The 71,839-nt window shown below is 46.3% G+C and overlaps 2 protein-coding genes across 3 annotated transcripts; both read right to left on the bottom strand.

Moving 5' to 3' along the window:
- Positions 1-10,661: 10,661 nt before the first annotated feature.
- CH25H (cholesterol 25-hydroxylase) lies at positions 10,662-12,795 on the bottom strand. The gene has a single exon (XM_043596157.1). It carries the CDS (start codon positions 12,005-12,007, stop codon positions 11,192-11,194), a length of 816 nt encoding a protein of 271 aa, XP_043452092.1. The 5' UTR covers positions 12,008-12,795; the 3' UTR covers positions 10,662-11,191.
- Positions 12,796-21,662: 8,867 nt separating this feature from the next.
- Positions 21,663-57,919, bottom strand: LIPA (lipase A, lysosomal acid type). Of its 2 annotated transcripts, none has more exons than XM_043596158.1 (10): positions 57,707-57,919; positions 54,263-54,374; positions 52,408-52,525; positions 37,995-38,193; positions 36,789-36,898; positions 35,009-35,145; positions 29,317-29,463; positions 28,430-28,501; positions 23,907-23,978; positions 21,663-23,160 (listed from the first exon to the last, which is right to left on the bottom strand). In XM_043596158.1, the coding sequence occupies exons 1-10, from the start codon at positions 57,910-57,912 to the stop codon at positions 22,927-22,929; spliced, it is 1,407 nt and encodes a 468-aa protein (XP_043452093.1). In that variant the 5' UTR covers positions 57,913-57,919; the 3' UTR covers positions 21,663-22,926. The 2 variants fall into 2 exon arrangements, with proteins under 2 accessions (XP_043452093.1, XP_043452094.1); XM_043596159.1 differs by having other exon boundaries at positions 54,263-54,526; positions 57,707-57,832.
- Positions 57,920-71,839: the final 13,920 nt, after the last annotated feature.

Raw genomic sequence — 71,839 nt, forward strand, 5'->3', positions numbered from 1 at the left:
CATTTGCCAAGATGGACCCCATCCTGGGCCAGAGAGGAATTCAAAACGTACAAAGTGGATGTCATCGATGAAAATGTATCCATCCATCTGTAAGGCATGGGAAAAACCATCAGAAACTATTTTTTTGAAACTTTGGGAACTAACCAAAAGCTTGCAAGAAGCAGAAAAATGCTTAACCAAGAAAAAAAAATGACTGAATCTTGATAAGAACAGAGAGTTTATATCATTTTAACTTACTTTAGTCTCAACTCCTCCTCCGGAGCTCAGCAGTGGCCTTGAAGAAACAGCCCACGTCCCCAGTGCAGATCAAGGTCCAAGCCAGAAGAAGAATGGACTTGACTCACAGAGAACCACGGTTGTTTGTTTTGACCAGTCTTGTGTATCCCTTGAGGATAGGCCCCAAATACTTGCGTTTATCAAGTCAAATTTGGAGCTCCCCCGGTGCTGAGCCAACTTCCCAGTGGGTGGAATTTGTCCATAACATTTACAGGGAAACGTATCAGTCACAGCCGCTTAGGACAATGGCCGGCAGTTCAACAGGTGATCAACTAAGCAAAAGCTTGGTAGGAAAAGAAAGATGCTTTGAGGAATCAAGACTCTGAAAAGTTCCAAAATATTCCTGGGACTCTAAAGGTCATAACATCAGCCCACGCCTTGTGAATGCTCAAGAATGACTTGAAAAGGCCCTACGCGTTCACCTCTGACCGACCTTCAGGCTCTGGGCAGGCAGGAAATAAAGGTGAAGACTTAGAGCTGTAAACTGCCAGGCTGAAAGTTGGAAGTGCTCCAAACACACATACAGAGTCCACTTGGCAATGACTGGGGTAGTTTTTTGGTTCCAGGCATGCAGGCTCTGGAAAAGTCACTTACCACCCAAACTCAACAAGCACAATCGGCAGAAACAATGAAACCTGCGGAGAGCAAAAGCATCGTTTATAGAGTTGCCACGGCATAATATGTGAAACGTCTGCTTTTCACAAAAACTACAAGCCATGAAAGACACAGCCAAGTATGGCTTGTTCACAGGAGGGAAAAGCAACTAAGAGACACTGTCCCAAAGGAAGCACACGTTGTGGACTTAGTGGACAAAGACTTTAAAAAAACCATTTTTTTAATGTTTATTTATTTTTGCAAGGCAGAGCATAAGCAGGAAAGGGGTAGAGAAAGAGGGAGACACAGGATCCAAAGCAGGCTCCAGGCCCCGAGCTGTCAGCACAGAGCTCGATGCGGGCCTCGAACCCACGAACTGTGGATTCATAACCCAAGCTGAAATCGGACGCTCAACCAACTGAGCCACTCAGGCTCCCAGTAGACAAAGACTTTAAATCAACTGTCTCAAATATGCTCTGAAAGCTAAAAACAAACAAACAAAAACAAAACAAAACAAAACAAAATAAAAAACACAGACCAAGAATCAAAGGAGATCATGAGAACACTACCATTATATTTCTAAGAGAAAGAAATTGTAAACAGAACCAAATAGAAATTCTGGCTTTAAAGAGCACAAATACTAAACTACTAAAATAAAAAAATTCACTAGAGCAGCTCAAACTTGAAGAGGAAAAAGAAAGACAATCTACAAAATGGAAGAAAATATTTATATATCACATATCTGATAAGGGTCTAGTATGCAGAATATACGAAGAACTCTTACAACTCAATAACAAAAGACCAAAAATAATATTTAAAAAAAATTTTTTAACGTTTATTTTATTTATTTTTGAGACAGAGAGAGACAGAGCATGAACGGGGGAGGGGCAGAGAGAGAGGGAGACACAGAATCGGAAACAGGCTCCAGGCTCTGAGCCATCAGCCCAGAGCCCGACTCGGGGCTCGAACTCACGGACCGCGAGATCATGACCTGAGCTGAAGTCGGATGCTTAACCGACTGAGCCACCCAGGCGCCCCAAAAATAATATTTTTAAAGGAGCAAATGACTTTAGTAGGCATTTCTTCAAGGAAGGCATACAAATAACCAGTAAGCACAAGAGCAGATGCTTGACATCATCAGTCGTTAAGGAAACACAAATCAAACCACAGTGAAAGACCACCTTACACCCATGAGAATGGCTATAATTTTTTTAATGAGGGGCGCCTGGGTCACTCAGTCAGTTAAGCGTCTGACTCTTGATTTCGGCTCAGGTCCTGATCTTACACTTCACGAGATCAAGCCCTGCATCAGGCTCTGTGCTGACAGCATGGAGGCTGCTTGGGATTCTCTCTCTCTCTCTCTCTCTCTCTCTCTCTCTCTCTCTCTCTCTGCCTCTCCCTCGCTCGTGCACTCTCTCTCTCAAAAATAAATAAATAAACGTTTAAAAAATGAAAACAACACATATTGGGAGGATGTGAAGAAATTGGACACTCATGCATCATCTCTCTGGTGGGAATGAGAAATGATGCATTTATTTTGAAAACAGTGTAATGGTTTCTCAATAGTGTTAAACATAGTTACCATATGGCCCAGCAGTTCCACTCCTGGTTATACCCAACAGCAATGAAAATATATGTCCCCACAAAAAAAAAATTAATGAATGTTCAGAGCAGCACTGTTCCCAATAGCAGCCAAATGGTGGAAACAGCCCAAATGCCCATCAACTGATGAATGGATAGATAAAATGTAGTATATTCATACAATGAAATATTATTTGACAATAAAAAGGAAGAGGTACCGATGTAGCATGCTACAACATGAATGAACCTTGAACACATTATTTTACTTGAAAGAAGCCAGACTAAAAAAGGCCACACATTATGTGATTCCATCCATACGGCCTCTGGCCATCGCTTGGGATGTACCAATTTGCGTCCATTGGTGACAACCACCCACGACTCCTAGACTGGTTTGCACCAAAGGGATTTCCTCCTTCCACCTAAAGGCAGAAGAACATCACAGAACCCTTGTGTTTTAACCAAGGTGCTCTTTGCATGCAAGAACCAGAATGGCATCTAAACATCCAAGCAGAGAAATCTGATGGAAAGTCACAGAATACAAAGGCAGTAACTACGGCGGACTTAATACCCGGAACCCAGCCTGTAGATCCCTCAGGAATGAGAGCAGCTGCCTTCTCCCTTTACTCTCCTTGTTTTCACACTCTTTCCAGGGATGTGTGGCTCATCCCTCCTCCCTGAAAATCTGCCCATCCTTCCTTTGATCTGCAGACGAGTTTCCGTTGTATCGACGTTCACATGGCACAAGACGGTAGCCTCCACATGGTCGTGTCCACTCCCTTGTTTACAGAACCTGAATTCCTGGGAGATGGGCTATTTATTCCTCTGTGGAACAGATTTCCAACCCAGGTCCACAAAGCTGTGGCCACAACAGTGGGATCGTATAGCACAACGTGGCTGCAGGAGCCTACCCTGTCTGTGTGTATGTGGGGGTGGGGAGGAGGTCCTCAGAGAAAGGGGTCTGGATTTTGTAGGCTCTCAAATGGGTCTTTTTCCTTCTGATAGGTCAGGAGTACAGATGGGCAAAGGATAGATCTTAGACTCTGTGTGTATGTGTGTGTGTGTTTACGATGTTATCATGAAGACCCCCACCATATTTTTTTCATGGCAAATTGGCTTCAAAGCTAAAATTCATAAATGATTAACCATCATTGTCATCATCCTCATCATTATTCAGTATAATTGATCTACAATCAACTAAACATGTTTAAAGCACACAGTTTGATAAATTTTGACATATGAAAACTACAATCAAGATAGAACTACAATCAAGACAGTGAACGTGTCCCTACCTTCTGTCACAGTGGACTCATGACTCGCTTGCATTTCCTGGAGCTTTATGTCAGCAGAAAATCATTTAGTGGACACACTATTTCACGTAAATCGAACCGTGGCGCACACACTTTTTTTGTCTGGCTTCCCTTACTTATCATAATTATTTTCAGACCCTTCCTTGTTGTTGCATGTACGAAGCGTTCCCTTCCCCGTCAATTGCTGAGTTGACCGTATTCTGTTATATGGATGTTTTCTTAATCACTCTGTAAACAGAGATTTTCCGAGTTCATGGGAATACAACGAAAGTTTCCATCAATTACCCACAACAGTATGTGGCAGGATCAATCTTAACCAAGTGTGGGATAAGCGCTTCGCTCAAGTTGCTAAAAATCAGCAGAGCTGTTAAGGTTGTGTTTATGCAAATGATTAACAAAGAATATGGATTGCAACAATTTCAAGGCAGTCTTATAACCACATTTCTGGGAGTGCTCAGTTGGCTGAGCGCCTGACTCTTGAGTTTTGGCTCAGGTCATGACCCCACGGTCATGGGCTCAAGCCCAGCGTTGGGCTCCATGCTGAGCATAGAACCTGCGTAAGACTCTCTCTGTCCCTCTGCCCCTCCCCCCCGTCTCTCTCTCTCTCTCTCTCTCTCTCTATATATATATATATATATATATAAAATATCTCTCTCTCTCTCTCTCTCTCTATATATATATATATATATAATAAAACTTAGGGGCCCCTGGGTGGCTCAGTTGGTTAAGCCTCTGACTTCAGTTCAGGTCATGATCTCTCAGTTCGTGAGTTTGAGCCCCACATCAGGCTCTGTGCCCACAGCTCAGAGCCTAGATCCTGCTTCAGATTCTGTGTCTCCCTCTGTGCTCACAGCTCAGAGCCTGGAGCCTGCTTCTGATTCTGTCCATCTGTCTGTCTCTCTCTCTTGCTCTCTCTCTCTCTTTCAAAAATAATAAACATGAAAAAAATTAAAATTAAATTTTAAAAATTTCAAATGACCATGTTTCTGCAACCAGGCACGAGGCAGTCTGCAATGGCTCTGAGGCCCCAGGGGGTGGAAGGGAATCAGCAGGGAGGCAGGGGGAGCCCGGATCCTCAGTTCTAGCCCAGCCATGTGACCCAGGAAAAATCACTTCCCATCTCTGAGCCTCAGTTTTCTTATTCCTAAAATAGGGAAACTGAATAGTGGTGTCTCAGCCTTAGCATTCGGAGAACCTAGCTCGACAGTGTCAGCTCGACAGCCGTCTTCCCTCGGCTCTTGGGTCTCAGGCAGATCAAACCCACGGCCACGATGAGCCACTCTTATCCATTTAACTGGAACTCAAAGAGCCGAGGAGGGGGTGGCTTTTCTCCACTTCGTGTCCGACCCGCCCCAAGTTTCTTCTTTCAATAGCCCTGCCCTGCCTCATGCTATACTTATGTGGCTGGCTGCAGCTCGTGGCTGGGGGTCGTCCTGGGCACGGAAAGCAGGGAGGGACCTCTTCTGGAGCATCTGAGAGCGACACCACTTCTGGCGGCACCTGCGTTCGGCTCCTTCTGCAAACTCCTCTCTCTCCCTCTCCCTCTCTCTCTCTCTCTCTCTCTCCCTGGTGTCTCCGGAGCTCCCTCCCCTCCTGTGCTCTCCTGACACTTAGCAGACAGGCAGGGACCAGGGCGCGCGGAGGAGACAATTCGAGGAAGGGACGCTGGCACGGGCCCTGGAGGCAGGACTGTTGGGGGCATCTGTGAGGCAGTATCGCCATGGCGGAGAGGAGGGGGACAGGAGCCTTAGCGCCTCAGTGCCTTCCTAACACACCCACGATCCCGTGTCACACTCGGCGCACACAGCACTCACTCCCACCTCAGCATCGTACCCCGGGCTACCTCCCCAGTCGGAAGCCATCTCCTTCCCGTCCGCCCCGACCTCCACCCATTTCACAGAGAGGGAAACTGACGTCCACGGGGACTCGAGTGATCTCCCCCGGATGGGAAAGGGGTGTGGGCATGAGAGAGAGGGGACAGGGAGACCCCCAGTCGCAGGGAGCAGGAGAAGCTCGCTCTTCCCGTGACCGTGACCTGCCCTTTCTGCCGCGCCCCAGGCACGGCTTCCACAGACGGCGGGGAAGGCAGGCAAGTTCAGTTTCTCTTCTTGTTGTAAGTCGTGATCAAACAGTACAGAAAAAGGAAATAAGCAAAAGACATTTAGAGGGAGGAAAGGCCCGTGGGCTTTTATCTAAAAATTTCTGTTCACATTAACTTTTTTTTTTCTTTTTTTAACTCTTGATGCATTTAATGCAATCCTAGCTGCAAAGGAGAGGGAGAGGAGAGAAACGCTGAACGACTGGCTTTCTGGTCTGGTACCCAAAAAAGGGTTGACGTTGGTTGTATCTGCAGTGGGAATCAGTTCACCGAACGGGGGCGGAAGGTACTCTTCACACTGTTCTCTAGCGGTCGAAATTTTTCCGTGAGCCTGTGTTGCTGTTATGACGACAGAGAGACCCATTTCTTCCTTTCCACCTTATCCCCACTTGTTCGGGAGCAAGCTGATTCTGTCTTGCCTGCAGTCCTGAGGTTTTTGTAACTTGTCACAGGAGAGCGACTATTACTCACAGAGCGTTTGCTGTATGGGAAGCAGAGTGCTGAATTCTCTAAACATCTTCCTTACTGCTCCCCATAATTCTTTTTTTAATTGATTAATTTATTTTGAGAGAGAGAGACAGTGCATGTGGGAAGGGCACCGAGAGAGGGAGGGAGAGAGAGAATCCCAAGCAGGCTCCACACCACCAGCACGGAGCCCAACGGGGGACTCGAACTCACGAACTGTGGGATCAGGACCTGAGCCAAAACCAAGAGTCGGACGCTTCACCGGCCGTGCCCCCCAGGTGCCCTGCTCACCATAATTCTAAAGGCAGGTACTACCACCCTCTTCTTACAGGTGAGGAAACTGAGTCTTCGATGGAGGAACTTGTTGAAGCTCACAGAGTTCCTCCTAAGCCAGAGAGCCAGGATTGGAACCCAGCGGCCCCCTAGGTGGAACCCCCACACCCTTCTCTGCCGCCAGTTACCTCCTTCCACCAGGTCTGATCACATCACTCCTTTGCTTAAGATCTGGGGAGCCCTCCCCTCACCCTGAGGGATAGGTGCCTGGAGAACACAACCTAAGCTTCTCAGAATGTCATTTCCAAGCCCAGTGTTGAGTGCATTCATCCACGCACTCATCACAAACCAACAAATAACAGCAAGCCCTAACACGGGCTTTGAAGCCATTTTGCACACGTCTCCCCAAACCCCTGCGCACAGGCAGGGGAGCTAACAGGTCCTCCGGCCTGTCAAGGGGCAGGACATTCCTTCCTCGTTCTCACGGTGCTCTGTGCCTCCCTCCTCGTTTCAAGCACGCCAAGTATCTCCACTCCTCTCTGCTCTGCACGGCTGTCGCTTCTGACAGGTATGCCCTTCGCCCTGCCTGGCAAACGCCTACAAATCCTTCGTGGTTTCTGTTGCTCCAATGAGCCCCCTTCCCTTGGGTTCTCTTGACGCCCCGATCCATTTTCCCACCATCGGGGCACGGACTGCATCACACTGGATGCATTTCCTGGCCCGATTGTCTCTCTCAGCAGACTGTGACCTGTCGTAGGACAGAGATTATGAGTCGTGAGCATGACCTTAGTGAGGAAGCCGGGACGGACTAGTGAGGGATGGAATGGAGGAAGGAAGACAGGGCTAACGGCAAAGCTGTGTCTACTGCTTCCAGGATTCATGCAACACCGAACCGGTATATATCAAGGAGGAGAATAGTACTAGGGGCAAAAATAAATGCTAAGCAAGACAGAAATGGGAACATGTATAGTGTGTGTGTGTGTGTGTGTGTGTGTGTGTGTGTGTGTGTGTGTATAATGTGCATATGTAATGCATATATGTCTGTGCATACATGTATATGAGTCTGTGTGTGTATGTGTATATTCATATGGGGTGTGTTGTATGTGTGCAAATGCATGCCTGTGGACATATAATAGTGGGCGGACCTATGGTCTGTGTATGGCCATACACATAGTGTGTATATGCACATGCAGTTATTAGATGTTGTGTGTGTGTTTCAGAACGCAATGAGAGCAGAGATTTGGAGAGTGCGGTAGAAGCCGGCACGAAGGACATTCGTCGCAGGCAGAACAGATACTTTCCAACAAGAAGAGCATCACCGGGGGGGGCTTGCCTCCCAGCTGAGAAAAGTGTGGGCCCCCTGAAGGAAGCTAGAGAATTAGGAAGGAAAGCAGTTTGGAGAAACCTCACTAAAATCATTCTAAGAAGAGGCGGGTTAGCAAAAACAAATACCCTTTGAAAAGAAAAAAAAATGCTGGGAAGATGAAAACCCAAGAGGAAGAAGTCACTAGATTTGATCATTGGGAAGGGAGCAGAGAGCCGGGTGTGGATGCTTCTGGAAGAGGTGGGGGCTGCATGACTCAGAGGTAAGGAAGTAGAACCAGACAAACACAGACTTCTGTCTCTTTCCAAGCCTTTTAGCCTTCAAAGGAGGACAAGAGAATCAGCTTCCAGGGAAAGGCGGGATCAAAACCTGGGCTTGCTTGATTTGGTCCCCTGTGCGGTGGGAGAGCTCAGGTGTGTGGACGGGAGATCCCTGTCCCCGCCCGGCCGTCTCAGCGCTCACATCTCGAAGTGTCCCCGGCAGCAAACCAATGGTCCGTGACCTCCAGCCCTCCTACCCCTGCACACGCAGGGATAACCCAGAAGCCCCGTAAGGCAGGCTCTGTGATGATCCACATTTCACGGATGAGGAAGCCAAGGCAAAGACAGGTCAAGTGATCTGTCCACCATCACTCAGCTAGTAAGTCCCGGAGTCAAGCCTCCCCTCAGGGTAGTCTTGCTGCCCTGTGTGTGCTCTTGCTGATATGTGGTGGGGGGTACAGAAAACAGAGCCCTTGACTCAGGTCCGGTTTAGGCTGGCCTCGCCCACTCTCCCTGGCTTTGAATCTAGGGATGTCCAAGCAAAGCAGGGGGCCAGGCGGGGGAATTTTGCTCGAGAGGCGGTGGCCGAGGAGGAATAGCAGAGAGAGACCATCTGGTGGTGTTGCAGGGTTTCTGTCTCCCCGGGAGCCGTGGAGAGCACCACAGGCATCAGAAGAGCAGAGTTCAAGGACTGGCTCTAGCTCCTCGTGCTTTATAATCGGGCGTACGTCGCTTCCCCTGTGGGGAACCAGTTCTCCATGGAGGTACCAGTTCTCCATCCCCAATACGGGGTGGGAGTAATCACGATAATCAGAGCAACCGTCCTATCTCCCGCGGAGTGTAAGGAACCAGTGGGGAGATGCTCGAAAAGGCCATGCAGATGTGAACGACTTCACTAGGATTATTATCATTAGGCTCTCAAACTATCTGAAAACCTGCTCATCCTCTCCGCTCCCCTACTTCACCTTCCAATGCATTAAAACATCAATTTAGGGAAAGTGTTTCTAAACCCAAATAACTTCCGTGGGTACAAGTTTCCCCAAGATGCAACATTCCCTTATACGGTGAGGCGACACGAGATGTTTAAAAAATCCTCTGAGGGGCACCTGGGTGGCGCAGTCGGTTGAGCGTCCGACTTCAGCCAGGTCACGATCTCGCAGTCCGTGAGTTCGAGCCCCGCATCGGGCTCTGGGCTGATGGCTCAGAGCCTGGAGCCTGTTTCCGATTCTGTGTCTCCCTCTCTCTCTGCCCCTCCCCCATTCATGCTCTGTCTCTCTCTGTCCCAAAAAAATAAATAAACGTTGAAAAAAAAAATTTTTTTTTTTAAATCCTCTGAGTGAGCTGTGATACACTGTCCTGATCCAAGATGTGCAGGCAGTTCGGGGGCAACCCCACTTTCATATATCAATATAATCTTTGAGACCTGGCATGGACCTTCTGCTGCGGACAGAGGAGGAGGTAGCTTTGGTGAAGAAACCAAAAGAGCGCACGTATTGGGAGTGGGGTGGAAATCAGCAGAACATCCGGGCATTCTGATTTCATCTTGCCAAAGATTGGGAGAGCCTGAACCTACTTCTCAGGAGGTCTCATCCGGCAGGCTATGGATACCGGGTCTTGAGAAGAATGTTTCACTTTTAAAGGAGACAGCTTGGTTCATACATAATGAGCCTAGAACTACATACAAAGTTGCCACTCTTTAGACCTTTCTGTCTAAATTGCCTTGGTGTTTTATTTTACCCTATTTAACTCTGATCCAAAGATAACATGAAACGAATTCGGGTACTGATGGGTAACAGGTGTGTGGCCAGTAACAGGGACATTTACTGTCACTGTGATCTCACGGTAATCTGTGAGAACATCTGGAACGCCATCTCCCTTTACAGATGAGGAACCAGGGACCTGGGGCCAAATTTCCCTTTTTCTCTCTTTGAGAAAGGGATATGCAATCTGCATGCAGGTCTTTACTTAAGGAAAGGGAGTATGCAAAAATCCCCAATTTCAGACGCTATGTGTGTGATGGCCAATTAGACCAGATGGCTTCCTGAAGAGGAGGGCTTCTCAGAATCTCTTTCTGTATCTTTGCACCCTTCTAATGCACACACCTCACTCACTAGTTTTGCAAAGCAAGGCACACCCGCCCAGCACCACTCTCCTCCAAATAATCAAATGGTCGAACAGTGTTAATCTCTCTAAAACTTTAGAAGGTAATTCTTTGATTTGCTTGTTATGTAGAAATCAGCTGAAAAACTGAAAAGCATCCAGAACAATAGTGCCCCCCCCCGCGCTGTGAAGTTACTAGAGCAAAACAGACTGACCCCTTCTCCCCAGTGTCTCTCCTACAATCCCCCCAAAATAGCCCCCACCAGATTCCTCTCGTTCTATGGCTGATGCAGACTCTGAAGGACACCTCCTGCCCCAGCCCCCTCTTCCAATTTTGGTATTTATCAGTCAAAATGCCAGAAAAACAGCATCCAGTATTTGTTTGATTTAGGTTGGTTTTTTTCACTTTTAAAGCACAAATAACATTTCATTCAATATAAATATACAGTTATATGAAAAAATTGGGGGAAAGTACTGTAACTGTGATCACTGTCCAGCAGGAATGTTTCACTGTTCACATTTTCCACAAAAATATGTTCTTTTAGCCTATTTCTGTGACACTTTGAAAAATAAGAAAGTCCTTGTCCTACAAACAAACGTTTTAGAGATGATTTAAATACACCAGTGATATACATATATCATATATACATATCCAGGAATCAACGCTACTTTAGTGAGCTAGAATTAGACTCCGAGTACAATCCTCAATACGCAAAAACGATATAAATTACTTGGTCAGGCTGTGAAAATACATCAGATTTTACCCACAAATCTCCATCAGGTAATAAATTACTTACAAAAACAGAACAACACAAAGGCTCGGGTGTGTCTGTCCTGATTCGAGTGCGAAGCGCCCAGCAGTCCCGGGTGCGAGGGGCACCCGCCCCGCCGCGCCCGCCGGGGGGCGCGCGCCTCACTTGGCGTGCGGGGACCGGAAGGTCCCCAGCAGCTTGTCCCAGTGCGTGAAGTAGGGGGCGAAGTTGCAGTTGAACTGTGAGTGGTGCAGGTCGTGGTGCTCCACGCCGCCGTAGCAGCCGAAGGGCACGAGTCTGTGGGTGGACCAGGGGAAGTCGTAGCCCGAGTGGTCCTCCACCGACAGCCAGATGTTGAGCACGTGGAAAACCAGCACGGTGAGCGGGTGGCACTCGAGCAGCGTGACGTTCAGCAGGTGGAAGAAGCCCAGGGAAAACAGCTCCCAGACGCTCATGTACTGCGTGGCCAGCGCGAACGACGCCGCGTTCTGGTGGTGCACCTTGTGGAACGTGCGGTACAGCCAGGGCACCCGGTGGTGCAGCACGTGCCACGCGAAGAACTCGGCGTCGAAGAGCAGCAGGCAGCAGCCGACGTGGCGCGCCAGCTGCAGCAGCTCGGGGGCTTCGGGGGGCACGGGGGCCGGGCCGCGGGCCCAGTCCAGCAGCGTCACGGGGAACACGAACACGGCGTGCTGGTAGAGGGTCTGCGCCAGGCAGGGCAGCAGCTGCCGCGCCGACGGCGCGAAGTCCGGGTGGATCTTGTAGCGCCGCAGCGCGGGCACCCAGGGGCACAGCGCGTCCAGCAGCACGAAGGGCAGGCAGCAGCCCAGGTAGGTGCCGATGGAGAAGACGGCCGGGAAGAAGGGCGACTGCAGGAGCGCCTCCCGGGCCCGCAGGCCGTCCCAGAGCGGCTGCAGGAACAGCGGGCCGGGGCTACACAGGACGCGGAGCTCGTCGGACGCGTTGCGGCCGCTCATGGCGAGGCCGTGCCCGGCAGCTGCGACGGCTCGCGCCGCCCGCCGCCTTTTCTCGGCGGCCGCGGCCCCGCCCCCGGTGACGTCAGCCGCCCTCGCGCCCGCTCTCCCCGCCGCGCCGGGCCCTCCGCAGAAAGAGCTGCGCCGAGCCGCGCTTTAGCGGTCCGGACGCGCGTCTCCCGCCGCTCGGCCCCCCTGCGTGCGCCGTGCGCAGTGCTCCTGAATAACTTTTCGCATGCGTGCACGTTTATGTTCCGATTTTTTTTTCAACTGACCAACAATTTACACACCATACCACTTAATTCCTCCGTGTCGTCGTGACCCCCGGACGAGATAAGGGCTTATTTCCGTCACCTCGATAAAGAGCGCCTTTGCAATCAGTGCAGAATTATCTGCATTTTTTTAATGCATACATAGAATTGCGTCTGCGTGCTTTCATCAGAGGCGAAGTATCATTGTATCTTAAAAAAAAAAAAAAAACGTTTTAAAGCGACGTAGCTTCTGTATGTCGGGTCCTTTCCGTCTGCACGCCTCCCGTCGGTCTAACGCGCCGCGAAGCAGCAGAGTAACCTGTCGCTGGGAACCGCGGAGTCCCCGGGCGCGCGCAGCGGCCACCAGCGCAAGAAGTCAGGGCGCCCTGCGGGCGGGACCAGAACCTCCCCGGTCCCAGAGTCTCCGAGAGAGGGGCTCTCCCCCACGCTGGCCGCAAGCTCCCGACCCCACTGCGCGCGGACTCCCGGCGGCGGGTCGTTTCTCCGCGGCGCGCGCGGGGCTCAGACCCCGCGACCCGGGCGGGGAGGCGCGGCGACAGCGCAGGGGACGCGTGCCCAGATCTGGCTAAAAAGCCGCTAGGTCTCGCCGCGGGATGGAGGCAGGAAAGCAGCGAACCACCCGCGTTGCTGACTCTTGCGCGCACCTGACTCCGCGGGAGGCTGTGGGGGCAGCGGATGAGGCCGCACCTGCCCTGTCCTCTCCGCGGCCTCCGCGCCTCCAACCCGCCGCTCGACCTCAACCCGCGCTCCGCGGACCGGCCCGGGCGCCCAGAGGCCGGCCCCACCCCCGCGGCTGTCGGCAGGCCACCGGGTGGGCAGGCCGGGGACGGAGCGGGAGGGAGGGGGTCGGCACCCGGAGAGCTCTGGGGCCACCCCGGGACCTGCGTAGGAGACCACCTCCGCCTTGCCCGGGGTGGCCGGCGCGCGACACAAGAGACCCCTAGAGGACAGAAGTTCGGAACCAACACTTTGAAGGCGGGACCACTCCTAACTAATGCTAGCTTTGCCTCTTCTAGGGTCCATGAGGTTGGGACCGGCGCTTCCCTCCCCAGGTTTTACATTTATTTATTTATTTTCTTTTTTTTCTTTTCTTTTCTTTTCTTTTCTTTTCTTTCTTCTTTCTTTCTCTCCTTCCTTCCTTTCTTTTCTTTCTTTTCTTTCTTTCTTTTCTTTCTTTTCTTCCTTCCTTCCTCCCTCCCTCCTTCCCTTACCTGCCCTCCCTCCCTCCTTCCTTCCTCTCTTTCTCTTTCTCTCTCTCTTCCTCTCTTTCCTCTTTCTTTTCTTTCTTTTCTCTCTTTCTTTTTCTTTCTCTCTCTCTCTCTCTTCCCTTTCCTTTCCTTCCTTCCTTCCTTTCTTCCTTCCTCTCTTTTCTTTCTCTTTCTCTCCCTTTCTTTCTCTCTCTCTTTTTCTTTATTTCTTTCTTTCTTTTTTCTTTCTTCTCTCTCTCTCTTTTTTCCTCTTTCTCTCTATCTCTTTCTTTCTCTTTCTTTCTCTCTCTTTCTCTCTCTCTCTCTCTCCCTTCCTTCCTTTCTTTCTTCCTTCCTTTCTTTCTTCCTTTCTTTCTCTCTTTCATTTACTTATTTAGAGGGAGAGAAAGAAAAAATCCCAAACAGTGTGAATCCACGGGAAAACAGGAAAAATCCACACCACCAGTGTAGAGCCCCATGCGGGACTCAAACTCACAAAGTGGGAGATCCTGACCGTAGCAGAATCAAGAGTCAGACACTTAACCCACTGAGCCACCCCAGAGCCCCCAAAGCTTTGCATTTTCTTTTTCTTTTTTCCAATATATGAAATTTGTTGTCAGATTGGTTTCCATACAACACCCAGTGCTCATCCCAAAAGGTGCCATCCTCAATACCCATCACCCACCCTCCCCTCCCTCCCACCCCCATCAACCCTCAGTTTGTTCTCAGTTTTTAATTTTTTTTTTCAACGTTTTTATTTATTTTTGGGACAGAGAGAGACAGAGCATGAATGGGGGAGGGGCAGAGAGAGAGGGAGACACAGAATGGGAAACAGGCTCCAGGCTCTGAGCCATCAGCCCAGAGCCCGACGCGGGGCTCGAACTCACGGACCGCGAGATCGTGACCTGGCTGAAGTCAGACGCTTAACCGACTGCGCCACCCAGGCGCCCCTGTTCTCAGTTTTTAAGAGTCTCTTATGCTTTGGCTCTCTCCCACTCTAACCTCTTTTTTTTTTTTTCCTTCCCCTCCCCCATGGGTTTCTGTTAAGTTTCTCAGGATCCACATAAGAGTGAAAACATATGGTATCTGTCTTTCTCTGAATGGCTTATTTCACTTAGCATCACACTCTCCAGTTCCATCCATGTTGCTACAAAGGGCCATATTTCATTCTTTCTCATTGCCAAATAGTACTCCATTGTGTATATAAACCACAATTTCTTTATCCATTCATCAGTTGATGGACATTTAGGCTCTTTCCATAATTTGGCTATTGTTGAGAGTGCTGCTATAAACATTAAAGCTTTGCATTTTCTAATCCACACCCCCCACCCATCCCTATCCACCCCACTCCCCACCCCGCCCCGCCAAAGGAAAATAATAGTAGCCATCTCATGAGGTTATTTGAAGCATTAAAATGGGAAAACAACCATAATCTAATGTCTGCCAGGCATTAGCTAAGTGTTTCACTTGAAGTGACTTCATCCAGTCCTTAGAAGGGCTGGGCTCCCCATGCCGCCAGGAAGAATCATGCTACAACCATCCCAGCCTTACAGAAGCAAAAGCAAGAGTGCCCGCCACACCGCGAACAAAGTAAGACACTTGATATTTTAAATTTGTACTCCACACTTCACCTAAAGAGGAACTGAGGAAGTTTACAATTAAGTTCACAAAAAACCACATAAAGAGAAATGAGAGACAGAAAGCCATATATTGGGAGGAGAGAATCAGCACAACAGAAACACAGATAAATATACCGACCTAGAAATACAGCAATATGTAGGATGTGTGCATATATACATATGATACAGAGTAAGCCAATTCATAATATATATGTTAATATCTAATCACGTATTGGATGTTATGCACACACCCTGTAATGAGCTAATTCATAATCCACGACCTCCGAAGTGGTGTATGTCCCTGCACTGTCACAGATGGAACACATATTCCCTAGATGGCCCATTCTCTGCGGCATCCAGCCATACTGCGTGCAGCTTTTATTTTTTTTAATGTTGGCTTATTTTTGAGAGAGAGCGCTAGTGGGGAAGGGCCAGAAAGGTGAGAAAATGCAGCTTTGATTTTCTTTTAACGTTTACTCATTTTTGAGAGACAGCGCTAGTGGGGAAGGGCCAGAAAGAAGGAGAGAAGAGATCCGAAGCAGGCTCCACACAGCGAGCAGAGCCGGACATGGGACTCGAACTCAGGAACCATGAGATCATGACCTGAGCCGCAATCAGGAGTGTGCCACTCAACCCACTGAGCCACCCAGGCGCCCTGCAGCCTTTTTTCTTTAAAACTTCTATGTGCCACAAGAATATTATGATATTCTGCTTGTGTGTTGATGAGACGAAGGTTCAGAAACAGCTCTGAGCTTCATGATCGCCAGTGCACAACGAAAGAGGCGGCTTTTCTAATTGCTCGGAGAGCTAGATGGTATCAGAGACGGGTACAATGCAGGCCCCCAGCCCCCTGCTGGGGAGTTCCTTGCACATTAACAACCTGTGGGTTCTATCCAGGCTTCTCTTCAAACTTCCCCTCCTCCAATGCTATTTCTAATTCACCTTGAGGGCAACCCAGGGACTTCCTTCTTTCCCATTCCTGGTAGACGTGGCCTGCCCTTGAACTTTGTATGGCTCAAGCAGCACCTGGGGGGGTGGGGGGGTTGGGGAGAGGAAGGGCTTGATCTCCTTCCCTCTTGGACCCCTCAGTGCTCCAAAGGTACCATCAGGGCTCACTCTCTCAGACTTATGAACGAATTGTGTTCAGAGGTAAAGTATCACTCAGATTTGCCTTCGAAAGAAATTAAGTCAACCTTCAAATTTCCATCCAGAACATGCTGTCCTCTGTGATTTTGGCTATCATGCTTGGATGCTTTGGGTGCTCTCGTGGATTTTTTTGAAGTGGGTGGCATTGACAGATTTGGACTTAGCTATTTTAATTTGGATTTAGCTATTAGATTGCCGTCAGGACTGCCTCCTTTGAGCCCCCAGGACCAACCAGCCCATTCTTTGCCTTCTTTGGTTTTTCTGTCCTCTATTACTAAGCCTGTTAGAATAGTCTCCAAGGGCTGGTTGCGTAAAGCCCTGTGCAACAAGACCCAGAGGCTGCGGCTTCCCCCTGCTTGGCCCAGACTCTCCCCTTCTTGCTCATAGCACTTTGAAAAATAGCCACTGTCTTGTCTGCCTTTCCGGCCCATCAGCTGCCCAGGACAGAAGTTTTTGTCCCATATACAAATGCAACCATCTCAGGAAAAGGAGTCAGTTAAAATCTCATCACTGTTCATTCAATGTCATATGGAGGGTGCTGGAGAAAAGTTAGCACATTATGGGCGACCAAAACCAGCATCACTTGCTGGACCCGAATAGAATCAAACACTAATTAGTTTGGACTAAAGCAGCATCGTTTCTCACACTGGCAAATGTGTGCCTTTGAACACTTCATTTGCACAAAATACACTGAACGGCTTGCTAGGTGAATAGATCTTTTTAGGGCACAGATTCTATCTTTTAGGATCTTTTCCCACAATGCCAAGCATTGTACCTTACACATAGTTAGTGTTCAAGATGTATTTGTGGATTCAGTGCTCATTTTTAAAGCTCTAAATCAAGGCTTAAAAATAGAATTTTTTTTTTCTAGAGCGCTGGTTGGTGTGGTTTAGGGTAACCTATGTACTGAGAGAGGTTTAACTGATTTCTGGCGGTATTAGGACTTTGGCCATACTATTTCTTGCGCTTCTCCAGTTGATTTTGAGTTCCTGTATATCATGTTTATGTTGGCAACCCCTTTCTGACAGCGTTAGACGATAGGATTCCTTTCTTCTCCAGCTACCCCAGAGATCAGATCACTTTCACCAGACTGCAACAATCAAGTCTGTGCATATTTAAGCACAGTCTCGAAGTTATTCAGCACAAAAAGACTTTGGATACTGCCCCCACTCCCCACAAATAGAACACGTAGTTGGCAAAATTTATTACCAATGATATCATCTTTTTCTATGTGACCTTTATGATTTTTTTCTTTCCCAAATTAGGTAAGGTGTTCTTTGCTCTAGCTAACCAAACCAAATATCGCTGAATATCAGAGATAAGAACTGTATTACAACAGCCGTAACATGTAAGACTCATAGAGAGTAGAGTAATCCCAAAGATTAAAATGTAATTTACTCGTTGTAAAAATGAAGGCTTGGGGCACCTGGGTGGCTCATTCGGTTAAGCATCTGACTTCAGCTCAGGTCATGATCTCATGGTTCATGGTTCGAGCCCCCACATCGGGCTCTGTGCTGATGGCTCGGAGCCTAGAGCCTGCTTTGGATTCTGTGTCTCCCTCTCTCTCTGCCCTTCCCCAATGATGCTGTTTCTCTCTCAAAAAATGAGTAAACATTTAAAAAAATTCTTAAATGAAGGCTTCTTCTCGGAAAAGTCAGGACTAGTTAGAGTTGAATAGAAAGTCACAGCCAGGGGCACCTGGGTGGCTCAGTTGGTTAAGCGTCCGATTTCATTTCATGTCGTGATCTCACGGTTTGTGGGTTCGAGCCCCGTGTCGGGCTCTGTGATGACAGCTCAGAGCCTGGAGCCTGCTTCGGATTCTGTGTCTCCCTCTCTCTCTGCCCCTCCCCGAGTCATGCTGTCTCTCTCTGTCTTTCAAAAATGAATGAACATTAGAAAAAAAAAATTTTAATAAAAAAATTAAAAAAAAAGAAAGTCCTAGCCAAAGTGAGAGCAGAACCGTGAGTCAGTTTCAAGGTCGTCCTACAGAAGGACTTTGGTGTTGGGGCCGCATTTATAGCGAAGTTTACAAAAACTGCAGAGAACATTACTTACCCACCCCCACACAGTAGACAATGCTGCTGAAGAATATGGGAGATGTTAGATCCCCCAAGAGACTCCCTGACACCCTATTTCACACCGAGGCTGCTGCATATTTAGTTTTAAACACTTTATGTTTTGTTTTTATCCATCCACATAAGTGTGTGCTTCTACTGAGATTTTCAGAATGCTCATCAACCCCTTTAAATACATAAAGCATAGGGGCGCCTGGGTGGCTCAGTCAGTTAAGCGTCCGACTTCAGTTCAGGTCATGATCTCACAGCTCATGAGTTCGAGCCCCACGTCAGGCTCTATGCTGACAGCTCAGAGTGTGGAGCCTGTTTCAAATTCTATTTCTCCCTCTGCCTGCCCCTCCTCTGCTCACGCTCTCTCATAAATGAATAAATATTAAAAAATAAAATGTTAAGCATATAAAATCATCTCCATGAAAAGTCATAAGAATTAAGCCCTGTGAGGGGCACCTGGGTGGCTCAGTCGGTTAAGCGGCCGACTTCGGCTCAGGTCATGATCTCGCGGTCCGTGAGTTCGAGCCCCACTTCGGGGCTGTTTCAGATTCTGTGTTTCCCTCTCTCTGACCCTCCCCCGTTCATGCTCTGTCTCTCTCTGTCTCAAAAATAAATAAATGTTAAAAAAAAAAAAATAAAATAAATAAATAAATAAACATTAAAAAAAAGAATTAAGCCCTGTGAGAAGGTTTTAAAAATTGGAAGGCATGATGTCAAATCCAAAGTATTTTTCAGTGCTACTAAAACAAATTGGCAGAAAGAGTGTTAGTTGCTTAGTTTGGAATTGAACTCGAAATCTGTACCTAGCACGATATGATACTCAATAAATATCCTTGAATGAATTAGTGACATGCTTTTTCAAAATCAGAATAATTATTGGGGCCCCTGGGTGGCTCAATCGGTTAAGCGTCCAACTCTTGGTTTCAGTTCAGGTCATGATCTCGTGGTTTCATGAGTCTGAGCCCCACATCGGGCTCTGCACTGACAGTGTGGGGCCTGCTTGGGATTCTCTTTCTCCCTCTCTCTCTACCCCTGCCCCACTCATGCTGTCTTTGTCACTCTCAAAATTATAAATCAATAAATCAGAATAATTATAATAATTATTGTCACCTAATGTTGCCTTTCAGGGAGGTCACATTTTGAAAATATCTCCCTCTCTAAAACACAAAATGAAAAAGGTTACAAATACAGTATATTTTAAATGTTCACATTTAACACATGAACATCTGTAATACAAACACAAAATAACCGTCATTATTTGGAGATAATGTCAATAGTCTAAATTGTGGTCCTTCATAAACGTGAAGTCTAGGTTAAAGCCTTCCCCACCTCCTCTTCCACGTCTGAAGTCCTGACCACTCTTTTACCCATTGGGCAAAATTTTATCTTCGGGTCGCATTGGGGCACAGCTATTCTTTGACAACATTTTTCAGTTATTATGAATTAGGCAAGAATTGATCATAATCCTGGATGGAAATGACCCGAGATATGGTTGATTTCACCAGTCCTCAAATTACCAACTGGCCCATGAATCAACAAAATTCTCTGCCTTTGCCAGGGGAAGAGACAGGAGAGAACGCCTGCTTATGGAACGAAAAGGTTTGGAAGCAAAGCCAAGAGTGCCCTCTTGTGGCGAATGAAAAAAATGACTTTGTTCTCCATTGTAGCTTCATTTGGTGGTGGCTTTCCCCGGGGTGACCACGGCATCGTCGAGTTCCAAGCTGGCAGAATATTAACTAGTCTTCTTGCCCTAGAGATCTGTGGACATCCTTGTGTCCTTCTCAAAAGAATATATTTGTCAAACCGGCTTGAAAAGGAGAGTCAGAACTCCTACCAACTTGTTACAGGACGTCTTGAGACACAAGCTCGTACCTTGCATTGCATGCACTCAGCCAAAGATAAAGCAAGACTGTTTCGTGCAACAGTAGAATAAAACAATGATGAAACATTAATCCAGCCAGGGCTATAAGGACACAAAGGGCCTAGGCACCAATGTCAGGAACAAGAGGCCAGTAACAAAGGCAAATGTGCAAGGTGACAGGACTGTGTCAGGAACAGCTGGGCAACATCTCCACCTCTGGACTGTCCCACACACCCAAGAAAAGTCCCACAGAGAAAAGTCTGGAAAGAGGGGAAGAGAAACACATGCCAGTAAGAGGTGGACTCTGTGGAATGCACCAACCCCCCTTCCCACACCTCGTCACCCCAACCCCCCCTGCTCATCTGTATCACCTGGTGTGTGAAAGCCTTACTTATCTCAAGGGACTCTACTGGAACCCCCAGGGCAGAGCCAGGTCACCTATGGCACTGAAGCCATTCCTGCTCCAGTGAGCTCTCTCCCACTGGAAAACAACAAACAAAACACTTATTCACTGTCCCTTTCTTTCCAGCCCTACCCAAGAATCTTGGTTGGCCAAACCAGTTTGCCTTGGTCAAAGGACAGAGAAGGGGTTTGGCGGGGGGGGGGGGGACATAAAGCCAGCCAGCCAGCAGAGTGGTATCCTCCTGTGCATGTATAGCCTTTGCACCCAGTACAATCTCTTTTCTTTTCTGTTTTAAAGTGAGAGAGAGAGAGAGAGAGAGAGAGAGCTAGCATGGGGGAGGGGCAGAAAGAGAGAATCCCAAGCAGGCACGGGGCTTGAACGCACGAACCATGAGATCACAGCCTGAGCCGAAGCTGGACATCTGGCGCCCCAAATCTGACTCTTTTCTGTGGGTGCCATGGGAAAACACAGATTCCACTCCAGTCCTTTAACCCTCTCAGACGTTACTTGTGCATCTAAATTCATTTGACTGATTGGCAAAGTATCGTTTTTCACACAATAAATCCACGTGGATTTATTGACTCACCATATTCCAGGGTTTGTGTTCGATTCTGGATACATAGAAACAAGTAAGACAGATCTGCCCTCAAGCTCACAGAGTAGTGGGAGAACTCGCCTTAGGACCCCCCCGCCCCCGACAAATCTATGTTTTAGGGACCCTATAGCATGACTCGTCTCTGCCGGCTTCAGCTGCTTCATTTGCTCGAGGAGGGCGCTGGATGGACAGTCCTTGAACCCCTGGTCCCACCGCAGCCGGCGCCCAGGTCTCTCCTTAGTTTCCACTCAGTTTCACTCAGTGAACCCTGTGAGATCAGGTTGACAGCCAGCGTTTCCAAACTAGGCCCCACCTTCCCTTAGGTTTGAGACCGCTCCCTCCTCACCACGGTGAGGGATCAAAGGTTGAAGGGCAGGGTCAGTGAAGCTTACTCAGAGTAAGGAGGAGGGGAGAAGATGAGGAAGAAAAGCGTCAGTCCCTCCAGAAGAGAAAGGGAAGTACAAGTAAAGGAGAAAACACACATATATACACACACAATCCCTCAGGCCTACGAGGCTCCTCAGTTTTATTGAAAAGTTCAAGGCTTTTTAAGTGTTACAAAGTAGTAGGATGCTGTCTGCATCTATCAGTGAACACCAAATATCCTTTATTACTGCAGCTGAAGAAGCTGTGTCAGAAGAACACGTCAACTGTCATTCCATCCATCCGTCAGTGTTGCAAGGGAACGGCGCAATGCGGAAAGCGGGTGACTACGGGTGTCCTGAAGCAGGCACGCAAGTCAGAATTAAAACTATGGACGCACAGAAAACTGGAAAACAGAGACTCCCTGAGCTCTGATCTCAAAACATTCACGCTCATGTTTCTCTTGTGGGAAAATGAGTTAGGATGCTCCCCCCGGGGCAGCCTCTGGGCTCCTGCGTCTGGTCATCGGCGCTGATGCGACAGCTGGCCAAGAGAATACAGCAATTTCACGGAAGAGAGCGGTATTGCCTCTACACAGCACTCTTGCTCTCAAACGAGTGGAGGGATCGCCTGCCACACAATTACGAACTCGGGAAGACAGAGGGTTACAGGTATGAGTCTTCAAGCTATTTAAAATACAGGAGTCAGTCTTTTTTTAATGAGTGCCATCTATTGTCTGCAGACCCCGGCAAACAATGCTGCTTGGTCTGAGCAATTTAAACATTTTTAGAGTCGATAACATTCACCACAGAATCTTCACACCTGGCACCACAGGGTCATCACGGGATTTGACTTTGCACCTGCTGCATGAGGACATAAGAATATGGCATTCGGCTCCCTAATGACCACAAAGCCACCGGACTGAAGAGCCCTTTAAGGCAAAGAGACGAGAACCAGATACTTCACACACTGAGCTTTTTCAAATCAGCGTCAGGTTATCTGCCAACAAACCACCCGGCTTCGAAACTCCGACACACCCTCGGTGTGTCCTGTGTGAAGGCAAAAAAGGCAGTATTTGTATTTTCAAATTGTAAGGCTCTACACTACGGTTAGGATCTTTCATGAATCAGTAGGATATTGAAAAAAACTTAAGAAGGCTAAGGTAGGTTAGAGGCACTAGCCTCAAATACACCATGATTGGACAAAAAAAGCAAAAAAAGCAAAAAAAAAAAAAAAAAAAAAAACGGGAAAATAATACACCATGATTGGACCCGAACACCTTCAATGGCATAATCTGATTGCACACAAAAATATAAAAAGCCTGGGAAAGACAACTATTTTAGAGAAATTAAGCGAACGCGTTTTAACCTGCCCGATCCCCGGCGTGACGGTGAACTTGGCCGGCGCGGCTCACAGGTGTTTCGACATCAGCTTCACCATGTCGTCATACAGCCGCCAGGGGGCGTCCAAGCCCCAGATGAAGTCCAGATGCTCCCATTCGGGGATGAGCTTGTTGTGCACCAAGTTGGTGATCTGGGGCAACAATATGCTGACGTCGTTGACGTCCGCCAGCGAGTCCTGACCCCCGCTCCAGACGGCGGTGGGCACAAGCATGTCTCTCACGTTGTAAAGGGGAGGGTAAGTCTAGGATAAAAGCAACCGGAGGCGTCGTTTCAATTTACAAAACAAACACAGTCGACGTGATCCTCCTTAAATCCCGGTGAGATTTACCAGCGAGGATCACGTGGTGAAAAGCGGTCTCCGTTTGCTCTTCAAGTTACCGTGACCACAATGAGAAGAAACCTGAGCCACAGTGACAGAATCCTAACTATGGTGCCTGCCGGCGGTCGGGCTGTTACCGCGCGCCGGGTACCCTAACAAGTGTCAAGTTCCCTCGCGAAGGCGCTGAGCTCCCGGGGAGTGGATGTGAACAGCGCGGGAGTCACGTGGTGGGGCACTGGCTTTGGGGGTCGTACCCCCACGCATGGAACACGTGCCACGGGGCCTCCGTAGGCCCGTTTCCTCACCTTCCATAATAACAACCGGCACACCCGTCACACGGATGTTGTAGGAAACAACGAAGCAAGACAAGCATGGGCAAAGTGCCTCAGGCTGCAGAGCATGTAGCACTCAAACCACAGTCTGTTTCTTTGTGTATCTTGGCCATGTAATGTGGCTGAGGCCCGCCAGCGACCAGGTGACAGGCCGAGGCTAGTCTGACTCTGAAGTCTGTGTTTCTGGTCACTGTGACTGATGTGTGACGGTGATGGGGACAGAGCCAGGGAGCACCGAGCCCACCAAAGCCCACCAGAGCCCTGTGACTCAGGTGGCTTCCCCGGTGAGCTTTCAGAGCCCAGTTCATTAATTCTAAAGACTTTTGAAGCCTTTACCTGATTGTAATGGAAATAATTCTTGGCGTGGCTTCCCCAGTCAAAGGCTTGAAACTTATGGTATTTAACAACCTAAAAAAGAAGATAAAAGGGGGAAAAAAGTTGAGTGACACAGAAGTTCAAGAAAGGCTCCCAGGCTGCAGGAGTTAACTACATCCTCAGAAGTCCATTTTACATCGTGTGCAGTTTGACTCTTGATTTCCAAACTGTGATTTCAAACAAAATGGCATCAGGGGCGCCTGGGTGGCTTCAGTCAGTTGAGCGTCCAACTTCAACTCAGGTCATGATCTCGCAGTTCATGAGTTTGAGCCCCACATCGGGCTCTGGGCTGACGGCTCGGAGCCTGGAGCCTGCTTCGGATTCTGTGTCTCCCTCTCTCTCTGCCCCTCCCCCATTTGCACTCTGTCTCTCTCAAAAATAAACACAAAAAAATTTTTGAAAAAACAAAATGGCATTCGTAGTTAACGGAGTTGTGTGGTGACTGATGGCAGCCATGTGGCCAAAAAGCATAGCACAACGTGACTTGTCAAATCACTGTGTCGTGCACCTGAAACCAGTGCAACACTGTGTGTCATCTGTACTCCGATAATCTAAATGATAAAGTTACGTTATTCTGATCGGAATAGAGTTACCATCCGACCCAATAAAGCAGCTTTGCACACATGCCGTGAAGGACACTGGGCTGACAACTGTACTTGTTAGATAAGCTTCATGATGGCATTTTACTGAGATTTGAAGCCTAAACTTTTTCAAAGGGTTAACACTCTTATTTGGGAAAGAAATGCGTATTACGTACAATATATGGATTAATGCTAATAGGTGGATTCATATGTATGTGGAATAATATATTCAGATTAGTATGTAAAAATATTGATTATGTATGAACATACCTCTGTGGGATAATATAAACACTACATTATACTTGTATTTAAAAAAAATTTAATGTTTATTTTAGAGAGAGACAGAGACACAGAGCATGAGCAGAGGAGGGTCAAGGAGAGAGGGAGACACAGAACCTGAAGCAGGCTCAAGGCTCTGAGCTATGAGAATAGAGCCCCACACGGGGCTCAAACTCAAGAGCCGTGAGATCGTGACCTGAGCTGAAGTCAGCTGCCCAATCAACTGAGCCACCCAGGTGCCCCTGTATTATCCTTATATTAATCTATGAGTTAATATATTTATTTATAATCCCCATGTTTTCTAGCTATCCACTCCACTCAATGATTCAATATTTTATTTTATTTTTTATTTTAGAGAGAGAGCACGTGAGCAGGGGGGGGAAGGACAGGGGGAGGGAGACAGAATCCAAGGCAGGGTCCATGCTCAGTGCGGAGCCTGATGCGGGGCTCAATCTCACGACCCTGGGATCATGACCTGAGCTGAAATCAAGAATAGGATGCTTAACCGACTGAGCCACCCGGGCGCCCCTTATTTTTATTGTTTTCTCAATACTTTAATGATTTTATTTAACACTTATTCTTGAGTATAGCCAGTATAATCACCAAATCGTACCACAAGCCAACACAATTCTACCTACAACCATGGAATAATACTGTATGTGAAACTAATGGATGCATATTTAGAATAGTGACATTAAAACATTTAAAAAGTCACTTTTTCGAAAATTTTGAAATGACACCAATCCGTACCTCCTCTATATCCCCAGATTAAAAACTGCCAAGAATCAAATCCAAAATTGACCAGCTGAATGAATTGGAAACTGTTCAGCTCGGGCCAGTCGGTGGTGCCCAGTAAAGAGCAAAAACCTAGACTTGCTTCATCTCGACTGCTTTCAATTTGTGCGAAGCTTCAGTTCTTAGCAATGGCATAAAATGCTGCTTCTACAGGAGAAATGTTCAGCGTCTGCCTTTGCCCTTGCAAAGGACAGACACCGGTACCTGAAGCAAATTTAACAAGCGGAATAAAATTTGGACTCACCGCACGCATCAGGGCACCTGTCCTCAGCTCAAATTATCAGTGAAAATCCACCACTGTAGACAGACATCAGTTTCTCACTCTCTCACATGTGTCTTTTAACATTTGTATAAAGCACCGGGAGACGGTGTGGGGTACAAAGGAAAAATCTGCCTGGAACTCAGACTGAACTCCAAAGTTGACTTTTGTGCTCAAGAGGCATAGGACTTCACGCCACGCACTGGAAAGGGCATTTCAGCAGGAGGACGATGTGAAGGACACCGCACTAACAACCCGGAAATCAGCTGAAGTCCAGGGATAGGGATCTGGTTAAATACATTATGCTACATCCATATGTACAACACGAGCGTGGCCCCGTCACAAATAAACATAATACAACAGAAAGAGAAAACTGTTCATAAATACTATTAAGTGGGAAGCAGACAGAAAATGAAATGGAACATGCACTGTGGTTACACTCCCGTGATAATGGTATATGGATAACAAGGCAGAGGAGAAGGTTAAAGTATTAGGATGGATGGTTTTTTAAGTGACAGAAGGTTATTCTTAGGTCTTGAATGGTAATGAAAACGTACAGTTTCAATCTCGCTAAAGTACAATATGTATTGCAAGTCTTCAAGTTATGCCCATCTCTCTGACCATGAAGTCTACTCCCACGACTGTATCCTAAGAAAGTAATGTGCCTCGGGTATAAGGATACACTTCTAACTCAAGAACATCTGTCCCAGGATGTTTTACTATGGAAAAGAAAAGGCAAAAAATAGTAATTTAAAATTTTAGGTAATGGAGGAGCGCCTGGGTGGCTCAGTCGGTTAAGCGTCCGACTTCAGCTCAGGTCATGATCTCGTAGTGTGAGTTTGAGCCCCGTGTCAGGCCCTGTGCAGACAGCTTGGAGCCTGGAGCCTGCTTCAGGTTCTGTGTCTCCCTCTCTCTCTGTCCCTCCCCCGCTTGTGCTCTGCCCCTCTCTCTCCCTCCCTCTCTCTCCCTCTCTCTCTCTCTCTCAAAAATAACTACATAAAACATTAAAAAATATATTTTAGAAGCCAGATTGTAGCCAATCCAACAGCTCTACTATGAATCCAACTCCCCTCATTTTTTAAAACAATATTTTATTAAAAGGTGGAATGTTTTTTTTTTTTTTTTAATTTTTTTTTTCAACGTTTATTTATTTTTGGGACAGAGAGAGACAGAGCATGAACGGGGAGGGGCAGAGAGAGAGGGAGACACAGAATCGGAAACAGGCTCCAGGCTCTGAGCCATCAGCCCAGAGCCCGACGCGGGGCTCGAACTCAGGGACCGCGAGATCGTGACCTGGCTGAAGTCGGACGCTTAACCGACTGCGCCACCCAGGCGCCCCAAAAGGTGGAATGTTAAAGGCAGCTCATGTGATTCTGCTGCAGGCAGTGACTGCCCAGTGCCTGGCAACTGCTATCCAAGACCACAGCATCTTGGTTTGGAGCTTAAATGGTGAGTTATTTCATGTTCAAAAAGAAGTTAGGAAGGAAATTTCTACAGAAATATGTCCTGAGGTAGATCTAAGCCCCCGATATATTGTTAGGCGGGGTGGGGTGGGGTGGGGGGAGGGAAACAAGTTGTAAAAGAGTAAGTAGAAGAAAATAAATCAAGTCACCTGATTAATTTAATTAATCTATTTTTGCAACTATATTTCTATCTGCATCCTTAACCACTTCCTTCTGGAATGATCTGCAGTAAGAGGTATACAGTAGGCGGCAAAGACATTTCCTGTCTCCTGGTACACATCTTCTATCTCTGCGGACAATTGCAGAGCTTTGTTTTTTATCCCTAAGACAATTCTTATTATCCTTTTCCTATAGTACATGATCTCTAAATGTTCTAGAATGGGCATGCATGGCTTTTGTGGTATGTGCTAAAACAGTGAGAGCTGCATCTTAAAAGTGACTGGCTCCCATTTACACCCCTGACTGGTTTGCTCTGGTTTATGCACTGGTGTCTTCAGTCCTACTGTGTTCACGGGTTAACGCTGACATTAGCTTCCATCTCAAAGCTGCTCAAAAATCTGGCTTGATGAAGCATCACAGAAATAAAATAAATCGGGGCGCCTGGGTGGCGCAGTCGGTTAAGCGTCCGACTTCAGCCAGGTCACGATCTCGCGCTCCGTGAGTTCGAGCCCCGCGTCGGGCTCTGGGCTGATGGCTCAGAGCCTGGAGCCTATTTCCGATTCTGTGTCTCCCTCTCTCTCTGACCCTCCCACGTTCATGCTCTGTCTCTCTCTGTCCCAAAAATAAATAAACGTTGAAAAAAAAATTAAAAAAAAAAAAAAAAAGAAATAAAATAAATCTAGGACTTGGTGAGAAACTGATGCGGTGGGGCAGGACGGGAGAGAAAAAAGGCAAGCCCAATGGCCTGTTTGGTGAACGCACACAGGGCACAATGACACAATGACAGGAACCCAGGACTCAGGGGAAGGAAACCAGCTCTGATGTGTAAGTGACCGGCCTGGTCTGCGACAAGAAGGGAAGGGCTCGCAGACAAGTCCTTCATGGAAGGCACAGGTCCCTCTGACGTTGATTTTATACAAACCCCAGCAGCCCCTCCAGAATGCCTACCTGGCTCCAGTGTAATATGTTTTGCACAGAAGTTCCAGCAGGAGAGTGTGTTATATACACCGACACTCTAGACTGCGAAAGAGATAAATTGACATAAATGATGGATACAGCGTCAAGGAAGCATTGATAATAAATCAGTTCTGCACTTCAAAGCCATAATCTCATATATAGGAGATTAAGAACAAGAAAAAAAATTCTCTAACTACAGATATGTTCTAGAAAAACTGCACAGCCACACACACACAGAATACATATGGAGGAAACAGAGCAACATGGCAGCCATAGGGCTGCATGGGTTGAGGTTACTAGCCATTTTTATTTTCTGCTACAAGCTTTTCTGAATTTCCAAAATTTCACATAATAATCAGACCTTTTTCTATTATCAGGAACGAGAAATTAGAGCCTTCATTCGAGAATCTCAAAATCCGTTTTCACATGATGCAACATTACAAACTACAAATATACATAGAAACACCAGCATTTTGCTGGCCAAGGGTTTACATTTTACGAAATAAAAATAAATAAATGTGTACGTACACACAAACACACACACATGGAAATTGCTGTTCCAAATTTAAATACACACGCAGTAGTTTTTTAAAAGAAATAGATCACTAGAATAAATATAAATATTGGGACATAAATTATGACAGATGTCCTCACTCAGTAGTTCCTCATGGGCACCCTGTGGGAAGCTGCTAGCCTGAGGAAAGCAGCAGAGAACATTCCAGGCACTTGCCCACATTGAACCTCTTCAATGTCAGACCCGTTAGCACTCGGATGAGGTCGTTCCTGCTTTTCTCACATCCTTCAGCACAAATAAGCATATTCACAGATAAAATAAACTCGCTAAAAGTTAAAGCAAGTTTTATTATGAACATACATACCATATTTAAGTTTCTCTCATTAAATCCACATAGAACAAAAAGAGCATTTCCACAGAGTTCCTTCAGAATGACACGACTGCAAACATGTGTGCTCAGCCACTTCAAAACCGCATTTTGGGGAAGAAATTGTTTGACTCCAAATAAGTCCTACAAAAAAAAAGAAGAAGAAGAAAACCAAGAATATCTCGGCATTTATTCTGGAATATGAGACTCCATGACCCACGTCAGAAGAAGAGACACATGCCCAGTGTCTCCACATACGACTCAAAAGAAATGGGAACCAGTGGACGTTCACGCGAGGATATTTATACGATGTGTTTACTAAGGCAAAAGCGGATGTTACAGATGTGTACTTAGTCTCCAGGGAAGGGCAATTGAGGCAATAAGAGAAGATATTTGCAAAAGACATATTGGATAAAGGGTTACTATCCAAAATCTATAAAGAACTTATCAAACTTTGGGGCGCCTGGGTGGCGCAGTCGGTTAAGCGTCCGACTTCAGCCCAGGTCACGATCTCGCAGTCGGTGAGTTCGAGCCCCGCGTCAGGCTCTGGGCTGATGGCTCAGAGCCTGGAGCCTGTTTCCGATTCTGTGTCTCCCTCTCTCTCTGCCCCTCGCCCGTTCATGCTCTGTCTCTCTCTGTCCCAAAAATAAATAAACGTTGAAAGAAAAAAAAAATTTAAGAACTTATCAAACTCAACACCCGAAAAACAAAAAACCCAGTAAAGAAATGGGCAAAAGACATAAATAGACACTTCTCCAAAGAAGACATCCAGATGGCCAACCGACACATGAAAAATGCTCAACATCACTCATCATCAGGGAAATGCAAATCAAAACCATAATGAGAAACCACCAGACACCCGTCAGAATGTCAAACATTAACAACTGAGGCAACAACAGATGTCGGCGAGGATGTGGAGAGAGAGGATCTCTTTTGCATTGTTGGTGGGAATACAAGCTGGTGCAGCCACTCTGGAAAACAGTATGGAGGGTCCTCAAAAAATTAAAAATAGAACTACTCTATGACCCAGCAATAGCACTACTAGGAATTTATCCAAAGGATACAAGAGTGCTGATTCGAAGGGACACATGCACCCCCATGTTTATAGCAGCACTATCAACAATAGCCAAAGTATGGAAAGAGCCCAGATGTCCACCAACTGATGAATGGATAAAGATGTGGTATATATTGCAATGGAATACTACTCAGCAATCAAAAAGAATGAAATCTTGCCATTTGCAACAACATTGATGGAACTAAAATGTAGGATGCTAAGCAAAATTGTCAGGCAGAGAAAGATATCATGTGACTTCACTCATATGTGGAATTTAAGAAACACAACAGATGAACATAGGGGAACGGAAGGAAGAATAAGATAAAAACAGAGAGGGAGGCAAACCATAAGAGACTCTTAAACACAGAACAAACTGAGAGCTGCTGGAGGGGTGTTGGCTGGGTGATGGGCTAAATGGGTGATGGTCATTGAGGACGGCACTTGTTGGGATGAGCATTGGGCGTCCTGTGTAAGAGATGAATCACTGGGTTCTACTCCCGAAACCAATACTACACTGTACATTAACTAAATTGAATTTAAATAAAAAAAATTTTGTTAAGTCTCCAGTGAAGAAAAGGGCAGAAACCCAAGTAAGTTCACAGCAGACTTTTCACAGCAAGAAGGGGCAATTAATGATCACTCGCCCCAGGACCATCCCCAAAGAGTTTCATTGGCTGGAAGATTGGTAGTGACTTCCAAGAAAGAGTCTAAACCAAGACTGGTCAACAATGCATCTACGTAGGGCACATACATCCAATCCAATTTTACTGTCAGTGAGCCAGTTCCAGCCCGTTGTCTTTTTCTTCTAATACTTTTTTACTGTGATAGATCACACATAACACAAAACTTACCATTTTAACCATTGTTAAGTATTCAGCTCAGTGGCATTAGTACACTCACATTATTGTGCAACCTGCACCATTATCCATCTGCAGAGCTGTTACAACATCTCAAGCTGAAACTCTCCCCCTTAAATGGTAACTCCTCATTCCTTCCACCAGCACTACCTATGCTTATAAATAAAGTTTTATTGGAACACGGGCATGCTCATTTTTCTATGCTGTCTCTCAGGCTGTTTTCACACTACAACGGCAGGGTTCAGCAGTTGCAACAGAGACCATATGATCCGCAAAGACAATGAGATTTACCATACGGACCTTTAGAGAAAACTTGCCGACTCCTGATCTACACAAGCCCTGACCAATGGCCACTGAAGCCGTGCGCACACGTTTCCAGGGCTGTCACTACACCCTCAAAGATATTCACAGACCTGTGCAATGGGAAATAGAAAAACAACCTTCCTTATATTGAACCCAAACTTGTCCGCTGATAATTTACACTTTTGCTGATGCCTACCCTCTGGAGGGACAAGCAGGAGTGAAAAAATTCAAATGCCTACCAACACCTCGGGGGTGGGTCTTAATTCCCAGTTATCTCAGCAGGTGACCTTATTTGGGGCCAGGGTCTTCTCAGAGGCAATCAAGTGAGGATGTGGTGGGCAGGGTGGGCGCTCTGCAGGACCGGGGTCCTTCTAGAAAGGGGGAAACGTGAGCAGAGACAGACACACACAGCGAGAATGCACACATGTGGAGGTGAAGGCCAAAACAGGAGGGATGCTCCTCTCAACCCAGGAATGGCAGGCAAGCCCCCAGAAGCCAGGGCAGGGCAGGGGGCAGCCTCCTCTTCACGGGAGGAGCAAACTAATATAGGAGCAAACTAACATAGGCAGCACGAAAATGCAAATGTGTAAAGTGGCAAACGCTTTCGGGGTTTTTTAAAGGGAGGGAGGGAAATAAAATAAAATAAAACAAATAAAAATAAATTTAATTTAATTTAATTTAAAAAATAAAATAAATAAAATAAAATAAAATAATAAAAAATAAAAATAAATAAAATAAAATAAAATAAAATAAAATAAAATAAAATAAAATAAAGGGAGGAAGGGGCAGAGAAAGAGCGGGGGTGGGTGGGGGGAGAGGATCCCAGGCAGGCTCCACACTGTCAGTGCAGAGCCCAACTCAGGGCTCGAACTCACCAACCGTGAGATCATGACCCGAGCCAAAACCAAGAGTCAAACATTCAACCGACTGAGCCCCCAGGCACGCCCTAAAGTGGCAAGTGTTAAATGCCACCCTGCCCACAGGGATGTTTAGGGAGCGTTAAGAACCGTGATGAACTGGAAAGCTTACGCTCAGCCTACGGGTGCGACTGCTTTGTGGTGCACGGCGCCCTTCTCACTCCTTTCCCACCCCTTCCCACCCCCTCCCCACCCCCTCCAAACAACCAGTGATCAAGATTCCAACATTACATATGCTGCTTAAAGGCTGCAACTAATTTGAAGACATAAAACTGTATGGGCCATACTCGGCACTTCTTCAGGCAAATGCTGTCCACATACACACAGCCTGTGACCTCTGTCAAATCTGCCTCCCACAAGACAGCCAACCAATATCTACGGACAGATACCGGGTCTCCTCAAATGCTCCTCTTCTGCAGACGAAGTACATTAAGATTAGCTGGGGAGAATCAAGAAGTATCACGTGCAGACAAGGTCGCAAGGCAGGAAGAGGCTCCTGGCTTTGAGTCTACATAATGGTCACATGTGATAGATAGATAAATGCATATACTTCTGAGGTTCTCTACTAAAAACAAGAGGACAATGTATCACTGACTTGTATCATGAGAAGCCAAGCTTTCCTTCTGGCCGACAAAGAACGTGAAGTTGACCTTGTCCCTCAGAGCCGCATGCTCACTGAGAGCATGTAAAAGCAGGAGAGCGCGTAGGGAGAAAGAAAAACTCACCTTACACATTCACAGGCCTGCCCAGATCAATCTTGATGACTTTAGAATTTATATCTTTGCAGGCTGAGAGGGTACTAAACTTTCGTGGCAGCAGCACTGATTTCCCAGGGCAGCTAATCCAAAGGCTTTATGGACATTTATTTTTTCACTTTGTCATTCTCCCAGGATATTAGGAAACACCGCTGTCTGGGACAGTGGTTCTCAACTACCGGTCTGTTTAGTTACTTTAGAATCCCACAGGGTGCTCTGTGAAACGCAGCTCCTGGCCCCACTCCAGATTTAAAGGACGCCATCTCCAAGGTGGGGAGTGGGAGTTGGTATCCTTACAAAGCTACCAGATCACAATCTCCAAGGGTTAAATTAAATCCAAAACATCCCTATGATGGCCATTTCAGTTCTTTATGAGAAAGGACACAAGGAGGGGTGCCTGGGTGACTCAGTCGGTTAAGCATCCGACTTTGGCTCAGGTCCAAACAGACTCGCGGTTTGTGGGTTCGAGCCCTTCATTGGGCTCTGGGGCGGCAGCTTGGAGCCTGGAGCCCAGAGCCTGCTTCGGATTCTGGGTCTCCCTCTCTCTCTGCCCCTCCCCCGCTCATGCTCTGTCTCTGTCTCAAAAATAAATAAACATAAAAAAAAATGTTTTTTAAGGACACAGGGAGGCAGCAATGGCAAATTAGCAACAACCTTAAACGTCTACCAGGCAGTAGCTCCTGATAACAGAATACTTACTACACAGCAGTTTAGAACAAGAGGGAGTTGTATGTATTAACGTGACAGCTCACCAAGAGTGAAACGTGTCATCTGGAGAACAAGATACATAGCGGGCTACCGTCTACGTTAACGCGAAACACTAAATTTCTCTCAGGACGTTTGTACGTATTTAAATTCACACACAAGGTGTATAGGAAAACCTCACACTGAGCACTGTTTTAATTCTGAGGAAGGAGTAAGAGAGGCCTTGGTAACTGAAGGATACTTTATTTGGAATCTCTGAACTGTTTATAGTGAGAACGGAGGCTTCTATGACCCAAGGCATTAGAGCTAAAATTGCTTAGAGGGGGCCACGTCTTGTCTGCACGTCTGGTCACTGGTACCGAGAATCCGTCTGAGGTGTGGGTTGGGATTCTGAGATACACCGTCTGTACCTCCTGTGCACGTCTCTGAGGTGGCTGATATGTTACACCTCATTTTAAGTATACGTCCTGTGTGGAAACGTGTGTGCGTATACACATATCACACATGGAACGCATACAGAGCGCACATAACGGGCCATCCGGCCTCAGCTGGCTCTCAACTCCTCCTCATGGAAACTGCTTCCTCTGTGAACAGAGCCAGGGCCGCGGGGGTCACACAGTTCTAGGGTTGAGCCTCAGGGAGGTTACTGGCTTGTAACCATATTACTGGCCACATTATGAAACGTCACAGGAACGGTGTCTTTCGGTGGCCCTCGGTGTGGCCACGGTCAGGCGAGTGGGAGCGACGCACTTCCCACGTCCCGTCTCCTGCCTACGCCCAAGCACAGGCTACCGCGTGGGGTACAGGGCAACTCTGGACCGCCTGTGCTCCCTCTGTGTGGTGTGGGGATAGCTGCACTGACATGCCGACCATCAGAAGTTGGTGTTCTCGGGTAGAATCAGTGATTCACCTTCCCTGACTCCCCAGGATCTGGAAGGAGGGGTGAAGGGGGAAGGAAACACTGCGGGGAGAAGAGCCACTGTTCCACTGACAGTGAAACACAGAGGAGGAAGGCACGGATGCTCCTCTAAAGGCCAGTTCTTCAGGTCTGAAATGTTGTTGGTGGGGCTCGAGGGGGGTTGGGGAGAGTTCAAGTACCTTGAAGAGAAAATCTGGAAAGTCTCCTAATTTATTTAGAGGGCTAGTAGAGAACTTGATTGAAGCCACAGGAGCCAGGGCAAGAAACATTTTAATCTTTCTGGCCAGCTCGGGAATCCGTGAAAATGCTATAAAACCTGGAGAAACACAAAGAAGATTAACAGGAGTTTCCATCTTCTAGGACTTTCTCTGAAAAACCAAAGGTGGTCGCACATCACACCCTCTAGTGGCGATCTGAGAGCCATGCAGGCAATGCCACCACCAGGAGGCAACCACATGGGGGGGCCTCTGAGCTTCTCCAAGAGGAGACTCCAAACGGAGTCTGATTAAACTAGTCAGTCAAGTACTTGTCAAGTGCTTGATTCAGTTTTTAACCTACAGAAATCAGAAGATGCCCCTGTTCCTCTTATCCTGGAAGCTGAGCAAAGGAAGGACTCTCCCTCACAGCCCCACATTAGCAACCAGCCCCAGCACCCATCCACCGGCCCCTGGGAGCAGTTTACAGGGGCATTCAGATCAGTCGCCAAGGGCTCCAGAGGAACCTGCACATGCAGAATGTTCTAGCTTTAAAATACCTTTTAGCTTTCTCTCAGGTCACTTCTTGCTTTGAACTTGGCCCCCAAGTGTCACATTAGAAGGCACTGGGGCAAAGGACACAAGCAAGCAAGTCATGGGAGAAGGACCAAAAACGAAGGAAAACACTTCTCTTGATGCGTGAGAATGGCACACGCATCTGTGTCACATGTTACTTTCTGTGTGTCGTCTCTCAAACTGGCTAAGAGTGTTTGGCAGTAGGCAGAGCGCAGACGTTTAACTATAGTACATCCAGACACTTAAGAATCGCTCAGGAGTGATTCTCCTCCTTAGGAATGTATTCTAAGGAGACCGTGTGACTTAAACACACAGCTACTGATGAGAGCACACACAAAAAGGAGGAACTGCATAAATTATGGGACAGGTCCCTAGTTCCTCATCAGAGGAACTCTTGTTCGCTACAATTACAGGCAATTTTTATTTTCCTTCAACTCTACCAAATTTTCTACTTTTGTATACAATGAACACACGTTCTTTTTATAATTGGCATAAATAAAAAATGCATAGAGCTTTTAGAAACTATTCAGAAATGAAGCATAACATGCCATCTTTGTAGTTAGTTTTATTCCACTTAACTTTTAAGACTCACTGTATTTTTGGGGTGCCTGGATGGCTCAGTTGATTGAGCATCTGGCTCTTGATTTCAGCTCAGGTCATGATCTCACAGTCGTGAGTTTGAGCCCTGCATCGAGAGTCCCTGCTTGGGATTCCCTCCCTCCCTCTCTCTCTCTCTCTCTCTCTCTCTCCCTCCCTCCCTCCCTCCCACTCTCTCTCAAAAATAAATATTTTAAAAAAGAAAAAAAACTTAAAAAAAGTGTATTTTCTTGTTTTCTGTTTAAAAGTCTCTGCCCTTATAATATCTCTTGTTTTCTACCTTCTCACATCCCCATACTGCTGTAACCAGGAAAATATGCACCAGGCTGAGGCTTACTTTAATTCCTTCTGGGTCAAGGGAACCATACACCATGTGTATCCATTTACATGAAAGTCTGAATTTTCAGAGAACGTGAAATATTACCCCAAATTTCCTGCCCTTCCCCTATTCATCACTTCTGCTTGGCATTAAAGCAAAAAACAAACACCTCTGTTTGCACTAACATGATTTGTTACTATTTCCCTTTTAAGAACAGGCACAAACTCTGTAAGAAGACACTGTATCCACCACCAGGCTTTATGACATACGTACCTATTGTGGTGCCTTGAGAATGCCCCACGTAATACACTTGTTCTTGGCCAGTTTTATTCAGAATGAAGTTAATGGAAGCTGATAGGTCATAATTTGCCATCTCATCATAACTGTAATCCAGAAAAGGAACCCTTTCATTAAGACGCTGCACGCAAACATAACCGCACGCTAACAAGAAGGGTGCGGGGGGATGAATAACCATAAGCTGAGCGCAGCTGCGTAGAGCAGCACAGAACTGAGCGCAGAAACATCAACAGGATTGCGCAGGCCCCTTTCTAATTCTGCCTCCCTCCCAAAGGTCCTGTCCTCATTTTTTATGCCATAAGTTATGTTATACCCATTTTTGAACCTTTCTATAAATGAAGTCAAATAGTAATGCTGTCACAGAGCCGTGGGATGTTCACTGTATAGATACACGGCACTTCATCTGTCCATTCGCGGCTGATGGGCATTTGGTAGTTTCTGGCTTTTCACTATTACCAGTGGCGGCCCAACAAGTATATTCCTTTGGCAAAATTTGTCATTCTTGCATTTCACGCGTGTAGGTAAGCTGTGGTGTCACAAACGGGACACAAGCCTGAAGGAGTCCAGAGCTCTGACTTTCCCTCATGCCAGGTAGCAGGACACAGCCCTGGACACGTTACACGTGTGTGTGCCATTCGTCATCAGGAGATGGGTAAGCGGACTGTCACCACTGCCTGCAGCGTGCCAGGCTCTCTCCTCGCATCCTCTCCTTTGATCCCCCAATGGCCTCGGGAGATAGGCGGTTATTACCCCATTTTACAACAAGGAAACTGGGACACAGAAGGCTCACGCAGCATGCCCAGTGTCACGCGGGGATTAATAGGTACAGCCAGGATTGACAGAAAAAGGACACTTTCTGGAAATGGAAAAGCAGACATTCGGTGTGCATGTTTATGGGGGAAAGAAGACGTTTCCAGGACGCAATTTGCCCACCACCTCCCACAGGATCCGGAACGCCCAAATAACTAAAAGTCCATAGTTGAATCTAATTCTTAAATGTAATCGTTACTTATAATGTACTTCACTGTGATTTACCAAATTCCTCGTAAGGTTTAAAACCTTTCCCCAGGCATCCGTCTCCCCTCTCTGATAACCTCGAGCTACCCATCCACCAGCCTCCCCGAGTGTCTGTGGTAAGGGTACCAAGGAAGTAGGCCCCCGTCACCATCAATTCCAATCTACCTGAAAGCCCAGAATTCGTCCTGAGAAGGGGATAAAGTCTTGTGTCTCCGAGACCAGGTGTTTCCCCTGCTGTTCCCCATCCACACGTCAAAACCCGAGTCCGCCAGGAAGAAGCCCAGGCTGTTGTTGGGAAGGTTTGTGACCCAGTTACTGGAATCGGCCAGCAGGCCATGCTGCAGGAACACAACTGGCTTAGGACCTGAAAAACATACATGTTTAGGACTCAGCAGCACCCAGCCATAAGGCAGATGCAAGAACAGCGAGGCAGCAATGCACTCCAACGGAACATCAGTGAAAAGTATCTTTTTAAACAGTGCTGGCAAAGTAGCAGCAAAAATAGGCTACCTTGTGTGTCTAATAACAAGACGTGTAGATTTGACCATAAAAAACTTTTTACCATATTCTTAAGACTGTATGAAATGTTTCTATACTGTATTTGCTCCCATAATCGAATTTCTTACAATGTATCCTAACAAAATAAACCAAAAGACAGGAAAAGATTACATGTACGCAAATTTATAAATATATAGACACATATTCCTTTATTTACATATATATTTCTACTTTTATGTATACACATGCAAATAAATTTTCTACTCACCTATACCTGGGACGGTGATGCTGTGGAAAAACAAAGACTCGGGAGACAAAGAAACATAACCTCTGGCTGCTTGCATCATGTTAAGACCATTTAGTCACTCATTAAACAAGCATTTATTGAACACCGACTGTGTGCTGGCATTCTCGGCACTGGTGACACAGCAGAGAACAGAACCAGGAGGAAGATGGTTCACCCTCACGGAGCTGATGTCAGACTGACCACGAGTGTCAGAGACAGACGCACTTGGGCTCGAGTCTGTCCTCTCCAACCTCGAATGTGCCACTGGGTGCAAAAATATTTCAACATCCCTCCAACATCCCTTCAACCTGAATCATCACCTGCAGCAGGGAAATGTAACAGGCACTTTATAAAGAGCAATGACTGGGAGATACTGCATGGAAAGTTCTTCACAAAGTGCTTCCCAGCACAGCGAGAGTTCAATAAACATTAACCCAGTCTGGGCCTCTGCTCCATCAATAACTGTTAATAGAAATAAATGAGGCAATTAAGTGTCTGGCATAGTGACAGACACATAGATCACAACGAACAAGTAAGAGCTCCTTTGGCCTTCTGCTCGTCCGTTATGAGAGTGAAACGTGGGGGTGCCTGGGTGGCTCAGTGGGTTAAGCATCTGACATTGGCTCAGGTTATGATCTCACAGTACGTGAGTTCGAGCCCTGCTTCAGGCTCCACACTCTCTCTCCCTCTCTCTCTGCCCTTCACTCACTCGCACTCTCCCTCAAAAAAGAAATTTTTTTAATTGAGTAAAAAAAAAAAAGAAAGAAAGTGAAGTGCTAAGGGAAAGAGCTAACTGTTGAGACGTCAAATAATTGATTGCAATAATTAAACCATCACCAATGACAAGGACTGTGGCATCCCAGAAAAATTTATAACCCAGCCTTGAAGGGTGGAAAGAAAGCAAAGTACAAGACAATAACCTACGCTAGACCCATAGCCAGGCAGCAATGATGCAGGCAAATGAGAAGGAGTGTAAAACATCAAGGAAAAATGGGAAGTAAGATTCGTCCAAACAGATGGGAAGCGAACTGACAAATTTTTCTTCTGTTTATGTCCTAGTGCGGATTTGGTAACTAATTGCTTTTTAGATGGCTGTCCCAGAGCTCCTGGGTGGCTCAGACAGTAAAGCATCCCACTTCAGCACAGGTCATGATCTCACGACTCGTGGGTTGGAGCCCCGCGTCAGGCTCTGCGATGACAGCTCGGAGCCCGGAGCCTGCTGCAGATTCTGTGTCTCCCTCTCCCTCTGCCCCTCCCCCACTCATGCTCAGTCTCTGTCTCTGTCTCAAAGATAAACATTAAAAAAATTTTTTAATTGAAGTGGCTGTCCGTCTGATGATGTAAGGTGGGCTGTATAGACAACTCCGGGAGGCACCGCCCAAATTCTCTACAGCATGAACAGTACCCCCGGAGCCATGCCAGGTGGGTGCTGCTCCCCTTATGTGTAAAGACAGTGGGACAGCCATCTAGTGAAGGTCCAAAATGACTCCTATGACTTTCTAATCACACACAGTAGCCCTCTGAACTGCCAGGGCCACATCGGTGACCTTCTACCAGTGGGGAGACAAAAGAGCAAAACAGATCAGGATTGGGGCAGCCTTATGAGTACTTCCTTGCCTGCGAATGTTCATTTTAGTGCTACGTGACCAACGCTAACTGACTGTGAAAGTGCTTCGGACAAGGCTTTGTGGTACGTACAGAATCTGTGGAACTGGCTCCCCGCCTTTGGTGAAGAAGATCAGAATCCAGTTGCGGAAATAAGAGTCGTCGTAAAAATAAAAAGTTCACATAAACCTCAGGGATGTGATAAGGATTACTGAGATCAACTCATCATTAAGTTGTAGCTGATGAAATGTGTTTTAAATGACACCCGCTCCTAAGCAGGCTGCCTTGCGGAGATGGTGACAAGAGGCGTCATCGCTCCGCGGTGACTGTGAGTCTCTGTGGGAGGGACCCCCAGGAGCCACACCAGGGTGCTGACGAGTCCCTTACGCACGTTAGGTCACTTCTCTCCCATCGAAGGTGCTTTGGGGCTGGGCTGTGAGGAGTAAGACTTTTTGGCCTTAAGCGAAGTCAGCAAGTCAGGCTGATGGAGGCAAGAGTCTGACAGCGCACGGGCATGAGCCGGGCAGGACCACTGTGCTCCGAGAGGCAATTACACATAGCCATGGTCTGCCACTGGAGCGGTCTCCCCTGGGAACAGAGGGTCCGGCGGGGCCAGAAGCATGGCAGGTGGCCAAACTCCTGCTGTTTCCTCCAACCTGTGCCTCTTCAGACACCTGGTGGAAAACCTGTGTCTGCTTAGCTGACTCCTCAGGGCCCAGCACTGAGAAAGGCAGGAATGATCTAGATGGGAAAGCAGAGCTGGGGGGCGGGGGGGGGGGGGGGGGGGGGGGGGGGGGACCAGGGGCAGCCAGGACTGAGGCTGGAAGGGGTGGCAGGGGTCAGCCTGTGGGGACCAGGCAGGTTTTCTACACTGGGGAACATTTTTTTAATATTTTTATTTATTTTTGAGAGAGACATAGCTAACAGGGGAGGGGCAGAGAGAAGGGGAGAGAGAATCCCATGCAGGCTTTCAGCTGTCAGCACAGAGCTGGATGCAGGGCTCAGACCCACAAACTGTGAGCTTATATGACCTGAGCTTATATCAAGACCCGTACGTTTAACTGACTGAGCCAGCCAGGCACCCCTGGGGAACGTTTAAGTGGGAAGCGTTTAAAATCCCCCTGGGGCGCCTGGGTGGCTCAGTCGGTTAAGCGTCCGACTTCGGCTCAGGTCACGATCTCACTGTCCGTGGGTTCGAGACCCGCATCGGGCTCTGTGCTGACTGCTCAGAGCCTGGAGCCTGTTTCAGATTCTGTGTCTCCCTTTCTCTCTGACCCTCCCCCGTTCATGCTCTGTCTCTCTCTGTCTCAAAAATAAATAAATGTTTAAAAAAAAAATTTAAAAAAATAATAATAATAAAATAAAATCCCCCTGAAGTCTCTGTGCATTGTATTTCCCTCCCTAACCTATAGGAGCTTTGGAGGAGAAATGTGGGAATGGCAGACTGAAGGCATACCAGAAAACTCTTTAAACACCACCAGTAAATAACTCCTGGATTCCCAGGGGCAACGAGAAGCCGCTAGCACTCTCTCAGGAGGTGAGCTCAAAGCCAGAAAGGCCGACGGCCCGCTGAAGCATGTGCTCAGGCCCCACATCTTATATAAACCCTTCCTGGCACCTGTGATATTTCAGCCACTGTACCAGCTGTGGGGGACACAAAGGAGGGTAAGCCCCGCTCCCTGCCCCCAAGGGGCTCCAGTCCAGCCCAGGAGACAGTCCCACAGTTACCTTCTAGGCCAGTGTGAAAAAGCCCAATCAGCACCCAGGGAAGCCCACAGTAAAGAGAGTGACGTGGCCAGGGGCAGGAACGTGTTTGCCAGCTCCCGAGTGAGACACAGACCGCCCCACAGAGGGTTCTGGAGAAGAAAAGGGACCCTGGATTTGTAGAAGTGACACTGCCCCAGGCCGCAGCCAGACAGGACCATGGGGCACACACAGGTGGCTCCCTCAGGAGGCAGACACAAAGCAGGTGAAGGTCAATGCCCTGTCTGACCCAGACGTGAAGGGCTTTGTAGGGGGCACATCCCTCCAGGTTGGGCGGCCTTCCTGGTCTCATTCCAAAGCCCCTGCTTTTAACCACTACTCCAAAAAAATCCTTCATTAATAACTAAAGAGGTAGGGGAGAAGAGATGTGCTTGAAAGTATTCCCTTTCAGGGCGCCTGGGTGGCCCAGTCAGTTAAGCATCCGACTTCGGCTCAGGTCCTGATCTCCGAGTTCGTGAGTTCAAGCCCCACATCGGGCTCTGTGCTGACAGCTCAGAGCCTGGAACCTGCTTCAGATTCTGTGTCTCCCTGTCTCTCTGCCCCTGCCCTGCTCACATTCTGTCTCTGTCTCTCAAAAATAAATAAATTTTTTTTAATTTTTTTTTCAGTATTCCCTTTGTACCCAGCCCCTTCCAAGCAAGCCATGCACTATTTCCCCAAACTGAATGCATGCACATCAAAACTACCTGGAACATTTAAAAAACACACATATTTGTGGCCCAACTTCTGAGGTAGGGGATCCAGAACTCCAGGGACACAGCCTGGAAGTACTTATTTTCCACAAGCTCCCTCAGCTCTTCTCAGGAGCCCAACCACAGCTGGGTTCAAGGAGGAGTCATCCGAGGGGGAACGTGCCGCCCATCGCTCTACCAGGCCGGCCCAGCCTGGAGACAGGCCAGGTGTGCAGAGCCCTGCTTGACATCTGACGGGCTCCTGGAGGGAGTTCTAGGGCCTCCTTCCCAAGAATCATTAAGAGCAAACCTCCGCTGATCCAAAGCAAGGGCTCCTGAGTGAATTTCTGTAGTCTAGTTCTGGTTGGAAGAGTTGGCCTCAAAACACGGCCAAAAGCAAGATGAGCAAATAACATCCGTGGGAAGCCGGAGTCACGACACTTATGGCCCCTGGAGAGAATAAGGAGGAGGCACCTATCTCCAGGCCTTTATTGCCAGGATCTTAAACGACAGAAGCTGGTGCACAGCTTACCTAAACAGAGCACTCTCCCCACTGTGGCTCTATCGGGGACATCGCCGCAGTGGGTAGAAACTCGGCCCTAAGCCACGTCAATCCTGTCTTTGCCACAGGCAAATTCATCGAGCCCTATAACCCCTGGTTTCCTCATGTGTAACAGGGGTAAGCATTGCAGGAGATCTCTTCTCTTGAGAATCCACAGGAGAACCTGGCCCGTCCCCAGCTGGCCCGTCCCCAAGATGCACTCGGAAGGGTGCACACCCCTTACCACGGTCCAGGTCACCGTGCTCACATTTCAGGCACCCTGCTGAAGAGGAGTGGCCTCTGCAGGAGGGAACACAACAGCCCTCAGATCACAGACAGGAAAGAGAACCATCCCCCCCCACACACACACACACCGGCCACAGCCACTCTGGTCCCCGAGCAACATGAAGCCAGAGACCTGGTGGTCCTGCCCACCACCCCGTCCCCAGCACCCAACATGGAGTCTGGCTTGTGGTCCTCACTCGTGACAAATCTGATGAATAAATGCAGTAACGAAGGAATAAACGAGGCAAAGAAAGAAAACCCACTACGTGCCCGCACGCACACCACGCCTTGATTAGTTTTCTACATGCCCAGGGTGGCACTGGGCCATTCACGTCACTCTTCTCACCTTACGGATGGGGGCTCTGGGGCCTAGAGAGAAGGAATGAGTGCCCCAGGACAGGACACACGATTAGTACGCGGTGGAACCAGGAACCAAGCTCAGGTCATGTGAGGGCAAAGTGTGCCTCACCTCCACGCAAACTGCCTTCTGCCCTCCCTGCCTCTGCTATCCTGGCTGCCCTTTGAAAGGCTTCGCACGGTGGCATCTCCACGCTCCAGTTCATGGAGCCTTACAGTTGGCCTGATGCTGGGCAAGTACGTAGCTGTAGTCCAAAATGCTCAACTAACAGAAGGAACAGAGGGGCCCAGAGAGACAAGTGCACAACAGAGGGCACCTGGCCAGAGACGCTGACTCTGACCCCCAGATACGCTTCTCTCTATCGTGCTCTCCCTTAAGGACCTCCTGCACACAGCAAACACATCCTGAAATACACACCCTTCTCCTGTCCTTGTTCTCCGGAATGCATTGTGCGTGCGTCCATTCAGGCTGCTGTATCAATACCACAGACTGGATGGCTTGGTGAACACAGGAAACTCTAGCTCACGCTTCTGGAGGCTGCGAGGTCTGAGATCAAGGTGTTGGCAGACCTGGTGCCTTGTGAGGCACCTCCTGGTTCACAGATGGCTGTCTGTTCACTGTGTCCTGGCAGAAGGCAGACAAGGGAGCTCTGGGGTCTCCTTCTGATAAGGGCACTAATTCCATTCTGGAAGCCTCTGTCCTCAGGCCCGAGTCACCTCCCGAAGGCCCCACCTGCAGACACCACTACACAGGGGTTAGGACTCAACACCTGCATTCTGGGGGGACATGAACATTCGGGCTATAGCACCTTTCCCATCAGGGAGGACTGGATACAGAGGAAGCAGACATCAGAGACTACTGTCGAATCCAGAAGGATTTTTTTTTTTCATTGAAAACAGAAGCCACAGCTCCACTGGTTCTGCCCAAGATGCCCCTAATTCTACCCACCACCGGAAGGCCTACACTCGTGTCTGCGGCTGTCTGCGCTCAGGAGTACGGAATCCCTCACCAGTGTGGCCCCGACTGTCGATGCTCTGCTCAACCCCGTCCCAGGAAGGCCCAGGCCCAGAGGAGCTCCTGGAGAGACTTGGCTGGAGTGATGATCGAATAACCAAGAGGAGCTTCAGCCTTACCGTCCTAAGTGCTGGGAAGGAAACACCCAGAGAGCAAAGAGAACATGCAGCAGGAGCTGGCCCAGGGTGAGCGGCCAGGGATGCTCCCTGAAGAACTGACACTGAGGATGACGACGGACAGCGGGTAAGATGGGTTAGCCGGGAGGACAACGGGGAGCACCGCAGGAGACAGAGGTTCTGGCAGCACACCCTAGTCCTTTCCACCCTGACTCTTGGCTCCAGCCCCACCCTGCACACAGGAGTCAGCGTGCAGCTGACACTGGCTTGTGTTTCTCCATTAGGTCAAGGGTCCGAACACAGCCCTGCACCTGATGCACCATCAGAGCCAAATGAACCTGGCCATGAGTTCAGCCAGCCAGTGCCATCAAGTCCGGCACCCAGGAATGACCCTGCGCCTGCTCCATGCCACCAGGAGGCAAGGAGCTGCATCTCGGCCCGACAGGACCTCTGGGGACATGTCAGAGCACAGCATTTATTCAAAAAGACAGCTCCTCTAGGAACTGCAGAGAAGGAAAGAATGGAAAATCCAGAAATGATCAGAATCCTAAAATAAGCAAAGGAAAACACAGGCCAGCGGCCTTTCTGTCCAAAGACCTACTTCCCAAGCCAGGTTGTGAATTTTCAATTATGACTTAAAAAGCTTAAGGGGCAAGCCCTGGAGTCTTTGCCAAGGTGAAGTTCAAAATGCTTGAAGACCATTACTCAGATCCCAGAACACCACTGTCCTCATTAGGCCAACAGATACCTATATATCATATACGTGTATGCGTATGTGTGTATTTATGGATATACATGCATGTATATTGGACACAAATAACCCACTATTGTTGCTTTATTTGGCAACTGATTTACTGAACAATTTATTTCCCAATTTGGCAAGAAGTCTGCCTTGTAGCCGTTGCTGTTTGATGTATTTTAGACAAGACAATATGTATTTCCTTGTTTTAGTCAAATAAAATCAATATCATGGGAACAACTTGCTCAATGCTTATTACATAAGACTGCATCTTCTAGGTCAAATCGCACAGACTCTGGAGTCAAACTGGCTAGGCCACTAGTTTTTGCCTTAAAGCCAACCTCTTTCCCTTTCTCTTTCCAGCTGGCTGTCTCACCCAGTAAAATGAGGGTGCTCATCTAGACACAGGCTCCAGAACTCAAGGACTTTACTTTGGAATCCACCAGGCAGTATGTTACAAATGCAAACTCTCCAAATCTCTGGCTCAGAAAGGACTCTGAGATCCTTCTAGTGCTAACATCCCATGACTGTCGGAGATATGGCTGAGCACACGAAACCAGAATCACTTCCCTATTCAGGATGACTTTCAATTCCTTTTTGGAGTTAGCGCAAAGCAGGGGAAGTGCAACACTTGATGGAGAAGTTTGCTTAACACTGGGAAGCATCGTACACATGCTCACCAGGCCACTAAGAACTTTCTTTCTTTTTTGTTTTTGTTTTGGATTGTATGAGAGTTTTATTTTTTTACATACATAATTTATTGTCAACTTAGCTCACATACAGTGTGTACAGTGTGCTCTTGGCTTCGGGAGTAGATTCCTGTGATTCATCACTACATAGAACACCCAGTGTTCATCCCAACAGGCGCCCTCCTCAGTGCCCATCACCCATTTTCCCCACCCCGCCCCCCGACCTCCCACACCCATCAACCCTCAGTTTGTTCAAAACCCTCAGTCTGTTTCTAAATGTGTGTTCCAACCTGACTAGTTAGTAGGAGTTTGACGACACAGGTAAATGTGTAAACAGGGTCATCTTAGTGGGTCCATCAACTCTCTACAAATGTATGTAGTATCTGTGTGTACACAGGGCTCTATTTTATGTCACTACACAGAAGGTGCATTGTCTTAGTCAAGAACCCCAATTCTGAAGACTGCCCTCATATAACCCTCACTCAGGCTGACCATGCAGGGAACACGGTGCCACCCACCGTGCTGAGGGATACAACGATGACAGAGACACAGCCCCTGCCTTCAAGGAGCGGCTGCAGGGAGCAAAGGGGCATGGGGCGGGGAGGGGAGGAAGAAGTACACAAATAAGTCAGTCCCAAAGCAGAATAAGAAAGGCACCTCAAGAAGGGTGTTAAAAAGGTGTCTGGGAGCTCAGAGGAAGTACGTCTCCTTCCTGCTCATGTAATCAAGGACACCCGCCACTTAGGCTGGGCCTGGAGCTGGGGGAAAGAATTATTTTTAAAAATAATTGGGACACCTGGGTGGCTCAGTTGGTTGGACGACTGACTTCGGCTCAGGTCATAATCTCACAGTTGGTGAGTTCAAGCCCCACATCAGGCTCTGTGCTGACAGCTCAGAGCCTGGAGCTGCTTCGCATCCTGTGTCTCCCCCTCTCTCTACCCCTCCCCTGCTCACGCTCTGTGTCTGTCTCTCAATAATAAATAAACATTAAAAAAAAATAAATTAAATTAAATTAAATTAAATTAAATTAAATTAAATTAAATTAAAATATATAGAAATGAAGATGGCAGGCAGGTTGAGAACTATTCTAGAGGCTGTTTTCACCAGCTGAAGTCCAGGGTGAGCTCAGCAGAAAGGAAAATTATTCCCTTGGATGTCAGAGGGTCAGAAAGTAGTCTTAATTAATTAATACCACAGAGACATGACTTCAGTTACTCATAATTTGGCTAAGGTGCCAAGTTAAACCTGGGCAGCTAATAAGTGATAAATGTTCCTGATGCACCTGGGTGACTCAGTCAGTTAAGCCTCTGGCTCCTGACTTTGGCTCAAGTCATGATCTCACGGTTCATGAGACTGAGTTCCATGTAGGGCTCTGTGCTGACAGTGCAGAGCCTGCTTGGGATTCTCTCCTTCCCTCTGTCTCTCTCTCTGCCCCTCCTCCGCACATGTGCATACACTCTCTCTCTCTCTTAAAATAAATAAATCAACTTAAAAAAAATGATGGATGTTTTTCTTAGATAACGAATGAACCCAGATGGTGCTTAAGCAGTCCTCATAAACGTCCTGAAAGAGGTGTGCCACCCCATTCTAAGTAGACACTGACACCACAGACACCACGGTTCAGAACTGTAATCACTGATGTGCCAAATCACGAAGGTCTCTGCACATACCCGTGGGAAGCTTCCAATTTCCTCTGCTGTGTGAGCGGTACAGACAACAGAGAGACAGAATATCAAGGCAAGGTACATAGCTTCATTTATTAGGTCCCTGAAGACTGCTGAATGGCCGGTACCACACAACAACCCCTGGGTTCTTACCCTGCAAAACTACACAAGATGGACAAGCACAGCTAGCAGGAAGAGGAGCGGTGCGGCCAGGCCACGTGATCACACAGCCCCCCGCCCCCAACAAATCTGCAAGTGGGCCACTCCAACAGGACCCGAACACGCTGCCCATACAGCTCTCACTCAACTTGTGCAGCACCTCTGGACAGCACAAGATTGGAGAAAAACCACACTGAAAAGGGCAAGAGGGACGGTCTCACTTCATCCCCAATAAATGATGTTTTAATGTATCTTGCAACGCCCTGTAATTGGTACAGATGCCCTGCGTTATTTTTGTACGTACTAAAAGTATTCGTTTCTTAAAAGGTCAGCAGTTTCCATAGACCGGTTTTGAAATTCTTCCTTCCTCTAATACACGGGAAGCCTCAAAAATGAAAGCAGAGCCTCCCTCGGGTTCTGAGCTTCTCTCAGGCACCCAGCTGAATGGTCACGAGAGCATACGGAGCGTGGTGGCCTGGCCAAGAGAAGACAGGGATGGACTGAAGCCAGGTAACGTGGGCTCAGCCAGCGGAGCACCGGACTCGAGAAGGATTCTGCATTTCCAGGGCAGGAGGACGATGGTCTTATGAATAGGGGAGGAGGTCAGGAGGGGGGTGGCCTGAATAAGAGGACAAGTTCCACGCTGGGTGGGAAGGGCTCTTAGGAATTCTTTTTTGTCTATTTGGCTTAAATGAGCCGAAGTAACACCACTGACAAGACTGCTCCTGAGGATGCCGAGGGGACAATGAGGAGTCCCTGCTCTGGACCACGGGTGTGCACACCGTCAGAGAAGGGTCTATGCAGCCCTCACTGACGCCTACAGAGGAAGAGGGTGCAGACCTAGCGGTGTGGCCACACTGAGAATGCTTTCCCTCTGTGTTCCCCATTCCAAAGTCCACGAGTACCCACCCACTGCTGCACACCATGCACCCCAGCCAAAAAAAAAAAAAAAAAAAAAAAAAGAGTGTGGACTATAACCCACGGAACCAGAGTGACAAAGAGGAACACTGGGACCATCACAGTCAATCAACTGTTCCTGCGGACGGAGATTGCAAGGCACACGGAGGCAGACGCCCACACGGACCTCGCCGCTGATGGAGATCTCACGCTCAGCTGCCCTGACTCCTTCCTGCCACCGGGGAGCACCTCTAGGCTCCTGTTCGCTTCCTCACCTGGCAGGACACAGCCCTGCACCACAGTGCTGGTGCTCGCACATGTGGGTGGGGGCACCATCTGTTCTAACTGTGGTGTGAATTCCAGGGGTGGGCGACAGAGAAAACACGAGAAGCATTCCCCAAGCATGTTTTCACTGAGGTTCCCTGCATCTTTTAACGATGATTAACTTTTTTTTTTTAATGCTTATTTATTTTTGAGAGACAGACAGACTGAGAGTTGGGGAGGGGCAGAGAGAGTGGGAGACACAGTATCCGAAACAGGATCCAGTCTCTGAGCTGTCAGCACAGAGCCCCATGCAGGGCTCGAACCCGTGAACCACAAGATGATGGCCTGAGCTGAAGTCAAGACACTCAACCAACTGAGCCACCCAGGTGCTCTAACAATGATTCACATTATTAATTACACTAGTTACCCAATCACTTTTAAGAGAGTAATGATCAGTACATATTCTTCTTTATATGGGACCTGAAATCAAAGGGTTTACCAAAAAAGAAAAAAAAACAAAAACAAAAAAAAACAGGGGAACTAAGATCATACGTTTGTTCCAGAATAAAATATACGTTTTGTGTGTTTTGAGCAGAAAAAGAAATGTAAGCCCTCACTTCAGCTCACTACTCATTTTTGTAACATACTTATAAGAAGGAAGCTTAATAGTATGAACATGAATCTATAAATCATAAAAACCTCAAGAATGAGAAAAGAGGGGCACCTAGGTGGCTCAGGTAGTTAAGCATCTTGACGTCATCTTGATTTATTGACTCTTGATTTCGGCTCAGGTCATGATCTCACAGTTCATGGAACTGAGCCCCATGTCAGGATCTGCCCTGGCAACACAGAGTCTGCTTGAGATTCTCCCTCTTTCTCTCTCTCTGCCCCTCCCAGACTCTCTCTCAAAATAAATAAACATTTTTAAAAAAATGAGAAATGAAATTTCAAAAACAGCACTGGCTGTCTCAGCCACTTAAGTGTTATAAAATCCCTTATTATAGTTACAATCTGGGGGGCAGGGGAAATAGACCAGATTATATTAAGAAAAAAAACAAACAATGATACAAAGGTCATGTAACACAGGTTTTTAAGTTTGCTTTGAATAATTTGGGAAGGAATTGAGGCAAAAAGGCCCTTCTGCTCATATAAAATTGTAATTGAAGAACACTGAGTCATCAAATTACCTTAATCTCAACCTTAGTTGTCCAAGGAAAATCTTTTTAATTTTTTTTTTTTTTTTTAGCGTTTATTTTTGAGACAGAGAGAGACAGAGCATGAACGGGGGAGAAGCAGAGAGAGAGGGAGACACAGAATCTGAAACAGGCTCCACGCTCTGAGCTGTCATCACAGAGCCCGACATGGGGCTCGAACTCACGGACCGTGAGATCGTGACCTGAGCCGAAGTCGGACGCTTAACCGACCGAGCCGCCCAGGCGCCCCCAAGGAAAATCTTTAGAAACAAAATGTTAAAGAATAAGGTACATCTGGAGGGATGATTGCATTGGGATCGATCTTCATTCTGACATATGTTTCACAATTTCAAATAGCCTGCCTAGAAAGAAATTCATTCATCTCCTGGAAGCGGCACTTTCGCTATGGGAAGATATAGACATACGTATCTCCAAAACTGTAAGAACTTTCACATCTTGCTAGTGAGAGTAATTACCGGAACAAGATTGCCTGAAAAGAGATTTAACAGTATCTATCAAAATCATAAATGTACAGGGGCGCCTGGGTGGCGCAGTCGGTTAAGCGTCCAACTTCAGCCGGGTCACGATCTCGCGGTCCGTGAGTTCGAGCCCCGCATCGGGCTCTGGGCTGATGGCTCGGAGCCTGGAGCCTGTTTCCGATTCTGTGTCTCCCTCTCTCTCTGCCCCTCCCCCGTTCATGCTCTGTCTCTCTGTCCCAAAAATAAATAAACGTTGAAAAAAAAAATTAAAAAAAAAAAATCATAAATGTACATATCCTCTGACTCAAAAATTCTATCTCTGGAAATGTATCTTATAAACAAACTTGCACACGTACAAGGTTGTGTTAAGCATCAGTATCTTCCTTCTACCAGAAGCACTAGAAATACCCCAAATGCCCATTACTAGGACACCTGTAAAATAAATCATGGAACAACTCTGCGGAACACCAAGTGTCTGTCAAGTATTCTCTTTTTTTAAGTTTATTTATTTATTTGGGGGGGGGGGAGGGAGAGCATGAGCAAGGGAGGGCAGAGAGAGAGGGAAAGACAGAATCCCAAGCAGACTCCACACTGTCAGTGCAGAGCCAGACGCAGGGCTCAGACTCACGAACCATGGGATCATGACCTGAGCCGAAACCAAGAGCTGGACGTTTAACCGACTGAGCCCCCCAGGTGCCCTGAGTGGTGAAGTATTCTATGTATTGTATGGAACTATCTGCATAATATTAAGTAAAAAATTCAAGTAACAAAAGAATTGACACTATATACCACCTTTTGTATTAAATCGGAAGCAGGGAAAAATAATCACCTATGTCTGTATCCATTTCTAAAGAAATTTTTTTTTAGAGCTAAAGAAATTAAAGAGATTTTGGAAGAATACACACAAAACTAGGGAGGTGAAGGATGAGAAGGGAAGGAGGTATTTCACTATATGTCTTTTTACTCTAAGTTTTGAACTATGTGAATATATTGCCCATTCAAAAAAATCAATATTCAAACAGCAAAAGCGATTTACTTAATGCTCAAGACGTTTCACTAATAAGATGCTTCCTTAAAACAAGGAAAGCGAAGATTTCACATATCATCAAACAAAACTGACCTTCAAATCACTAAGCAAAATGTGAAATTACATAACCTGTCTTTACTTCTTCAAAAACAGTATTTTCCTATGCCTTGCATAAATGTGACACGGTTAGTACTTTAGCCTAAAAATAACCCCCTTTCAATGTTTTCAGGTTAAATCTCAACTTGATTACTGACACAAAAACCAGCCAAATTCCAGCAGTGTAGGTACTTTCCAGAGCTTTCCTGCCTCACCACAGGAGACACCCATACCTTTGTCAGCACGATTCTTCCTCCCATGAGGGATTCGGTGAAGGCAGAGAATATAGCCGTCTTTTGTCTCAACGTAGTGTTCCTCACCAGGGAATCCCCAGTAAGAGATAATTTCCGTCTACAGAGAAAAAGAATAATGGAATTTCTGCGCACAGAATCTGACAAGATCTCCCACATTAACAGGCAAAGAAGACAAAATGCCAGCAGGCATTCTCCAGGCTTTAAGAAATCAGTTGTTAGTGACATTTTAGTGTGCTCAACCTAGTAGCACCCCCCACGCAAGAGTAAATCCTCCACTGGTTTCATCCGGATCTTCTATTCACAGCTGTTGGATTAACCTTGGTTTCAACATTCTAACATGTTCTACACCACGCGTGTCTGATTTCACCACCACGTTGGGCCTCTCTGTTTCCATCCTGGCTCCCAGGTACAAGTAAACATTCTTCTTTATTTCTTTTCTAAATATGCCAGCTAATATTGTGATCTGCACGCATAAAATATCCTTATTTTCAGAGGTCCCTTCCTGGGAAACAAAGCGTAGCATTAATCTGTTTTTATCAATGAACTAATGAAATTACACTAGTAAAATATAGAATGGCAAGGTGGAGTTGGAGGACAAGAAAAGATGAAAAGCAGGAGATTGTGATCAAATTCACTTCTCCATAAGGAGCAGTCCATGGAGAAACTCTTAACCGGGAGCTCAGTAGAATATGGATAATTCAATTATCTAGATTTAATGTAAGTAAATGCTCACTATCCTTTCCTCTGCAAGTCTCTGAAAGAATTTAATTCTTTCATTTTTACAGAAAAAAAAAAATTAAAGGAGGGGAGGAATAAGAAAAAATTGGGGACAAGAACTAAAACTTGACCCTAAGACCCTGATCAAGTTACATTCTCTTGACTCACTTTGGATTTATCAGCTTCTAACCGTGGTGTCTTGATTCTTCAGCTGAGTCACTGCTTCATCTATTTTAAAGTAGCTACTGTCTCTAGTCATTTGTATTTTCCCATGTTTTAGGCCTAAATGAGATAGTTCCAGGTTTTATTGTTTCCTTAAGATTAATAACCTTGAAACGTTAATTTCAAATTTGAAATATTAATTACTCCACAAATTGTTTTTGCTTATTTGTTCTAACAAAACTTTTTTTTCAGATATTTTGATTTTTATATCGAACTGTGCTCCCTGGACATTGCTAATCACACTTCTTGTTCACTGTGTTGTAACAGCAGCACTTGGGGGTAGCATTCTTGCAAAGTTTTGATACGTTTTTATCCTTCAAAGAGGTGAGTTGGTGGCTTCATGTGGCCCACTTAACCGAATCTCAGAAAATAACTGACCTTTGTCACATGCATTTTATTTTTTTAATTTTTTTTTAACGTTTTATTTTTATTTTTGAGACAGAGAGAGACAGAGCATGAACAGGGGAGGGGCAGAGAGAGAGGGAGACACAGAATCGGAAGCAGGCTCCAGGCTCTGAGCCATCAGCCCAGAGCCCGACACGGGGCTCGAACTCACGGACCGCGAGATCGTGACCTGAGCTGAAGTCGGACGCTTAACCGACTGAGCCACCCAGGCGCCACCCGTCACATGCATTTTAAAAGCATCTTTCAGGGGCGCCTGGGCGGCTCAGTCAGTTAAGTGTCGGACTCTTGGTTTCCGCACAGGTCACGATCTCAGTTTCGTGAGTTTGAGCCTGCGTCGGGCTCTGCGCTGACAGTGTGGAGCCTGCTCACGATTCTCTCTCCGTCTCTCTCTGCCCCTCTCCTACTCATGCTGTCTCTGTCTCTCTCAAAATAAATAAATAAAACTTTTTAAAAAAATGTTCAAGCATCTTTGAGATTTCGAGAAACTTACCACATTCATATTTGCTTCGGGATCCACAGCTGCCAGCTTCCCTTTGAACGCCTCGCACTGCAAGGTCCCAAGGACCAAACAGAACACCAACCCCAGGAGCTGCATCTTCATTCTGTATAAAGTAGTCTATTGTTATTTGTCTGAATTTCACTGCACAAATTATGCCGGTAGATTAATGCTCCCATAAAAAGTTCTGAACCAGGCTTAGGGGCAAGTCAAAGTCAGGTTCAGGGGCAAACATGAGACAAAGGACTCCGGCCCTATCTGGAAACAGAAAAAAGTAAGGAATTATTATTTTTTTTACTAAGAAACCTCTCTACCTGCCATCCTCCACAAGGTTACCATGTGACCTTTGGAGCCCAGCACACCCACTCACCCTCTCACCACAAGGTTCAACAAATTGTTCCAGAGAAATAACAGAGAAGAGGACTTAGAGGATAATAGGCTGGAAAAAAGGAAGATCCACAAAATTTCAGAACTGGTTAACCTCCCACCTTTTCCCTTCTAATAATGATTTAACATTTTTAAGTTCTCATTTTTAAGTGCAGTACTAGTGCTTGCCTCCCACTGTCTACTTATTTCCGTTCTTGCCCAAAATTACACATCAGGATTCGAATTTGTCACCCAAATGTTCTGCTAAGTGAAATAAGCCAGATTGAGAAAGACAAAAACCACATGATTCCACGTGTAAGTGCAATCTAAAAAACAAATGAATAAACAAACAAAAAGCAGAAACAAACCCATAAATACAGAGACCTACATAAATACAGAGTGGCTGTCAGGTGGGAGGTCCGGCAAAATGGGTGAAGCGGAGAGGGAGATAACGGCTTCCAGTTATGGAATGAATACATTACAGGGATGAAAGGTACAGGGTAGGGAATGTCCTCAAGAGTACTGGAATAGTTACATGGTGACAGACGGTAGCTACATTTACGTGAGCATAGCATAACACACAAAGATGTTGAAACACTATGTTGTACACCTGAAATGAATGGCCCATTGTGTCAACCATACTTCAGTTAAAAAGTAACAATAAATTTTAAAAAAATAAATAAAACAAATAGGTCATCCAAGGAAAAAGCTGAAATGGAAGAAAGCCTGCAAGAGAAACAGGATAGAAGAACATCCCTTTCTCCTTCTGAGACCCTCCAGAACACCAACAAAGATGATTTAGCTTCTGCCAGGGATGGTACAAAATCACAGCAAGACCTTGGGGATGGATGTTAAAGGCAAAGTGAGTCTCCCCAAGGAACCTGGATGATTAGAAGCAAAGCAGGAACTACAGCCTAGGCATCCTACATTTTTAAATATATAATCACTTAAAAAAAAAAAGATGCATGCATGTATACCTATTCAAAGACTTGTATAAAAATGTTTAAAACAGCTTTGTGTGGGGGCGCCTGGGGGTGGCGCAGTCGGTTAAGCGTCCGACTTCAGCCAGGTCACGATCTCACGGTCTGTGAGTTCGAGCCCCGCGTCGGGCTCTGGGCTGACGGCTCAGAGTCTGGAGCCTGTTTCCGATTCTGTGTCTCCCTCTCTCTCTGCCTCTCCCCCGTTCATGCTCTGTCTCTCTCTGTCCCAAAAATAAACGTTGAAAAAAAATTAAAAAAAAAAAAAAACAGCTTTGTGTGTAATAAACAAAAACTAGAAAAGCGCAAATGTCCAAAATGGGTGAATGGTTATGGATAGGACATGAACATGATATATACATACTACTCAGCAATAAAAAGGAATGAACACACAGTAACACGGATGAATCTCAAACTAATTATGGTGAATGAAAGCAAGACCAAAACACAAGAAGAATAAATACATCTGAGTCTATTTATAGAAAACTCTACAAGCAGATCTAGGGCTGGCTGCCTGAGAAGAAAAGGGAAAGGAGGAAAAGACTGCAAAGGGGTATGCACGAGACGGGTGATGGACAGGTTCACTATACTGAATCTACCGATGCTTTTGCAGGTGTATGCATATGTCAAAATTTCTAAATTGTTCACTTAAAAAAGTCTTATTATTGTATGTCAATAATACGGCTGTTTTTGAGATTTGTGCTTAACTGAGTAACCCACAAATCTTAGGGCATTGGTTCTCAGGAGATTACAAATAGTGAATTCTGCCAAAGCAAGCACTGCACTTAGTATCCAACAGCAGTGAACCCTGAACATCTACAAAGAAAGTCATGTTACCTTGAATCTGCACCGCCAAAGCAAACTCACTGGCCTTTACTCACAAGTGTAGACTTCTTTGTGGTGGTTGGAAAGGACTGCCTCGGCTGAGCCATAAATTCAACCTCCCCAAAGTCCATTTTTACTAGGGAATGGGGTGTAGATTGAAAAGGAAACGGAAAAGTTGTGCCCACAATTTAAAACAAAGAATCATCTGGCAGCAGACTGTTTGCACTCAGTCCTGCCCTACAGAACCTGGGCCAGCTGTCCACGGAGAGGCTCCAGGAGGGCGACAGGATCTATCACCCAGGTAATTTTTCCTTCGGACACAACATTAAGCAAGCTTCTCAACCTAGGAGGAGTCAAGGGATTCCCGGAAGGCTGATGATTGAGAAGCTTAAATGGAGAAAAAGCCCCCATCCAGGCTGGGTTCTGTGTGCTTTCCTGGGTTTTCTTAGCAACTTTTATCTCGGGTCTTTCTACATTGTAACAATCCAAGTATGTGCTCGGCTGGCCCTCATTTCACCCCAGCCCATGTGCAAAGCGGGCGTCTGACTCAACTTTGAACCCCTAGGGCCCGAAGAGACGCCAGGCAAATATTGGATGCACAGTTCAGATTGGAATACGGGATAGGGAGTAGTCCAAAAGTTCAGTGGCTGGAGAAAAGAAAAACCGCAAAGCAGCCTTCCATTTTGCTTTCTAATAATGACACCACCACCACCAATAATTTCGGTTCCCATTTAAACTTGCACTACGCGCCAGACACCGCCGGCAGCGCTGCTGAGCTGTGTGAACTACTCTGCGCAAATCTGGGGGGTACCGTTAAATCTTCTTTCGAGAGAGGCTGAGATTGCACCTAGGTTACGTACCGGAAGCAAAGTGGCAACGGGTTTAGAAGGAAGCTTGACCAGGGGAAAGGGGGTAGCTGGGAATCAGGAGTCTCGATTGTCACCGCAGTCCGCGGGTTCCGGACGGCTTCGCTGATCGGCGGCCGCTCCCGTCCAGGAAATCGAAGGGCTCCCGGAGAAGGGCGGGCAACTTCAGGGGGACCCTCCACCCTGAAACCTGGACCGCGCCGCCCGTAGAAGGGGCGCCCGCAGATGCTCCAGACAAGGTGCTCCAGGTGGGATGCTCCAGGCGCCAAGCGCAGGGGGTCCCGCCAGCCTGCAAAGGCTCACGGCGAGAAGGGGGGGGGGGGGGGGGAGGAGGGGGGCGGCGGCGCACATGGAGGCAGGGGCTGCCGCACCTCACCTGGCGGCGCAGCCAGAGTCCCACTCACCTGCACTGATCCTCCCCTGCAGCTGTCCAGAGCCGCAGTGCCCGCACGCGGAGCCGGGCACCTGGAGGGCCAGACGCGAGGGCAGGCGCTCCCCTCTCGCCCCAGCTTAAGCTTTGTGCACAGCCAATCGGAGCCGCGGGCCTTCGGGAAGTGCGGCAGAGACCCCGCCCTCCTGTGCTTCCGAGCGGCTCAACCCCGCAGAGCATGCGCTGTGGGCGGGTCCCAGCGGGGCGGAGGCTCCGCCTCCCAAACCCAGCAGTAGCCCAGGGACATCAACAGGCAGCGGAGGCTGCCTGCGCCCTGCCAAAGGAGCTCCTGCAGGGTTGGCATCCTCTGCACCTGCCATAAGGCTATGGGCTCTCTAAGTGAAAAGAAATAATATGTTCAGTATAAAGCGCTAAGCAATGTGTCTGATGCAAAGCAATCTTGCTGTACATTTTATTTTTATTTCTAAACTGCCAACCATTAAGACACTGCAGTGTAGCCGCCAACCAAATAAGGTCCCTGTTCTCCTGCTTACATTCCAACGGAAAGAGAGACACCATAAATAAATATATAATATAAAGTACTAGAAAGTTCTACAAAGAACAATAAAACAGTAAAGAGACAATAAAGGAAGATGCTTTGTTATATGTAAGGTAATCAGAAAAGGACTCAGATGAAGTGACCACTGAACACAAACAGGAAGGTGACTAAGAACCATGTGGATATTGGAGAAAGACTATTCTGGGGTGAGAGAATAGCACGTGCAAAGGCCCTGAGGCAGAATATCCTGATGGGTTCTAGGAAGAACAAATGTGGTAGTAGAGAGTGGTAGAACACGAAGTCTTAGAAGTAGCTGGGTGCCCTGCAGGACAATTTTAGAGAAGAAGCCAGTGGAAGGTTTCCCAAAGAAAGGCAACATACTCTGTCGGCTAGGGTCATCTATGGAAACAGGGAGACAAATTGGAAGGCTACTGCAATAGTTCAAGCGAGAGTTAATGATGGCTCGGACTGGGGCAGTGGGAGCAGTGGAGGTGGAGAAAAATACTCAGATTCAAATGGAGAAAGTACCATGAATTCAAATGGAGTGAGCACCGAGAAGAGCAGCTTGGGAGGAAAATCAAGTGTTTGTTCTAGATGTGTTGATTTTGAGACACTCAGAGAATTCTCTCCGCCAAGGCTCTGCCGGCAACCTGAACTCACTCTAGGGATCCCAAACAGAAGAAATGGTTACACAGGTGGCGGAATTTCCAGGAAGCCAAACAGGGTTTGCACAAGCCCCGCAGAGACCAGCGACAGCAGGCAAGGCTGAGGCATTATCAGGGGAAGACAGTGTCACCAGAGACCGGAGGTTCCTGCGTTGAGCAGTAGTCTCTGCCAGAGACACTTCCAAGGCCGAGAGAGGAGAACCACACATCCTGTGGCTTGACCTGGCTCCCGCTCTCCGGTCTCCCACCAGTCCCTCTTTAGGCTCAAATGCAACCTGACGCTGGCTGACCGAGGACCCTAAGAAATGCAGGCTGCAGGGATCAGACCCCTCATCCTCCAAGACACAGAGCAGAGGACGGATGGAGAACGGTTCCAGAGACAAACTGGCAAAGATCAGCACTGGCATGCACACATCCAGTGTTCAAAGTCAATGACGTTCCAGGCTGGAGATTTAACGTGGGAATAATCTGCTTATAATGGTGTTTAAAGCCCCGAGGCTGTATGAGGTCTCCCAGAGAGGAAGCATAAATAACAAAAAATAACATAGAGACTCAGAAGATACGAAAGCTGAGAAGAGGGCACCTGGGTGGCTCAGTCGGGTAAGCGTCTCATTTCACCTCAGGTCATGGTCTCATGGTTCACGAGTTCGAGACCCGTATTGTGCTCTATGCTGTCAACATAGAGCCTGCTCCAGATCCTCTCTCCCTCCTCTGCTCCCCCTCCTCCGCTTGCACTCTGTCTCTCTCAAAATAAATAAATAAACTTTTTTAGAAAAAACTGAGAAGACAGTGAAGTTGGAGAATCGTGTTGGATGTGAAACCAAGTCAAGAGAGAGATGACTGCCCCACACTTGAGCACTGAAGAATGAGCATCACATTTAGCAATATTTCTGTGTGTCAGACGTTGTGCTAAGCCCTTTACGCAGAGTATCTCCTTCAACCATCAAAACTACCTCCATAACCCCATTTTACAAGTGGGTAAATGGAGGGTTAGAAAGGTTCAATATATTGCCTCAAGTCACAAGGTAGAGGGTAGAGCAGTCCAAGACGCAGCCCAGGCAAATTAAGTCCAGGTTTTTCATCCATAAACAAACAAACAAACAAACAAACAAACAAACAAATATCCAACCACAAAGCCTTCATCCAAGTAAGGGAGGATTTTCCCCACTTTCTGCTTTGGGCCATTGTAAGCCACAGTGACTGGCAGATGACCCATACATTTAGTATAAAGAGAAAGCTTTACAGAAGACAGCAGGTGCAAGGTGGTGTGTGTGTGTGTGTGTGTGTGTGTGTGTGTGTGTGTGAGAGAGAGAGAGAGAGAGAGAGAGAGAGAGAGAGAGACAGCGCGCGCACGTGAGCACTCCAGTGATCTACCAAGGGTTCCTCTCAAGTCCTGGGCTGAGTATTACCCAGAGTCTGTATGTGAAGAAACTACACTAGACCAGGGAAAAAGACACCTGAGAGGAACAAATGGGAAAATCCCCCAAGTTTACAAAGGATTGAGACTAGTTCAGGCGATACCGGACCAGAAGGGAAAAACCTTATAACATAAAAGACACTTGCCAGTAGACTCAGAAGGATATTATTGCCCCAGCATGGGGCAAAACTATCCCTAAGTAAGCCTGCTTAAAAGTAAGAGTCCTGAAAGAGACCCTCGGTTGATTTTCACAAGACAGTACGGTGGGGAAGGAATCATCTTTTTGACAAATGGTGTGGGAACAACTGGATGGCTCCACGCACAGCAGTTAACCTCCACCCTTACCTCACAGCATACACAAAAATTAACTGGGGGCACCTGGGTGGCTCTGTTGGTTAAACGTCTGACTTTTGGTTTTGGCTCAGGTCACGATATGACAGTTCGTGAGTTTGAGCCCCACTTGGGCTATGCTGGCAGTGCAGAGCCTGCTTGGGATTCTCTCTCTCTCCCTCTCTCTGCCCCTCCTGCTCATGCTCTCTCTCTCTCTGTCTCAAACATAAATAAATGTTAAAAAAAATTTTTTTTTTTAACGTTTATTTATGTTTGAGACAGAGAGAGACAGAGCATGAATGGTGGAAGGGCAAGGAAAGAGGGAGACACAGAATCGGAAACAGGCTCCAGGCTCTGAGCCATCAGCCCAGAGCCCGACGCGGGGCTCGAACTCACGGACCGTGAGATCGTGACCCGGGTGAAGTCGGACGCTTAACCGACTGAGCCACCCAGGCGCCCCAACATAAATAAACTTTTAAAAAATTAACTCAAAATGAACCATCGCCATAAATTTGAAATTTATGGGGAGATCAGAGAAAATACCGGGTTTGCCAAAAGGATTTCTTAAACAGAACATAAAAAGCACAACCCATGAAGGAAAAAAAAAAATTAACAAATTGGACTTCTTCAAAATAAAAACTTTTTCTATTTCAAAAAATACCTTATAACCACAGTGAGATTCTGCTTCATATCCACTAGGATGACTATAATAAAAAAGACAGAGGGGTACCTGGGTGGCTCAGTTGGTTAAGTGACCACCTCTGGATTTCAACTCAGGTCATGATCTCGCGATTCGTGGGATCGAGCCCCACATCAGACGTCTTGCTGACGGTGTGGAGCTTCTTGGGATTCTCTCTCCCCCTCTCTCTCAGGCCCTCTCCCGCTCGTGCTCACTCTCTCTCAAGATAAATACAAATAACCTTAAAAGAAACTTAAAGAAAGAAAGAAAGAAAGATAATAATACACGTGGAAGAGGATGTGGAGAACACAAAGCAGGCTGGGATATAAGATGGTCGGCTGCCTCAGAAAACAGCCTGTAGTTCTTCAAAAGGCTCAATAAACATACAGTTGCCATATGACCTAGCAATTCCCATCCCGTGTATACACCCGAGGGAAATGCAAACTCGTACTCACGTAAAAACCGTCCACAAATGTTCACAGAAGTATCCCTCAGAGCAGCCAAAAGGTAGAGACAGCGCAATGCCTACCAGCTGATGAATGGGTAAATGTGATCTATCTCTACGCTGGAATATTACTGCATAATAAAAACAAATGAACGTCTAATGCATGCTATGACATGGATGAACCCTGTACACATGCTGAGGGATAAAAGCCAGTCACACGCACCAAAAAGGGAAAATAACTCTGTTTACATGAAATGTCCAGAATCGGCAAGTCTATCCCAACAGGAAGCAGATTAGTGGTTGCCTCGGGCTGGTGGGGGCAGGGATTGGGAGAATGTGGGTTGATGGCTAAAGGTTGTGGCTTTCTTTTTGCTGTGATGAAAGGGTTCTAAAATTAATTGTGGTGTTCGTTGCACAACTCTGTGGATAAACTGAAAGTCATTTAATTGTACATTTCAAAGAGTGACTTGTGTGGTACATGAACTACACCTCAATACACTGTTTTTAAGACTTTATAAAAATGATAAGGTATACTTGTTACAGTTTAGTAACAGGAATAAAACCCAGTCAAAAATGGGCAAAAGGTTTGGACGTGCCACCAAAGTAGATACGTAGATGGCAAATAAACATGTGAAAATATGCTCACCATCATTAGTCATCAGGGAAATGCAAATTATAGTCATGATGAGACACCACTATTCTACCCACCAGAATGGCTAAAATTAAAAAGTGTAGACATCCAACTCTTGGTTTTGGCTCAGGTCATGATCTCACATATCATGAGTTCAAGCACGAGTCAGGCTCTGTGCTAACAGCTCGGGGCCTGCTTGGGATTCTCTCTCTCTCTCTCTCTCTGCCCCTCCCCTGCTCATTCTCTCTCTCTCCCTCCCCTCTCTCTCTCTCTCTCTCAAAATAAATAAACATTAAAAAATAATGAAATATTGATACACATAGCAACATATATGGCTCTTAAAATAATTATGTTGAGGGAAAGAAGACAAAAACAGTACACGCTGTATGATTTCTTTTGTAGAAAATTCTAGAAAATGTGAATTAATCCACAGTGACAGAAAGACTATTACTGGTTGCTTGACAGGGGGAGTATCTTTTGGAGAAGAGAAGAGGTTGGATTCCAAAAGGGCACAAGCAAACTTTTAGAGGGAATGGATGTATTTATTATTTTGATTGTGGTGAGGGTTTCACAGCCATGCACATATGTCAAAACTCATCAAAATGTACACTTTAAATGTGTGCAGCTTAACCTTCATCAGTTGTACCTCAACTGGACCTGTTTAAAAAGCTGAATAGCGTCGATTCATTGAGCTCTTGCTATGTGCCAGATACTAAACAGTTTACAGAAACTAACTTCTTGAATCATTAACCACTTAGCACTTAACAGTAACCCGTTCTCGTTGTCTTTCTGAAGGCCAGGTGCCCTCCTGGGCGTCCAGGATTCAGAAGTAGACAACACCTGCCCCTTCCCTCAGAGTAGAGTGCAGGAGGCGAGGAGGTGGGGAACTGGAACCTCAGAGCAGGAAGGCCCAACTCTCCTAGCCCAGCTCTCCTAGCCTGTGGTCAAGAGTCTAGGTACCATATGGAGAAAGATAGGCTGAGTCTTCAGCCCTCAGAACTCAGAATGGTGTCTCTCCCTTCATGGACAATAGGTGGCAGAAGTTCCCCTAGAAAACTGGTTCTACATTTGGGACTCACACAGGGAGGTCCTGTCCCATCCGGTGCTTAGGGCCTTAGGGTCTCACAGGCCTTTGGCCCTGTTTTCTCCACCTTTTATCCCTACACAAGTTTCAGGGCTGAAGGTTCCAGGGGACTCCACTTCTCTGTGCTCAATAAATTCTAGTGACTGTCCCACATCCCAAAAGGAGGGCGTTTAAACATATCTTGTTTTGTTCTGTCTCTGAGAAGATGCTTCTTGGTAGGCAATGGATACTACCGAATGAAGTAGGTTTGGGGGTGAGGGGAAGGAGCTGTCACGGAGAATCGATGGAGTTTAGGAATCCGGGACACCCCAGGCTTTGACCTGAGAGGGCAGAATCGAGCTCTGCCTCTTCCTTTTCCTCATTTGGGCTTTCCAGTTAGTTCCAGCACAAAAAGCAAATGGTGGCCGGCAGTGGCACATTCCAGCACCAGAAGAATTTCTGGAAACGAATGTACAAGGAGCCATTGATTCCCAGCACACAACTGCCTTTGATTCCAATTAGTGACATTTGTAGATACCTACTAAAGACCATCCCCAGCTGAGGGCACTAAAATGAATGAGTCCAAGCCTTCGGTGCCTCAGTAACTTGGCATGATGCCTAGTCCAGAGGTCAGATCCAAAAGCCTGCAGATATGTTTCATCTGCCAACATAGCTGGTATAGAACATAGAATGTTCTAGAAATTTGAATTAGTGGATGCCAATGAAAAATCAAAAGAGCTTGCATAAAAATCTATCACTCTGGCTTCTCTTAAAAAATGTAAAAAACCTTATATTTTCTATATCTCATCTATGATATGCCTTTGCCGGTCCCATATCCTGTACCCCCAGCCTGCCAACTTGGTGAGCATCTAGCCATCTTCGAAGATTTGGTTCAAGCAATCCCTTCTCAAGAAAATCTGTTTCTCCACTTCACATGCTCCTTATCTCACCCCAGATACACCAGTTCCAGATGAGTCTGTCAACAACAAATTGTTAAAATAAAACACTGGTCAAAATCAATATTTTGAGTAACTGATATTTTTCTCATGCTTTAGTAACTTGGTGGACACCGTGCATCTTTTAGTAATTTTTGTTCACTTTTCAGCTGTTTCTGGGGCCTTTCCTTGCCTCAATTTCTTCGGCTGTAAAATGGTGGATTATCAGAGTCCTCATCTACTAGGGCTCTTAAGAATTTTTAAAGGAGTTATACATTCCCATGTCTTATATTTTAAAATACATAGGAAGTGTTTAAACTTTGGAAAATAGTAAGTAATCATTCGTTATCAGTTGTTATTTCTGTCTATTACATAAGTACTATTCGTGTAATTCCACAAGTAACCCAAGTTAATTGAAGCAAAAAACAGAAAATGAGAATAAGTAAAACAAAAATCTACAATAATCTCACTAAGAGAAAAACGTTGGTAACATTTACTATCTATCTCTCCAGATCTATTTCCTGCATACATGATTATATTTTCCCAGAATGAAATACTTTATATATAACATTTTATACCCTAACTTTTGGGGATTGTGTGTGTGTGAGTGTATGTGTGTGTGTGAGAGTGTGTGTTAGTTCTAATTTATTTTGACTTAATCAGGTCATCTGATTTTTCTGGACATATCTCTGAGATTTAAGTACGATTTATTTCTAGGGTCCTGTCTAAAAGTAAACTTAGGGAAAATACAAGTTTACAGTGTTGCCTCTGGCCAGAGTCATGCAGCCTTAGTTACAGTTAAAGAACCGTGTAAAATTGCCTCAGGAAATAATATAAAGTTGCCTCCCCAAGAATCTGTGGACTGCTGTTCCGCCTGAAGTTAACACAATGTGTAGTTTTCAAGAAAAGCATAATAGCAGTTTGCAGGTTAGTAAGAGTCACAGGATGTAGCACTTCGGCCCTTGTGCCCACAGATGACATCACTGGTGCAGTCGGCCAAGAATGTTTTGCAGGTCCAGGGCCCTGAAGCAGGACGACCCCCTCACTACAATCACACCCAAAGGAACAAGACGACCAGAGAAAGAAAATACTACAGCTGACCTAACCTCTCATCAGTCAGCATGATCCAAGGCCGAGACCCTTACCCTGAACTTTCACCCTTTAAAATCACCTGTTTGTTAGCCTTCCGGGAGTTCAGAGCTTCGAGCATTAGCTCCCCATTCTCCTCGCTGGAGCCACACCAGGAGCCTATCTTGCTTCACCACCAAAGCACTGTGTCAGTTTTTCCATTAGCTAGCTGCTCATCGGCTGGACAGTTCTCGCTTGGTTTAGTTACAAGAGTAGCCAAAAAGTAGCAATGACCTAAATGTTCTTCAACTGAGGAATGGGTAGATAAAAATGGGATGTATCCATACAATAGACAGATATCGGGTAATATATCCATCTACAGTGTGGACAAACCTTGAAAACATGCTAAGTGGAAGAAGCCGTTCACAGTTACACATATTGTCTAATTCCATTTATAGAAAGAGAAAGTAGATTCCCAGCTGGCAGGAGCAAAGGCAAGGAGGATACGGGCAGTGAGGGCTCATGGGTACGGGATTTCTTTGGGGGATGACGAAACTGCTCTGGAATTCAACAAATCAGATAGTGGGACTGTTTTACCCCATACCATTTAGTAACTCTATGCCAAACCACTGAACTGTGCACTTGAAAGGGGTGAATGTTACGGTCTGTGAATTACATCTCAATAAAGCTGCTAAAAACCATGTGTGAGTTGAAGCAAACTGGTGTCAGAAAAATTTGAGCTGTGATACACATCAGGGTGTAGCCTGGCGGTTTATCACTTTTACGAATCTGGGGACTCTAAGTTTGTGGTTTCTATTACAATTTTCCATTCCTTCTTAGTAGTTTAGCCACCAGCAGGTCTTTTTATTTTTTAACATAATTTATTGTCGAGTTGGCTAACATACAGTGTGTATAGTGTGCTCTTGGTTTTGGGGGTAGATTCCCTTGATTCATCACTTACATACAACACCCAGTGCTCATCCCAACAAGCGCCCTCCTCAAGGCCCATCCCCCATTTCCCCCTCTCCCCCGCCCCCCATCAACTCTCAGTTCTCTGTACTTAAGAGTCTCTTATTGTTTGCCTCCCTCTCTGTTTGAAACTTTTTTTTTTTGTTTACTTCATCACAGAGAAGGGACAATAGAGCCAAGCCCTAAAGGAAATGGGTGAGCTAGCCCTGTAGACGTTGGGGTGGGGGTGGGGGCATTCCAGGCGGAGACCTGGCAGGTGCAGAGGCCTGACTGCCCCAAGCATGTTCCATCCAGGGGGCCAATGAGGCGGAGGAGGAAGTAAGGACATGGGGAGGCCACCGTGCATGACCTCATAAATCCTTGTGAGAACTTAGGCTTTAACTGATTTGAAAATGTTTTCAGGGGAGGAGCCAAGATGGTGGAACAGCATGGAAGTTTTTTGTGCGTCTTGCATCCATGAAACACAGGCAGACCAACACTAACCCATCCTACACACCTAGAAAACTGATTGGAGGAGTCACACAACAATCTGCACAACCTGAACCACAGAATTCAGCAGGTATGCGGTGCGGAGAAGTGAACTTGGGGAGCGAGAAGGCGCAGGAAGGGAGGTGCTTTCGCAAGCAGAGAGAGGACAGAGACGGGGGGGGGGGGGGTGAGAATATGGGAAAAGCACCCCTCCTCAAAAGCAGCTGGAGAGAAAGTGGAAAATTGGAAACAGCCGCAGGGACTAAACTAAAAAGGGAAAAAGGAGAAAGGAGAGGGTTTCAATTCCATTAAGACTGTAAACAAGGGGGACACAAAAGGCTGCAACTCCGCAGCTCCCTACCTGGTGGTGCTCTGGTGAGAATGGCAAATCCCCAGGAGCAGGGTGGGGTCCGGGAGGTTCTCGGGCCACACGGGGAAAAGCGGTTCCACTGCTGGAAGGACACTTGGTGGAGACGGTTGAAGCCCCCTGGTCCCAGCAGACTCCAGAAAACGGCCACATTCGCTGGGGCTGGAACAAGGTCCTTAAGGCTGAAGCCTGGTGCCAGATGTGTGTTGTGATTTTCCATAATCCCTGAAAAGCACCTGCTACACCATCTCGCGAACTTTTTCGGGGGGGGGGGGGGGCCAGTACCCGGCGGCAGTCTCAGGCACCAGCAGCAGCAGGGTCCAGCAAGCGTTCCTGGGTGCGGCCGACACTCGGCCATTGCTCCTTCGGCCATTGCTGGGTGAGACCCTCTCGCAGAGGGCGGAACGGGTCAAAGCCGCAGTCCTTCAGAAGTAAGGGGCCGGGGAAAACAGCCACGTCTGAGACAGAACTCGGGAGAGAGGTGCTGCCCGGGGCCTGGTCACGGACGGTGAGAAAGCGGACAGTGAGAAAGCGAGTCGTGGCCGAGGGCTGAAGAGGGAGAACAGACTGGGTAGGTGCTGACGCCATTTGCACTTCTGCCGCGCATGCGCATACGCACCCAAGAGCGCCGCAACACTCCACCCCAGAAGGCGAGCAGCGCCATCTAGTGGAGGGCGGAGTGGTTACACTGAGCCCTGCCCAACTGGGCCAACCTCCCTCCTTGAACACAAATCTCACCACCGGCTTAGTTTATGGACTATAAAGCCCTTCAGAGTCTGACTTCTAGGGGAAAACGAAATAATTTCAGTCCTACTTCAATCTCTTAGCAGGTCCATGTATTCAATTTTCTTTCTTTTTTTTTCTCTTTTACACTTCTTGAATACAGAAAGAGAAAATTTCATTTTTATTTTTAATTTTTATTAAAAATATTTTTCTTTAATTTTTATTACTATATTTTAATTTTGTGTAAATTTTTTCAAATTCTATTTTACTTCCATCATTTTATTTTAGTCTCCTTCAGTGTATTCACCTTCTCAAATTTTCAAACGATTTCCTTTTTTTTTTCTTTTTTGTTTCTTTTCTTTTTCTTGATTGCAGAAAGAAAAATTTCATTTTTACTTTCAAATTCTATTAAAAATATTTTTCTTTAATTTTTTTACTATATTTTTTGCTTTTATGTAAATTTTTTCAAATTCTATTTTACTTCCATCAGTTTATTTTAGTCAACTACAGTGTATTCACATTTTCATATTTTCAAATGATTTCCTTTTTTCTTTTTTCTTTTTTCTCTTTTTCATTTCTTTTTTTCTTGAATATAGAAAAAAATCATTTTTATTTTTAATTTTTATTAAAAATATTTTTCTTTAATTTTTTGCTACTATATTCTTTACTTTTGTGTATATTTTTTCAAATTCTATTTTACTTCCATCATCTCATTGTAGTCTACTTCAGTGTATTCATTTTTTCAAATTCTCAAACAATTTTCTTTTTTCTTTTCCGCCACTTTTTTTCTCTAATCTGTCAAACCACTTTCAACACCCAGACCAAACACATTTAAGATCTAGCATCATTTATTCGATTGCTATGTGTGTTTAATTTTTTAATTTCAATATTTTTTAATTTTAATTTTTTTATTTAAGTTTTTCTACCTCATTAATTCCTTTTCTCCCTTCAAAATGGCAAAATGAAGGAATTCACCCCAAAAGAAAAAGCATGAAGAAACGACATCCAGGGATTTAACTAACACAGATAAAAGCAACATGTCTGAACCAGAATTTAGAATCACGAGAATAAGAATACTAGCTGGAGTCGAAAATAGATTAGAGTCCCTTTCCGCAGAGAAAAAAGAAGTAAAAAATAGCCAGAATGAAATTAAAAATGCTATAACTGAGCTGCAATCATGGATGGATGCAGCGGCGGCAAGGATGGACGAGGCAGAGCAGAGAATCAGCGATAGAGAGGACAAACTTATGATTTAAGATTTAGATTTAAGGGGTGCCTGGGTGGCGCAGTTGGTTAAGCGTCCGACTTCAGCCAGGTCACGATCTCACGGTCCGTGAGTTCGAGCCCTGCATCGGGCTCTGGGTTGATGGCTCAGAGCCTGGAGCCTGTTTCCGATTCTGTGTCTCCCTCTCTCTCTGCCCCTCCCCTGTTCATGCTCTGTCTCTCTCTGTCCCAAAAATAAATAAACGTTGAAAAAAAAATTAAAAAAAAAAAAAGATTTAGATTTAAGAATTCTTAATTTAAGAATTAGAATTAAGAATTAATTTAGAATTAACTTAGAATTAATTTAAGAATTCATGATTTAAGAATTAGAGAAATCAGTGACTCATTAAAAAGGAGCAACATCAGAATCATAGGGGTCCAGAAGAGGAAGAGAGAGAAATAGGGGTAGAAGGGCTATGTGAGCAAATCATAGCACAAAACTTTCCCAACCTGTGGAAAGACACAGATATCAAAATCCAGGAAGCACAGAGGACCCCCATTAGATTCAACAAAAACCGACCATCAACAAGGCATATCATAGTCAAATTCACAAAATACTCAGGCAAGGAAAGAATCATGAAAGCAGCAAGGGAAAAAAAGTCCCTAACCGACAAGGGAAGACAGATCACGTTTGCAGCAGACCTATCCACAGAAACTTGGCATGCCAGAAAGGAGTGGCAGGATATATTCAGTGTGCTGAATCAGAAAAATATGCAGCCAAGAATTCTTTATCCAGCAAGGCTGTCATTCAAAATAGAAGGAGAGATAAAAAGTTTCCCAGACAAACAAAAATGAAAGGAGTTTGTGACCACTAACCCAGCCCTGCAAGAAATTTTAAGGGGGACTATCTGAGGAGAGACAAGATGAAAAAAAAAAAAATATATATATATATATATATGTGTGTGTGTGTGTGTGTGTGTGTGTGTAGAAATAAATAAATAAATACCAAAAGCAACAAAGATTAGAAAGGACCAGAGAACACCACCAGAAACTCCAACTCTACACACAACATAATGGCAATAAATTCGTATCTTTCAGTGCTCACTCTAAACATCAATGGACTCAATGCTCCAATCAAAAGACATAGGGTAACAGAATGGATGAGGAAACAAGATCTATGTATATGTTTACAAGAGACCCACTTTAGTCCTAAAGCCACCTTCAGATTGAAAGTAAGGGGATGGAGAACCATCTATCATGATAATGGTTGCCAAAGAAAGCCAGAGTAGCCTTACTTATATCAGACAATCCAGACTTTAAAATAAAGACTGTATCAAGAGATGCAGAAGGGCATTATATCATAATCAAGGGGTCTATCCACCAAGAAGACCTAGCAATTGTAAACATTTATGCACCAAATGTGAGAACACCCACATATATAAATCAATTAATCACAGACATAAACTCACTGATAGTAATACCATAACAGTAGGAGACTTCAACACCCCACTCACAACAATGGACAGATCATCTAATAAAAAAATCAACAAGGAAACAATGGTTTTGAATGATACACTGGACCACATGGACTTAACAGATATATTCAGAACATTTCATCCTAAAGCAGCAGAATATACATTCTTCTCCAGGGCACATGGAACGTTCTCCAGAATAGACCATATACTGGGACACAAATCAGCCCTAAGTAAGTACAAAAAGATCGAGATCATACCGTGCATATTTTCAGACCACAACGCTGTGAAACTCGAAATCAACCACAAGAAAAAATTTGGAAAGGTAACAAATACTTGGAGACTGAAGAACATCCTACTAAAGAATGAATGGGCTAACCAAGCAGTTATAGAGGATATTAAAAAGTATATGGAAGTCAGGGTGCCTGGGTGGCTCAGTTGGTTAAGCGTCCGACTTTGGCTCAGGTCATGATCTCACGGTTTGTGAGTTTGAGCCCCACGTCAGTCTCTATGCTGACAGCTCAGAGCCTGGAGCCTGCTTTGGATTCTGTGTCTCCCTCTGTCTCTGCCCCTCCCCTGCTCACACTCTGTCTGTCTCTCTCTCACTCACTAATAAATAAACATTAAAAAAAATTTTTTTTAAAGAAAAGAAAAAATATATGGAAGACAATGAAAAGGATAACACCACAACCCAAAACCTCTGGGATGCAGAAAAGGCAGTCATAAGAGGAAAGTATATAGCAATCCAGGCCTTCCTAAAGAAGGAAGAAAGATCTCAGATACACAACCTAAACTTACGCCTTAAGGAGCTGGAAAAGAACAGCAAATAAAACCCAAAAACAGCAGAAGACAGGAAATAATAAAGATTAGAGCAGAAATTAATGCTATTGAAACAAACAAACAAACAAAAAAACCAGAACAGATCAATGAAACCAGAAGTTGGTTCTTTGAAAGAATTAACAAAATTGATAAACCACTAGCCAGTTTGATCAAAAAGAAAAAGGAAAGGACCCAAATAAATAAAATCAAGAATGAAAGAGGAGAGATCACAACCAACACAGCACAAATAAAAACAATAAGAGACTATTATGAGCAATTATATGCCAATAAAGTGGGCAATCTGGAAGAAATAGACAAATTCCTAGAAACATATACACTACCAAAACTGAAACA

This window comes from Prionailurus bengalensis, chromosome D2, assembly GCF_016509475.1.
Source record: "Prionailurus bengalensis isolate Pbe53 chromosome D2, Fcat_Pben_1.1_paternal_pri, whole genome shotgun sequence".
Taxonomy (NCBI): Eukaryota; Metazoa; Chordata; class Mammalia; order Carnivora; family Felidae; genus Prionailurus; species Prionailurus bengalensis.

Excerpts from the sequence above, each read along its gene's own strand:
- CH25H (XM_043596157.1), bottom strand. The coding sequence starts at position 12,007 with ATGAGCGGCCGCAACGCGTCCGACGAGCTCCGCGTCCTGTGTAGCCCC.
- LIPA (XM_043596158.1), bottom strand. The coding sequence starts at position 57,912 with ATGCTCTGCGGGGTTGAGCCGCTCGGAAGCACAGGAGGGCGGGGTCTC. Across the intron at positions 36,899-37,994 it reads GACGAATTCTGGGCTTTCAG|TTATGATGAGATGGCAAATT; the intron begins GTAGATTGGAAT and ends TCTGGATTACAG. Across the intron at positions 28,502-29,316 it reads ATGAGAGAAACTTAAATATG|TCTAGAGTGTCGGTGTATAT; the intron begins GTATGTATGTTC and ends TCTCTTTCGCAG.